The sequence below is a fragment of the Gossypium hirsutum genome, chromosome A11 (genome assembly GCF_007990345.1).
Source record: "Gossypium hirsutum isolate 1008001.06 chromosome A11, Gossypium_hirsutum_v2.1, whole genome shotgun sequence".
NCBI lineage: Eukaryota > Viridiplantae > Streptophyta > Magnoliopsida > Malvales > Malvaceae > Gossypium > Gossypium hirsutum.
The window spans coordinates 76,067,034-76,139,122 of NC_053434.1; the positions used below are offsets into that span (position 1 = coordinate 76,067,034).

At 35.5% G+C, this 72,089-nt stretch overlaps 2 protein-coding genes across 2 annotated transcripts; one reads left to right on the plus strand and one right to left on the minus strand.

Annotated features, from left to right (window-relative positions):
• Window positions 1-6,795: 6,795 nt before the first annotated feature.
• Window positions 6,796-11,008, minus strand: LOC107890161 (uncharacterized protein At3g49140). Its single transcript, XM_016814663.2, has 12 exons — window positions 10,940-11,008; window positions 10,771-10,827; window positions 10,457-10,547; window positions 9,960-10,179; window positions 9,629-9,752; window positions 9,479-9,546; window positions 8,976-9,158; window positions 8,718-8,843; window positions 8,148-8,486; window positions 7,621-7,773; window positions 7,243-7,338; window positions 6,796-7,080 (listed from the first exon to the last, which is right to left on the minus strand). Exons 2-12 carry the CDS (start codon window positions 10,823-10,825, stop codon window positions 6,982-6,984), a joined length of 1,554 nt encoding a protein of 517 aa, XP_016670152.1. The 5' UTR covers window positions 10,826-10,827; window positions 10,940-11,008; the 3' UTR covers window positions 6,796-6,981.
• Window positions 11,009-13,535: 2,527 nt separating this feature from the next.
• On the plus strand, window positions 13,536-15,923 carry LOC107890171 (pentatricopeptide repeat-containing protein At4g21190). The gene is made up of 6 exons (XM_016814670.2): window positions 13,536-13,674; window positions 13,860-13,944; window positions 14,083-14,181; window positions 14,380-14,523; window positions 14,610-14,822; window positions 15,240-15,923. The coding sequence occupies exons 2-6, from the start codon at window positions 13,861-13,863 to the stop codon at window positions 15,636-15,638; spliced, it is 939 nt and encodes a 312-aa protein (XP_016670159.1). The 5' UTR covers window positions 13,536-13,674; window position 13,860; the 3' UTR covers window positions 15,639-15,923.
• The last annotated feature ends 56,166 nt before the right edge of the window (window positions 15,924-72,089 follow it).

Genomic DNA, 72,089 nt, shown 5'->3' on the forward strand with positions numbered 1-72,089 from the left:
GGCCATGGGAATGGTTAATCACTATCATAATTTGTGCTATTTATGCTAAAAGGGCTAGTTGAATCATGGAAACTATGAAATAGGTAAAGTCTACCTTAAAGGCAGATGCTGACAGCAGCAGTGATGTAGATTTGGAAAATCACTAAAAATAGTAGGAAGGGAATTAAATAGTGAATAAATTATGTAAACGAACCTTGATGAATATATTTTCATAGGAAAGTAACGAAACGATCATATGGACAGTATGTTAAGAGATATTCAGGTTCTCGTAAGACAGGGCCAGAACGGTTTCTGGATTTCCTGTTACGATTTTGGAAATTCATTATAAATTAACCAGAGATAATTAGGAGTCATGCCATATATGTATAGATTCCTCTTTGAGTCTAGTTTCTATAGAAACAAACGACACCAGTATTGAATCCCTGTACAGGGAGATATCCAAGTCGTAATGCGCAAAGGTCAGTGTAGTCAATCCCTGTAACATGGGAGACTTTGACTAATAAACTGTACTAATTGGCCCAACCAAAAATTCTAGGAAAAAATATGTAGATGGGAATATGAGTCTAGTTTCAGGGAAAATTTACAGAACTGGATTCTGAGTTTCTGAACTCAAGATATGATTTTTTTAGCGACTAGTACACAGATTGGCAGTGTCTGGAAATTTTTTTTATAAGTGGTTTAAAGTCTGTTAACACCTCGTGTTCGACTCCGGTGACGGTCTCGGGTTCGGGGTGTTACAATACGCCCATGTGGCACCAAAAGTAGGTTTTTTCAAATTTTCATCGAGACTCGTTTTCTGTGTTTCGGGTACATACTTGTATTGTTTTCGATGCCTAAACGCTCTCGAGCACCTCTGAACCTATAATTGAGTAAAATATCACTTAGTTAATCACCTAACGACTGAACAAAAATCGAATCCAAAACCAAATACTCAAGCATCAAACGGTTAAATCTTACCCCCAACACTTCGAACTATTCGACTAGGACTCCACAAAAGACGAATCCTTTTGCCCAGAATATACCGCTGCCTAAAGAATCGATAAACCTCCAATTAGTGTTTTAGAAACCTCACCATACGAAATGCCAAAAGCTTACTTACTGGTATTATGCACTAAAATGTTGAGAATAAGAAAAGGGTACGTTTTCAGAAAAAAAGGAAGGAAAAACGAAAGGAAAAGAGATCGGAGAGAAAATATTCGGCACGGGAAGGGGGAAAATTTTCGGCAGAAACTAAAACAGGAAAACTGATAACCCCCAATCCTCTTTCCCCTAAAATCTCTCTACCAAAACCCCACTAGTCAGAATTCTATCGCCACTCCAACTCCTCCTCATAATCGTACAAAAATAAAGCCAAAGCAAAGAATCATACCCAAGACCTCATGCAAGCAAACACTCCACTTAACCACCAGACCAGCTGACCCATTCTGATATCATTTTACCAACAATAACTTAAAAGCATACCGACCCTAGTGAGAGCTTTATTCATAAAAAGCCAAAATTTGCCCAAGTTGTGACTTAAACTTGGGACCTCACACACACACCCAGAACACTTAACCACTGAAGCAGATGTGTCAATTAATTTCAGAAACACATACAAAATTTTTGTGGTCCAAAATCACATAAGCCGGAATTAAAGAAATTTGGGGCATTACATTGGTTACTTTAAAGTGCTTGTTTATAAGGTTATCTTAACATATTGATGATGGCTTGAAAATGATTGCTTGTGTTACATGTTTTAGTTCAAATTTAAGCTAGGTTATTGTAACACCCCCTCACCCGAGACCGTTTCCGGAGTCTAGCACGAGGCGTTAACAGACTTAATTTATCCCTTAAACAATTTCAAACAATTTATTCCACCTTTCGTAATAAATTTCCCATTTGCATCACAGTCGCTAAAAAATTCATATCTCGAGTTACGAAACTCGAAATTCAAATCTGTAAATTTTTCCTAAAACTAGACTCATATACCTATTTACTAAAATTTTTTCCAGAATTTTTGGTTAGGCCAATTAGTACAGTTTATTAGTTAAAGCTTCCCCTATTTCAGTGTTAGACTGCTCTGACCTCTATTCACTACGAATCACTTTTCTCTCTTTACAGAATTCAGATGACTATGCCATTTGTTTCTCATAAAAGTAGACTCAAAAATGAATCTATAAATATAAATTATGACTCCTAATTATTTTTGTAAATATTTTAGTGAATTTCTAAAGTTAGAACAAGGGATTCAGAAATCGCTTTGACTCTGTTCCACCAAAACTCAAATATCTCATGAAATACAACTCATTTACCTGTTTTGTTTCACCATATGAAAATAAACTTAATAAGCGTCAACTTCATATTTTACTCACTATCTAATTCTCTCTCTACTATTTTTAGTGATTTTTCAAACTCACGTCATTGTTGCTATATGATACCGTCTTATAGCAAATTTCACCTTTTTATGAATTTCTATGGAATAAATAGCACATTAAGTATTCATAACACCAAGTATGATTTTTGATTAGCCATTCCAATGGCTAGTCATTACGGAGCATTTCCTTACAATTCAATAGCCATATCATAAGATTATATACACAAAATAATTATAATGCTATACATGTCATACTCAAAATATACAAGCCACTATACCAAAATGGTCCACGGATAGTGTAAGCGAGCCTCCGACCGTTCCCAATTTCCGAGCTGGCTTGTCAAAATTACAAAGAATGGAAAGGAGGGAGTAAGCATAAATGCTTAGTAAGTTCACATGTAAATAGCAAGTAACATAATCATGCAATCCAACATAAAACATCATTTGCATAAATATCACCAAGATATTCATGTTACATTTGCATTTACTATCTTACCACGATTTCATCATACCAAGTTCTCAACCCGAGGGTTTAAGCACATACCTGTCCAGTTTTCTCATTCACCATACTTACCAACATGTCACCTTCGTCTTAAGTATTCTCCTTATTCACTTAAGATTCAACCGTTGAACACATCGGAATATAATTTGGATACACGGATTGCATGCACATAAGTGCCATACCCGCAGCTAGACAAACTCAATAGCCTGTGGAAATTATGTAGTCAAGTTATCATGTAACCCGCCCAAAAGCAAACTCGAACTCAACTCAACGAGCTTGGGCGTTCGCATCCATAAGTGAACTCAGACTCAACTCAACGAGTTCGGATGCCTAGTTACATCTCACGAACTCAAACTCAACTCAACGAGCTCGAAACTTAAATATCCTAATCTATTCCCAAGGTTCAAACGGGATTTTCCTCAATCACACATCTTTTCCGTCTTCTACGGAATGTCGGAACTGATACTTGTTAATCTATTCCCAAGGTTCAAACGGGATTTTCCTCAATCACACATCTTTTCCGTCTTCCACGAAATGTCGGAACCGATACTTGGTAGCATTTCATATTTATCAAGTAGCTCACATAATTTGCATATTACTAAATAATAATCCACAAAGCATAATATTTCATGATAATAATCATCATATCATATAAATAACATTAAATTACTTAAAATGACAATTATGTTACTACATTTACACATGAACTTACCTCGGTACAAAATGTTAGAAATCGAGCCTATTCCTCGTAAACTTTATTTTTTTCTCGATCACGACTCGAATCTTGTTTCTCTTGATCTAAAATGCAAAATTAATTTATTCAATATACACATTCATCAAAACAGCCTCTAATACGGGCTCGAATGAAAATTTCCATTTTACCCCTAGCTTTTTAATTATTTACAATTGAGTCCTTAAGTTTGTACAATGAATTACATGCATTTCCCATGACATCTAGGCATAGCTGAATTTCCTAGTGTTCATAACAGCCCATATTTCACACTAAAAATCAGATTTTTACTATCAATTTTACCCTTTTTACAATTAAGTCCCTTTTTAGGTGTTTTCACATAAAACTACTAGGTAAAAGTTGTTAAACACACATCAAACCATCATATTCCTTCATTATTCATCAAAATAAAATTATGTCACACATGGGTAAATTTTCATACATGCATCCTAACTCAAAATATTGCTAGAAAATGATAGAACATGCTTTCTAGATTTTAAAATCGAAAAGAGCATTAAAAAGAGGCATGGAAATCACTTACAATCAAGGCTTGAAATGTTGAAACCTTAGCTATGATGACAAGCAAAATTCGGCAGCCCTTATGGAGAAGATGAGTCCATTTTTGTGTTATTTTTCCCTTTTTAATGACTATATTTACCAAATGACAAAAATGCCCTTAATGCCTTTCTTTGTAATTTTTCATGTACAAGCCCATTTTTGTCCAAAATTTTAGAAATTGGTTAAATTTCTATTTAAGATCTCCTAATTAATATTCCAAAGAAATTTCATACTAAAAGCTTCTAGAAAGCAAGTTTTGCAACTTATTCAATTTAGTCCCTAATGTCAAATTAAACACTTTATGCATAGAATTTCTTCACGAAATTTTCATACAATTATGCAATCATATCATAACTCAAAATAATTATAAAATAATTATTTCTATCTCAGATTTGTGGTCCCGAAACCACTATTCTGATTAGGCCCTAATTCGGGATATTACAGTTATCATGTATGGAAATCACAATATTATCATGTATAGGTCTTTTGTATTGATAGCTCATGGATGTATTAAATGGTTGATTTAGTAAGTTTATGTCTTTGAAGTTTATGTTTAGTTGAAGAACTTATAATGCTTGTTAAGTAAGGTTTTTTTTTTACTACTGTAAGATAATTGAAAGGTATGGTATTTTGGTATGCTAGTGGTGGCTTGAAAATGATAAATGTGATGTCTCTTGGTAGGTATTTGAATTAGATTATTTTGTTTGAACAAAATGTCATGTTTTGATAGTTGATGTTTTGGTATGTTTGTGGTGCCCATGAATGGTCTATTGGTTAGGCAAGTTAAGATGATTTTGAATGGTATGTTTAGGTGTATTTGGATGATGTTTAAGTCCCTTAAAAGTGTGCACAAATAGATTAGATGTTTATGCATGGTTTGGTTATGAAATGGTTTGATCCTAGGTGAATTTTGTGTTCACATGGCCTGAGACATGGGCCGTCACATGGCCGTGTGTCACTAGTGATTCCTTAAGGTTTCAAGTCAATGAGTTACACGGCTTGGGCACACAGCTATGTGACCCTTGTTTCCAATTTTTTCAACTTTTTCCTAAGTTTTCGTTTTGTTTCAAATTGGTCTCGAATTGCTTCTATGTTATTTTTAAGGCCTTGAAGGCTCGATTTAGGGACAAAATGCATGTAATTGAATGAACTATGATATGATTAAATTATTTAAATATTATGATGTTAATGTTTTCAATAGTACGATAATGCTTCATAACCCTAATCCAATGATGGAGACGGGTTAGGGGTGTTACATAGAGGCTGGGACATTTTCGTTGTGGCTTGAAATCGACATCGAATCAACAGCATCCTTTCAATGTTTTCAATAAAAAAGGTACATTTTCAACTCAAATCGTTCCTCGTACATGGATTTATAGTTGATGATCGCCAAAATAATATTTTTGCTATGCCATAGGGTGTACCGACGATCCAACATAATTTGTAGGTTCAATGTGTGATATTGTGACATCACACGAATGTCATTGTGATGAGATTTTGGCTCCAGGCCACGACGCGACGAGGAAACCCATTGCCGCGATGAGGAGGCATTTTGGCCAAGCCAGTATGTCACGTTGTGACAATGAACCCCCTCTCGTTGTGACATCGATCTTGAATTTAAAAAATTTTTATTTTAGTCCTAAATCTCAATTTAGTTTTAGAGCTTCTGTAAGCTTGTATAAAGCTCAAGAATGATTGTATTTCGCGTTGAATGTATATTTATTTGGTTTTATCTTTAAATTGTATTTTTAATTGTGAATTGATTGTAGTTGCTTCAATAACAAATGTAACACAATGTAACTCAAACTTAGCGAACAGGTCAGGGTATAGGGTATTACATTTAGTAGTATCAGAGCTAATTTAGCAGATCTTGAACTAAATCGAATTTGGAATTGAGTCTAGAGATACATACAAAAGTTAAGTCGAGTCTAAGTGAGATTTTTTTAATTTTTCATCTTCAAAAATTTTTTTCTACCATACAAAGTAATATGTATATTTTTAAATATAATACAGTAATGAAATTATGGCATTATATGCTTAAATATACTTTTCAATACATGTATAATATTCATACTTCAAAATTATACTTCATAACTTTATAGTGTATGTTTTCATCATAAAAAAAATATTCACGACATAACCCATCATGAAATAAACTGCCATTTACTTTCAAAATGTTCTTTTTTTATAGCCTCTACGTGTATAGCCTTGTCTTTAAATAGACTACTCTAGTTCACGCGATTTTTTAAAATTAACTATTTTTTAAATTTTTAAAAATTCAAAAAAATATAAATTATTTTTTAAATTAAAAAGTATAAGAATATAATAATATTTTAATTTTCAAAAATTAATTAATTACTTATATGACATTCACATAAGATTACCATGTAGATACCACATTAACAAAATTAACGATCTTTAATTTTTTTATCCATTTTAAAATTATTTGACAACCAATACAAATCCAAAGACTAAAAGAAACAAATAATAATAATAATAATAATAATAATAATAATAATAATAAATGAATAGATAAAAGGATTTTTTTTAAATATTGGAGGGCCAAATAAATTATGATGTGATTCTTAAATTTGAGTTTAGTTGTACATTTTTCTGTTTGATCATAAATTAAACCGTATTTCATCATGGAAATTGAAGAAAAGAATACACCAACAATCCTTATCTCCATAAACAAGATACATTTGATGGCAGGCAGCAAAGCTTTTTTACTTTTTTTTTTTTTCTTTGAGCCTCTGCCATATACAAAAATCTTCGAGGGAGTGTAGAAGACATGATCCACAATTATGCGTTAAAGCGTCTATTCAACAACTTCAGCATTCATTTTGAAGAGCCAGTTATCTGTTTTTGTGGCCTTTGATGGCTCCTTGGGAACAACATGTCGTTAAGTTGTCTCTCAGCACTATACTCTGAAGTGGCCTGCAAAGGGCAATTCAATTCAAACAAAGGTGGCTAGGTTATTAGTTAGTGGGAATTTGATCCTACGAACTGCTGGCTTATTTGTACAGAAATGATGACCTTAAAGAAGAACAAACAAAAAAGGCATGAATGTGTGTGCGCGTGCGCACCTGTATGACATACCCGGGCATTAAATGCGAATCGTAAGGTTTCAATTTGGGTTCCAGAGCAAATTCTCAGGACAAATCCAAGGGAATCCACACTGATAATAGCTACTTCCTATGATAGAGTGCAAAGAAGATGAATAATCATTTTTAAAATCAATAAATTAGCTAACCAAAAAGAAGTAATACTAAATATTAAGGCTAGACAGGTTTCTTATATATAACCATATATAAATTTAGCTTCCTAGATAATAGGGATTAAAGCAGCCACCCTTTTTTTTTAAAGAAAAAAGTTTTAAGACCTATATGCTTCAGAACCTAAAAAGTTTTGCACAGCTTAGAGTAGACTTAGCAAAGTATAAACTTTTACACATCCGATGATTTTTTGACCTTTTACCTCGACTTGAATACCCTTGCATCTCCAACAGAGTGATTTGAGTGCTTGTGTGGTTTTTTCTCCACCAGCTTTCAGGCGAGATATAATTTTGGCAGCCGAGTGTGCAATAGCATCAGGTTGAGCCTGCTTGAAGTCTTCTAATTCAACATCTGTCTGGACATGCAGAAAAAATCAATTATTCTCCAGCAATCTCATACGGTGGGAGAACAGGAAAGAAAAAATAAAGTCAATATTACTCTAATAGCAATAGCAAAGACAGGTAATAGGTGGTAGTTGATGGAACAGCTACTATGGCTATAATCTGTATTGTGTCATAGAAAACCCTTAGACATTGCCAAAAAGGCAATAGGCCTATATCATCTTAACTAAAAATTTGTTGACAAAATGCCGGACTTAGTAGCACTCAAGTAATTTCATGACTGTAGCTAATACCTCACACACATAAAATAGATATCCACAAGATAATCAAATCAAATTTACATGAGAAAAGGAATGAAAATCAGGGAACGTGAAAGCCTCTTACAGACCTGATGTCCATGTGCTGTAATTAGCTGAATTTTAATCATCTCTAATTTGTAAAATGAAGACCCATTTGTTGAGATCTCATTTTTCCCTGATCTTTCAGATGATGTACTCTTTCTTGATAACTCTGATTCATTTCCATAACCATTAATTATGCCAAGATCTTCTACTTTGTCTCCCACAACTTTCTCAGCCTGATTTGTGTCAGAACCATGAGACTGATTGGTAGACATGTGCTTCTGAATTTCAGAATGTTCTTCAGTGAGGGCAGGCCTTAGAAGGCCTTGGATAGCTAAACCGTCCGAAGGTTGTTCCATCCAGTCTACAGGATCATCTGAAGCTGCCTACAAAACATAAGTAAGAGAAAATCATTGTGAAAATGCCGTTGAAACAAACCATGCATAAAGATATCATCTTTGTAAATATGGACTCAACAAGGGCGTAAGGTGCTTAAACTCAAACTTAATACATATTAGTACATGCTATATAGCTAACTTGAATTTTACTTCATGTTCTCTTCCTAGCACTGCTTCCTCGCTAGTTTTATTTCAGTATCTGACATAGAGTGTCATTACCTCAGTCAACTTTTTGGCAAAGTACATAGGATGGGATGAACGCATAGTATCCAATTTTGCCCAGTCCCCAAGAGTCCCATCAGAGTCATCTTGATCAGCTTCATCTTCAAGAGCAGCAACCCACTCCTACAAACAATAAATTAATATATATTATATATATATATATAGCAAACAGGTTAATGAAAGTATCTCATAAAAAACGCTAGGTTCATGCATCATATTCGAAAGGAAGCGGGAGAAAAAGGAAAAAGGTCAAACCTCATCATAATCATCATCATCATCATCATCATCATCATCATCATCATCATCCTCATCCTCATCTTCATCTTCAATATCAATATCTTCATTGTCAATTTCCTCAATTCCAAAATCAACTTCTGATGGACCTGATAATTCGATTTCCTTCATGATTTCCGTAGTGTCAAATCCTATAATGACTTGCTGCATTATACAAACTAAATAAGCTTTAAGGAACACAGTAGCAAATAAGAGGACTCTTTGTAGACCTTTTCTCATATTCGATAGCAACTCAACTCAAATGAAGCCCATTTGCAGGATAGAATGATGCAGTCATTAAAATGTCAAATCAATAAATGCAAAGTGCAAAACATATTTCAAGAAATCTCAGTTATGAAAGGGTTACATGGACAAACACGTCAAACTAGAAAGGTGAAAACTACATGCAAGATCTAAGCACCATCTTGAGACATGCATGCAGGTAACAGGTTAGCAAAATTTTCAGAAAGAAATGCGCTGCATACCACAAAGTTATTTTCTACAGTAAGACTTTGCAAAATATCTTCATCGCTTTTCACTTGCAAGTATACATCTGCAAGGCATCAGAGGAAAATTTCAATTTGCTTACTGAGGCAGCTAGGCTTAAATACTTCAGACCGGAACAGTCAACTTACTTCCATGCTCATCGGTTGCATAAGGCAAGTCTGGCCACATAATATTTTCATGAACTTCATCATTGATCATCCCTGTAAACATAACCGTTGCTTTACTATTCACCTGAAAATGGCATGCTACAGCCTACGTTAGCCAAACAAACAGATTGAGAAGCAGGAATTGAAGCATAAGAGTACATCTTCCAAGTGTTAACCAAACCAAATTGCAGAAAAGACATCTAAATTACTTTTCTTCAACAATAACAGAAAAGAATACCATGTTCAAACATATTCATTACATTAAAGCCATTCCTATGGATGTTGATTCAGTAATGAACAATAAATGCGATACCTCAATGATTGTCCTAGAGGTTTCTGCAGCTGTGAGTGTAGCATCATTGCTCTTTTTAGATGTAGCTTCACCAATATCCTCAAACGGATGGTAATGCGACCTTCCATTATGCTTTGCAGGATCGGATGCTGAGCCTAAATGCTCGGTAGTTGCCGGAATGTTATTCTTTACGAGGGTCCTTCTCGAAAGGGAAGCTCTATTTACTCTTCGAAATCCTTTCCTGCAAACAACTCTAGCCTTAACAATCATAACTACTACTCTTTATCTGCAGAACATATTACAAAAAGAAAAAAAAAATCCCCCCAAAAAAAGTTCCCCCTTTTAGGATTAGACTTGAACCAATTTATGATATTTTATTGATAATTCACCATTCCATATTTCTTTTCTTTTGGAGTCTAAAAATAAGCTAGTAAGATAAAATTTAAATTCAGAAGAGAAAAAGAAAAACCCCGAAAGATAACAACTAGCAAAAGGAAAATATGAATTGAACATAATACCAAGTTATGCCAAAGCCGCCATGGCTAAACAGCCGGCGGCAGGAGACGTGGCAACTAGTAACCTCACCGGAGCTGCACATAGGACGATAATCTACTCAAACAGTACATGCACAATATATACCAAAAAAAGGAAGTTAAGTCTCAATTTGGCAGCCGTGAAAATGCAAGAAAATTTTAAAATAAAAAACTAAACATATAGCCGATCGTTGCAGCACAGTGAAGTTGAACTGCATCTGTAATTCAGCTTTTTTTAGAAGTTGTTTATGATATTCGAAAATGTAAAAGAGAGAAGGAGAAGGATAGGGAGGAGCTACTGTGCAAGGCGGAGGAGGAGCAGAAATTGGTTGCGGCGGGAAATCGGACGGCCATAGCTGATTCAATCATCAACATCATTTAAAAAAAATTAAGGAAAAAAAAAAGACAGAAAATTAATTAGGCTGGTTTGGTGATGCATAAAGCGTCCATTCTCTTCGAAGAGCTAACCTGAGAAGATGAGGTATATGGGTAGAGTTCGTCTGCGGCGACTGAGATATTGTATTGCCTGCAACCGTACACGTTGTCGAATATAACTGGATATAAATTCTAAATAATGTTATGCGGGAGGGAAAAAAAAAGGTTAAAATATGCTATTAGTCCTTATATTTTGACAAAATTCGATATTTAAGTTAAATATTTAGTTTTTTACTCTAATTATGATTGTTGTTGGTAATTTTTATCAAAATTTATTAATTTAATATATTTAATTTTTTTGTCAGTCATATACAACTTCATATGAGGATATTTACTCAAAATACTAAGTTAACAATTTTTTTGGGAAAACTAAAGATAACTTAATAATAAGACTAGATTTTTAAATTAATTTTTTTATAAAAATTAAATTTTTTATTTTTTAAATATAACAACTAAATTTTAAATTTTATTAGAGTAAAAATATTAACAATATATTTTGACAAAAAAATAAATAAGCCTATTTATTTATTTAAGTTAAAATGTGTGTATGTCTAAACTTGCTCATGGGCCGAGTCACTCAGTCCCAAAGCCCTGCTCGAAAAGTGGGAGGGTTTGGATAAAAAGATAAACTCGAAAAATGGACTTGGGAAAAAAAGAGACCCGTTTAGAAAATTGGTAGAGCCTCGAGTAAGGCTTTTTTGGCCCAAACTTGACTCGACTATGCAAAAAAAAATGTTGTTTTTTACTATTTCGTTTCTATTTTCTTGTTTTTTTTTCACTATTTGTTATTATTTTACTATTATGTTGCTATTTTCTTGTTATTTTTTGAATATTGTATAACTCAGTATTTACTTATTAAGTTGCACCTATCTTGATATTATTTAAGTATAAATATTTTTTTAATTTTTTTTCAATTTGTTCAGAAACATTTATTTTAATATTTTTAGTATTTTTGATGTGTTATATATTTTTTAAAAAATTATATAAAAATAATAATATAAAAAAATTAATATAGCAAGTCAAACTCAAGTTTTAGCATTTTTATCCAAATCAAGCTTGGATAAAATTTTAGGCCCATTTTTCGGGTGAAGCCTAACTCGAGCCTAAAGTTCCGGTTGGACCTAGCTTGAATCCAGCCTGGCCCATAGACACCTCTACCTATGCCCATGTATTTTTTAAAAATTAAGAATTTAGTCCTTTTACTTTTCAGATTTCAATATTCAGGCGTAATTGTTTACACTTTTTTTTTGTTAAATTCATGTTAATTATAATATATTTTTTAAATTTAGGTTATTATAACAAAAAATTTAACAGTATTAGTTAGGGGTGAGCAAAACTCGATTCGATTAAAAAAACAAAAAAATCAAATTTCGAGTTAAACAAATCGAGTTATTCGAATCAATTTGATTTTCTTTTTCGAATTTCGAATTCGAATCAAGTTGAGTTTTCAAATTCGAATAACTCGAATAATTCGAATAAACGAAATATGAAACTATAATATTTTACATTTTTACCCTAAACTCCCAAAACTTTTACTCCTTCCCATTTTCCCACCAAAACTTTTACTCCCCTCCCATCCCAACCCCCCATCTTCCCAAAATCCATTTCCCACTAAAATTTTACTCTTTCATTTACTTTTTCTCAAAATTTTACTCCCAAAAACCCTCAAAACTTTTTATTTTCCCCTAAAATTTTTACTCTCTCCCATTTACCCCCTAAAACTTTTACTCCCTTCCCATACCACCCCCATTTACCCCAAACCCATCCACCCTCCCCAATTTTTTTTAATGTTTTTTCTCCAAAATTTTACTACCCTATTTACTTTCCCTCAAACTTTTACTTCCCAAAACTTTTTATTTTCCCCCTAAACTTTTACTTCTCACCCTTTACTCTTAAATAAAAAATCAAAATTATCCAAAAAAGAAAATTCCTAAATATAAATAGTAATAATTTTATTTATATCTACTATTTATATTATTAAATTAAATTTCACATTTTATATTATTTATATTATTAAATTGTTTAGTATTCGTGTTAAAATTTTATATTGGTATCAATTTCACATTTTATCTTTAAAATAACTTTTTATTAAAAAATCACATTTTACATTTAATATATTTTTTAATTCTAAAATACATAGTGACAAGAATATGAAGATAATTGAAATAACCAAGCAAACAAAAAAATAACTCGTATATAAAAGATTAATAAATAAATTATAAGGTGATGAAAGTTAATAAAAAAATTGATTACGGTAGACAAATTTTATTACGGTAGGTGATAGTGGTTATAAGGACCCAAAATTATTTTTTAAAATTTAACTCAAACAAATATATTTGATTCGATTCGATTCGAATTCCATCTTACTTGACTCGATTCGAGAAAATTTCAAATCAAATTAGAATGATAAAATATGATTCGTCAACTTGATTAACTCGAAATTTTTTCATTCGATTCGACCAAATGCTCACCCCCTAGTATTAATAATGAGTTGAACTTGAATTTTGAAATATCAACAGCAACTAAATTCCTAGAAATATAAGGACAGGGACTAAGTTTCTAAAATTTGAAAAGTACAGGACTATAGACAGATTTTAACCATTTATTTATTCTTATTGTTTGGGCAATTAGGAAATAAGAAGAAACGGGGAAAAAGCCGAAACCAAGGGAAAAAAGGAAAGAAAAAATCTTCCATCTACAACGCTGAAGCAAACTCTCGAGACTCAACCTTGAAATTTGCTGTTTCTTAAACCCTCAAGAAATAACCGGTATTCCTCTTTCAGTTTCTGTCTCGTTTAAGCAATTGCGTTTGGTTGCTGAGAAAATGCTGGAATATATAAGTTTAAGCATTTCTTTTAAGATTTTCTTGAAGCAATAAAATTGTTTAGTGGATGGCAACCACAATTAATCAAAATTTCTTTCTTTTTTTCCTTTTGGTTTTGCATTATATCAGGATGCTTTGTTGTGGATATGCTCTGCCACTCGTTACTAAAAGATTGGAATCAGTGAAAATTAACCAGAGACCTAGGAATACCGTGGTACGCTTTCAATTGAAAATTTCGCATATATAGATATATTGTCTCCTCCTAAACGCTAAAGAGAGAAGGGAATGCTGTATGAAATTTGAAATTCTAATGGTGTTTTTGGTGAATTAGTAAATCTGAAATGATTTTCAGGTATGCGCTGCTAAAGGTCCAAGACCTCGGTATCCTCGGGTATGGAAGTCAAGGAATAGAATTGGGACTGTGTCAAAATCAGCAAAACTTGTTACTTGTGTAAGTTCTTGTTTGCTTTACTATCTTAACTGTTATAAGTTAAATATTAGCGAAACAAATATCGTTAATGGTTGCTGATTCTGGAATGAGTGAGTTAACCTGAGTGAGCTCGTTACGAAGTAATTATAGACACGGATTTGATTCTTTTTATAGCAATCTTGGGATAATAGTCATCTATTACCGGCCATCCTTATGTAGGTTAAGCAACTGTCAAATGTCAAGGAGGAAGTTTACGGGGCTCTCGACTCCTTTATTGCATGGGAACTAGAGTTCCCTCTAATTACAGTGAAGAAAGCATTGAAGATCCTACAGATCGAACAAGAATGGAAGAGAATAATTCAGGTAATCATTTCTCTTTAGTTTTACCCTTTCTTTTGACTTTCTACACTAAAAAGAGCTAAGTCTAGGAAAGTGCACTTGGTTTGCAGGTGATAAAGTGGATGTTAAGCAAAGGTCAAGGAAGAACAATGGGAACGTATTTCACCTTACTGAATGCCTTAGCGGAGGATGGGAGACTTGAAGAGGCTGAAGAGCTGTGGGTCAAACTATTTTCTGATAATTTGGAAAGCACCCCACGTATTTTCTTTGATAAAATGATTTCTATTTATTACCACAAGGACATGCATGAGAAGATGTTTGAGGTATGTTTTTTTTTTGCCATCTCATTCAAGACTCTTATGCAGTACCATAATTTGAATGGATAGTTGAGCATTTCTTCTATCTTTCTTTGATTTCTGTGACTAACCATAAACTGCATCTGATTACTCCCAAGTCTGATTTTATATTCCCTTAAAAATCCGTGTAGCACAGTTGAGATGGTTAGTGAATATGGTACGTAGCAGTGTCTTTCTTTTCCTCGTGTTTTTAATTTTTCTATCTGCCTAAAACAATAATCAGTTTGGTTTGAGGCTCGATTTGGTTAAGCAAAAGCATCAAACAATCAGAGCCTTTGTAATTTAAGTTTTTAACTGTGATATGACCCTACGAGTAGTTTTGAGTAATGGATGCCCTGAACTTCTCTGAATCCTACTAATGTAGCTCGTGTGATACTTTTATAGGTATTTGCTGACATGGAAGAGCTTGGTGTCAAACCAAGTATATCAGTTGTTTCAATGGTTGGAAATGCCTTCCAAAAGTTGGGCATGTTGGACAAGTACGACAAATTAAAAAAGAAATATCCTCCACCAAAATGGGAATACCGGTACATCAAGGGAAAGCGTGTCAAAATTCAAGTAAAGCAGCTACAGGAATTTGATAAAAAGGCCAAAGGTGTCAGTGAGGACAAGGAAACTGAAGAGAATTCGAGTTTAGAGCATCAGGAAGCAGAAGCAAGTTTAAATAAAATTGCCAAAGGTGCCACTGAGGACAATGAAACTGAATGGATTATGAATTTGAAGCATGAAGAACCAGAAGCACAATCAAATACATTCACTGCTGAAGTTGATATAATTTCATGATTAATCAATAGTCTTATATCCAGCAAGCCTTGGCCGTGATACTGAAATACAATATATTCGATCTCAGGAGCATGTTAAGGAAGGCTGTATGACAAGAATGAAAAAGCTTTTCTCATGTCATGTTATTTTGTATCAACACTCTCCTTATTGTGCTAGGTTTCTTCTGGGCTTCATGTAAAACATAAATAGGCTGTAGGATAGTAAGAAATGTTTCTTCTCTCTCTCTTATGGACAACTGAAAAGAACTTGCAAAAGTTGATTGAATACATGATCCAAAGTTATTAAGTCCCTTGAATTGATTATTAGCTGAAATAGATTATAAGGTGCCATTTACTGAAATTTTTCATAACTTCTGATATCCGAGTTACTATACCTTCAGTCATATTTATTTCATATTCTTTAGCTTAGTTAATTTAGATTAGATTAGTCTTTAATTTTTTTCTTATTTAATAATCAAGTACTTAGGAGTAAATTTAATATTAGTTTTTTTATTGTGATTAGTTGTCTAGTTATTTTAATTGGGTCAATATTCCTCTTAATGGAACTGTTTTATTATAATTTATTGCTTAACAAAGATTTTGTGCACTTGTACTTAGGAGTAAATATATTAAGATTAGTCGAGACATTACAATGTAACACTTGATTTGTTGTAACATGCTTGAAGAATCACTTGTCTCTTACCACACCAAGGTTGACTCTGAATACTAAGCACTTGAAAGATCCAATAAATGGTACAAAACTCAGATCAACAACCTTTAATGGTCGTAAGAAACACAAGCCATTACTATCAAGATCTTTCAATAAATTATTGTAAATTTAACCACAAAATATATTTTTAAAGTTCAGAATAAAAATTTTAATTCATTGAATTAAATTGCCTTTTGAATAAACAATTTTTTTTTGGTAGTATCTGAATTTAGCGCAAGTTAACAGTAATAATTAGCCCCCATTTTTTTCATTAAAAAAATGCCTGGAAAAATGAACTTAACAAAGTTCTAAAATTATCTATGAAACGAACTTTCTAAGTTTTCGAAGAAACATTCAATTCTAATGTAAGTATAAAGTTTTGGTATAATGTGGAATTTAACTCTAACTTTTATATATTTTGTTAATTTGACTTTTATTTTTTTTAAAATTAGATTGACTCCCAACCTTTTAAAAAAAATCATATTTGACCATCAACCTTTTAAATATAATTGAATTGTTATTTTTGTAATGGAAATATTGATTAAAACAATAAAATTTTAAACATGATAGCTTGCATAACAATCCAACATCTCCCTCAAACCCCAGTTCTGAAGTGGTGAATGTCATGACAACTAACACCACATCCTTGGAAGAACAAGTGACATCCTTAACAAATACGATAGAGATTCTTACTGCAAGCCTCAAAGAAAAGGATGACTAGATGACCTTAATGATGAAAAGGATTGTTGACATTACTCGAAAGAAGCCAGCCAATGAAGAAGTTCCACATAAGAATCTACTAGAAGAGGTTGGTGAACAATCCAATGTGCAAGTTGTCAAATATCCTCAACCAAAAATTAATGAAGTTGCCACTCCCGATCAACTCAAGGAGCTCATTAAAGAAGATATCCAAGATCAAGTTGATTACATAATTCAACCTTCACACACTTATGCCAAGCCATACTCCTACACGATTGATCACCTCAAAATGCCAACAAGTTATCAACCTCTCAAATTCCAACAATTTGATGGCAAATGGAATCCACGCCAACATGTTGCTCTTTTTGTGGAGACCTGCAATAATGCCAGAATGGATGGTGATCTCATGGTGAAGCAATTTGTCCAATCGTTAAAATGAAATGCTTTCGATTGGTACACTGACCTTGATCCTGGAACAATTGATAGCTAAGAACAACTTGAATGTGAATTTCTCAACAAATTCTATAACACTCGTCGCATTGTTAGCATGATTGGGCTCACTGGTGCATAGCAATTGAAAGATGAACCAATCATTGACTACATCCACCGCTAGAGGAATCTGAGTCTCAATTGTAAAGAAAAATTATCAGAATCTTTAGCCCTCGATATGTGCATCCAAGGAATAAACTAGGGATTGCACTACATTCTTTAAGGCATCAAACCAAAGACCTTTGAAGAGTTAGCCACTCAAGCTCATGATATGGAGTTGAGAATGATAGTTGCTAGACATCTAAAGCCTCGAGTCCAAGAGCCAAAAAAAGGAGCCCACTCAACCTACTGCTTAGGCACCTATACAAACTACTATAGAAGAGCCCGAAAAGATAACATCCCTAAATGCTGAAAATGAGGAAGAAGGAGAAAATGATGATACTGCCACCATTGCTACCACTAAAGGGAAAGACCCTGTTCCACCTTCATCAGCAGCTCCCGTATCTGCATAGGACCGTGACATTGATCATCTGATCAATGAACTCGTAGAAACAAACAAGGAGGGGGAAGAATTGACCCTCAAAAAGATGAAGTGGTGGTACAAAGTCAGTGTCCGAATATCCACTTGGCAAGCAGAATGAAGTATTTACATGCTAGTCCAAGCCAGCTAAGTTTTTTTTTCTTTCTTTCATACATTTTGCATTTCATTTCTTTTTTTGTGGCATTTGTTGTAAAATTTTCTCTTTTGGTTGTTCTATTATATATCTGATCATGCATTGAGGATAATGCATCCCCTAGGTTTGGGGGTGTATTGTGCATTTAGGTTGCACGTTATATTTAGTATGTATGATCGTTTTAGTATAGTCATTTTAGTTTAGTTGAATCTGCTTTGCCACAACAATGTAACTATTACGTACTATTTTCCTATGAGGAGTACAATCTGTACTTATGATGTTCGATGATGAGCTGAGATTCTTCAATACACTTAGAACATGTAATAGTGGATTGGGTGAATTTAGCTTTGGATTGGTTGCTTGAAAATTAATTTCTAAAAATGAGATGTCCTATACTCAGGTTTTTTTTTCGAGTTGTATTGAGTATCTTCTAATGAATTTAGGGACTCTTGAAGCCAAAATTTACTCATTTTGCCTTGACATTATTAAATAAAGGACATTAGACACTCTAATGCTTAGAATTGCCAAGTAAGTCAGCACCACTTTGTTTGCTCCATTGTGTTGTTGACTAAAAAGGTGACTTTATGTAAGAGTGTGTAATAGAAAGTAAATAAATTAGGGACAATCCACTGTAGTAGTGGCCTAAGTAGCTAAGAAGGTAATTGTTTGCTCAATCCATCTTCTAAGTCAAAAGCCTTAGCTTCAAGAGTGATTTCTGTTTAAATTGTGACATGATTGAGTACCAGGTAATTCGGTGTATGCTCCATTGTGATTATCAAGGCAAAGAATTTTGTAACATGTTAAATCCCTTATTATACAACATTATTAAAAAAATACAAGACAAAAAAAACACAAATGTAAATGGTTTGTACAAGTATGATTAGAGCAAGAGTGACTTGAGTTTAGGCAACAAATCAACTGAGTAAGCTAGGGAATATTTGCTATGATCAGAACATAAATGGAACTTAAACAATCAAACCTTTGTTAAATCAAACCATTGAAACTCAAACTATTTTTTTAAGAGAAAAGATGGCTGAGAATTGATGTATATATTGGTCTTCGAATAAATTGATAGTACAAGATGGATGCATGCATTAGCAATACTGTTGTATACATGCATTAATGCATATTTTGCTTGAGGACAAGTAATAACTCAAGTTTGGGGTGTGATAACTCTTGAAAAGAGTTATATTTCTTCCTTTATGCCTAGCTAATTGCTTGTACTTCGGTACATTTAGTGGCATTTTAGGATATTTTATTAGTATTTCTATCATTTGCATTAGGAGCTTAGGTTGTGTTTGCTTGTACTTTGGTACATTTAATGGCATGTTAGACACTTTTATTCCTTTAGGATGTATAGAAAGAAATAAAGGAGTGATTGTTTGTCAGAGCAAAAGGTTGGACAATTTGCCACCTTGTATGCCATGGCAATTTCAGGAATATGATCGAGTCAACATTCAGTGCATACCAATCTTAGCCCAACTCTACTTGTACCAGAAAAATCTTTCTAAAAAAGAGGAAAAGATATCATGGGCTGTTGGAGTATCCTAGGAAGAAATGCTTATAAAAATTCGAAGGGGAAGCCCTCAGAGGAGAAATCCAGAGGCAACAATAGAGGGTAGCGGCTAGGTAGAGACGGAAAGAGGAAGCTGAAGGTAGTCCCTTTCAACCACCACAGGACACTGTACTTCTAGATTGTAGATTGGTTTGGCGACAGCCATCTTCCTAATTTTTTCCATTATTTCTTATTTTTTCTCTCGTAAATTGATTTGATCGAAACGATGTTGGATGTTATTTTGAACTTGAATTTTAATCGCCAACCCATGAATTAGATCTCATAAGGTTGGGATTACAAGATGAAACTTTTATTTTTCTTTAATGGTTGAAGCATATATTTGATTTAATCTACTGTTTCATTCAATTACTTTTATTTCATAACTGTATGCGTTCATTCTGTAGACATAGATGAGAGTGCAGTATGCCCATGAAGTGAATCTAATTTTAAAAAGGTTGGATTAGTTGGACTGAAATTGAATGATACAAGTAGGTATTCGACCAAATACCTACAGCAGACTCTAGACATAGAGCAACATATGTATAGAATGATGAAAAAATAGTATAGGGTGTTGTGCTAAGACTTATAGACCCAGGCCAGGTAACTTAAGATCTTGCTCTCGAAAGAAGTAGGTTAGGTCTCTTTTGAGTAGTAGGTTCAATACAATTTTGCTGAGGCATTATTAAAAGTAAGTGTAACACCCCAAACCCGGCCTAGATGTTATGGCTGAATCTAGCGATATCACATTGAAGTGTTTTTCTCAAAGTATAATATCATTGAAAAACCCGTTCTATATGTACCCTCTTTGTGATCTTTAGCAAAGATTTAAGGATATCCTGTTTATTTTCAAGCTCAATTCGTTTGACAAAAAGTTAACCATATTAAATTTGTTATTAATTTTAAAACATTGTTTGTTGTGGAAGCTTCTAAAAACATGTTGCATAAACGTGGTAATTTGAAAAAAAACATTTATCTTTCTGAAAACCCGCATCCTACTACTAGCAGATATAAGTCAAAATAACTAAAACCCCAAACTTAAAGATTAAAAATAATAGAGGCTTATTTCATTTAAAACACCCAAAATAAAACTATTTGTAATTTAAAACCCAAAAAGAAAGTTCGTGCAGTAGTGTGGCCACCTTAGAGTCCCTCGCAACATCGACCCACCTAAGCTTGGGGATGTAACAGTCTGGTTTTGACCCTAGTTGGAATAGTGGTTTCGGGACCATAAATCCGATTCTAAAAAATATTTTAATATTATTTTCTATGTCTATGATATGTGAATTTATGTCTGTGAAAATTCTGTGATTTAATTTGTCTGTTTCTGTGCTTAATTATGAAAAATGATTAAATCGCGTAAAGTGTAAAAGTTATCTGCTATTTATTAAAAGTGCCTATTTGTTTTGGCTCATTAAAGGTAAGGTCCTTATGATGAAATAAATCCAATTATATGATAGTGGAATATATGGTTTGGCATAATGGTTGATATGGTTATTTTTAAAGGGTGGTTAGGTAAATGGTTTATTAATGTATATTATAATAAAACCAAAGCATAAAATATTTCCATTATACTTCATCTTTGCCGAAATTTAGAAGAAAAAGGAAGCCATTGAAGCTTAAAGGTATTCGGCCATTGCATGAGTGAATAGTTAGTCTATTTTGTTCGGTTTTTGATGATTTTTACGTTTCTGTGATCATTGCTTTGTGTTCTTCAAAACCCATGTCTGAATTTCTGTTTTTGTTAAAGATTTCATGAAATTCGATTGTTGATATCATGAGTTTTGTGATGTTTTTGGATGAATTATAAAGGCTTGCTAGATGATTTATAAGTTTTGTCTTTGAATTTTGATGAAACAGAGCTATTTAGGCTAATTTGTGAAAATGAGGTTTTAAAGGACTAAATTGTGAATTAAATGTGTTATTTGGACTTTTAAGAAAGCCATGTATATTCGGCTAAGCTAAAGTCTTGGTGAATTTTGCATATTTGTGATTTTGTGGAAAATGGACTAAATTGTCAAAGTGTGAAAATGTGAGGGCTAAAATGAAAAGTGCACTAAATATGTGTTCATGGATTATTTTGAGTGAAATGAATGATTGAATGGTTGAATTTGAATTGAATAGATCAAGAACAAAGAAATTCGGACTTAGATCTAGGGAAGTCCAAAATAGTTGAATAGTCGACTCGTTCCGTCCGAAATCCATACGAGGTAAGTCAAATTACAATTACGTGTTAAAGTGATTAAATTCTGCATATACGAACTTTAATTTGTATTGGATGGCCTTAAGAGCCTGATGAATACCTTTTGAGTAAATTCGTTTAATATGTTGGTATCTGAAAAGCTCTTATGCTTCTAAAGGAACGTTGACATCTATCTGAGATATCGTGTAAGACCGTGTCTAGGACACAAGCCTTGATTGATATTTACGTATAAGACCATGTCAGGGACATCAGCATCGTATCTGATTTCGTGTAAGACCCTATCTAGGACAGAGGCATCGATATTGAATTACATGTAAGACCACGTCAGGGATGTTGGCATTGTACTTGTTTGTGAGTATCGATATCGTATTTGAACTGCCTGATGATAGAGTACGAAATATGAGAATGATTATATGAAATGTATAACCTATACAGGTACGTTTGTATTGTATTAAATTTCTGAACATAAAAGACTCTTTCTCTGTGAAATATGTATGGAATTTGGAAATGAGGCATGACATATAAGCAAACAAAAGAGCATGGTTAAGTTTATGAATTATTCTATGAAATAGTTATGAATATTTATGGTTGAATTGTACTTATAAGCTTTAGTAGTTAGACCAATTGTATTTGGCTTACTAAGCTCCTTGTAGCCTACTCTGTGTGATTTCTGTCTGTTTTACACTTATCGTAGCTACAAAAGGCTCGGGGATAGTCGAGGATCGTTACCACACTATCGAACTCATTTTGGTACTTTTGAACGTGTAAATTTTAAAGTATGACATATATAGGCTAGAATGTCTAAGTATGTAAGTTTTGAATTGTATATATGTTAGGCAATGAGAGTTGGCTAACAAATGATAAGTTTGTGCATAGTTTTGGTATATGTTTGTAATGTGCTATGTTCTAATGTTATTTGGCCATTTTGAACATAGAATTGGTTGAAAATTTTGGTATGATTGATGTATATTATTGCTTGTAGGATTGAACCCAAAAAGGGGTGGCAAAATTGGCTTTAACCAAGCCTGCTTTGTGGCCGTGTTTGTTTGGCAGTAACCTCTTAAAAATCACAAGGCTTTGACACACAGGCGTGTCATATGGCCGTGGGCATAAGTCAGTAGCTAGCCAAGTATCACACGGCCATAGCACACGGGCGTGTCTATTGGCCGTGGGTTAAAGTCAGTATGCCTGCTCTGTTTTGGCACGGCTGGTTCACATGGGTGTGTTCGATGCCCGTGTAAGGCACACGGCCTGGTTGCACGAGCATGTGACCTTAACAGTTTTGAAAGATTTGATTATGTTTTGAAAATTCTAAATGTATTCGGTTTAGTTCTAACCTTTCTTAAATGTATGTTTTAGGTCTCGTAAACCATCTTAATGAATAAATTATTGATAAATGCCTCTGTATTAATTATATTTAATATCTTTTATTCTGTATTGTTCTGTAATTTTCTGTTCATCCGGTGATGCCCTTACCTATTCTGGCGACGGTTACGAGATAGGGGTGTTACAGGGGATTACCTGTAAAGATAAATAGATGGGTGAGTTTTGAAAACTCAGTATGTAATCCCATATCAGATAATCAATCAAAGAGCTTATACAATCTGGGCCTAAGCCCAATTCAGTCATGGTTTAGTTTCAGTCAAGGCCTTAGCCCATTACAGTATCAGTATAAGTGTGAGCTTGAGCCAATCTCAGTAATAGTACAATACAGATATGCAATCAATAAATCCTACCCCACTAGCCTCTACAATCTATCTCCGTCCAACCCTATGCTCTATGTGGGGATAAAATCAACCCACCCATCCCTACACTCCAAGTAGTACTAGTTGCGGCACTAATCAGTATTTGCAACAGAGCTGTTAGTACAGTATGCTTCCTCCAATCACAATAAATCCCATCCCTATGCAACATATCATGCATCATCTCATAATATCATACATGTAATCAATATATATAAAATGGCATGCTCAAACATAATCATACATCTCATAGGGGCATATCAGTCATTTTACCATGTAGGGGCATTTCAGTCATTTTATCAATTAGGGGGTCTAGGAACACTTACCGACCCAACAGTAGGTCCACAGTTGTCTCGGACAACCCGTGCAACCTTAACAGTCAAACAATAAAAATGAGCCCACGTCCCATGCGGCCCATGTGGGCCCACACGCCCATATGGCCCACATAGACCTGAAATGGCATTGGCCATGTAGATTACACAGCTTGGCCCAATATTCTCCACACGTTCATGTGGTTTACCCATGTGGGGCACATACGGCTCAGTTCGGCCCAAAATGGCCCAAAATGACCTCGGCCCATGAAATTGCTCATGGCCGGTCTCAATGATTATACGCCCATATTTAGGTATTCAGACAACCACACGAGTGAGCGCACGCCTATGTAGCGTCAACGATCACTTATTTCGGTTTTTGTCGATCTACGATTAAGGGCAATGTTTTTACACACCTTGCTAAGAAAATGCGCGAAAAGCATACGAACACCAAAACCTACATTCAATCAAGATACTCCATTAATGTAACACCCCGTACCCGAGACCGTTGCCGGAGTCGAACGCGAGGTGCTAACAGACTTAATTACTTTGTTTTCACAGTCCATTTAAAAAAAAATTCCAGACAGGCTGGCTAACCACGTCACTGTCGCCTTAAAAATCATATCTCAAGTTCCAAAACTCGAAAACTGATTCCGTAAATTTTGCCTGAAATTAGACTCATATATCCATCTGTGGATTTATTTCTAGAATTTTTGGTCGGGCCAATTGGTACAGTTTATTAGTTAAAGTCTCCCCTGATTCTGGGTTCGACTACTCTGACCTTCACGTATTACGACTTGAATATCTCCCTGTACAGAGCTTCAATACTCATTCCGTTTGTTTCTAATGAAACTAGACTCAAAGGGGAATCTATAAATATAAGGCATGACTTCTAATTGTCTCTGGATAATTTATGGTAAATTTTCAAAGTCGAAACAGGGGATCCAGAAACCGTTCTGGCCCTGTTTCACGAGGACTTTAATATCTCTTAATATACTGTTCATATGATCGTTTTGTTACTTTCATATGAAAATAGATTCATCAAGGTTAGATTACATAATTTATTCACTATTTAATTCCATTCCTACAAATTTTAGTGATTTTTCAAATCCACACCACTGCTGCTGTCAGCATCTGTTTTCAAGGTAAACTTTACCTATTTCGTGGTTACCATGGACCAACTAGAGTTTTGTCATACATAGGTCCACATATGATCATATTTAGCCATTCCAATGGCTGATCATTTGCCCAACACTTCCATTCCAGTCCATAGTCACATCATGAAACCATATATATATATACATAAACACAAATGGTCTAATGCCATACTCCACTTCTACGAGCCATTTTCGCATGGCTGTACACACATACATCACAAAAAGTACTTGAAAAACAACAAAGGGTAGTCCTATACATGCCATATCCAGAGTTCAACTAAAAGAGTACCAAAAGGGCTTTGATAGTGTGGATGACTTCGACTTCGATGATCCCGAATCCGATAGCTAACGAACAAAATCTATAAAACAGAGAGCCAAAGCAACGGGGTAAGCATTTTAAAGCTTAGTAAGTTTCAAGTAATGAAATCGGCTTTGACTAAAGTATTACATTCACATAGCTAAATGAATCACTTTATTAATACACATTCTCATAATCATACATACTTCACACTTCATCAACATATACACACACAAGGTATCAACCTATCTAAAAGCCAAAAGTTCGTTAGTCGATTGAACGAATACTATTTAAAACGAATCGACTTTTCCGATGCACATGCAAACATACCTTATCGTTTGGGTTTTTCGAGCGTATTAATTGAATTTATTACAGCACAAAACGCTCAACTTCAAACCCAAGTTTCTTCGGAATTTAGCCGGATATAACCACAAGCACAATTGCCTTCGGGTCTTAACCCGGGTATAGCAACTCGCACAAATGCCTTCGGGTCTTAGCCCGGATATATCAACTCGCACAAATGCCTTCGGATCTTAGCCCGGATAAAATCACTAGCATAAATGCCTTCGGGACTTAGCCCGGATATCATTCAAATGCTCATGCACACATATATCAATAATCATCCATATTTCATTTTCGTTACTAAGGCTCAAACACAAAACATTTATTAAACCTTTCCAATTTTGGCTCAATAGCCACACACAAAGAGCATGATTTCAATTGGCTTTATAACATAGTCTCTATGCACATTCGGCTATCCGTCATAGTATGACTAATCATTTCAATATAATTCAAGTAGGGTCATTACTCGAAGACTTACCTCGGATGTTGTCGAACGGTTTCGACGGCTATTCGATCACTTTTTCCTTCCCCTTATCCAACTTTGGTCCTCTAAGCTCTTGAGCTTAATTCAAACAGATAGAGCTTATTTAATAATTTATCAATTTAACTATTCGATTAAATACATTTATATTATACAATTAGGTGCGAATAATTTTATTGACTAGTTATTCAAGCATTATACATGTGCTCTACTCATGCACCACCGAATAATAGGACTAGCTTAATACCTTGCATTTTCGAATTCATATACATCATTTAGTTCCTCATAACATACATTTTGTCCCTAACCAACACAAGAGCCCAAAGCATCACTTACAATGCCGAATTCCAATTAAGTCTACCATCATAGCATTATCATATTTATGCACTTGGTAAGTTGCGTTTGAACACATTCGGCACTAGGTGTCCAAACCAATGTTCCTCGAACACTAAACCCAATTTATAACCAACTCAAAACTCCTTAACAACAAGCATTTAATAACAATGTACTTAACCAATTCCTTAAACATGCATTCGACAATTACACCAAGACCATCTTAACTCGTTTCTCATCTTGCTAACAAAAACATAGTAAAGCAAATCTTCATACACAATGGTTATCAATTCATCCATTCACTAGGGACATGACCTAATGTTCAATAACAACCCCTCCTTTACCAAGTACACATTCGGCCTTGGTACATAATAAGGTAGCCGATTTCTTTCCCTTTAGCACCCATTGCTCACATATGATTATTTGTATAGTTCAAACACTCATCTATCTTTGCTCATCTAAATTTAACATGGAACAACAAAATTCACCATTGTCAAATACCATAGCCGAAAGCCCTAGTCCATAACACAAATCAAAATTTCTACATGGGTTACAAAAGTAGTTTGATATCTTACTCAAGATTAACCAAAATTTCATGAACTAATATAAACTTCTTACCTTGCTATTAGCCTAGGATGACCGAATGCCTCCCTCCCTACTTCCTCTTCACAATCGGCCAAGAAGAACAAAATGAGAAAGACTTTTTGTTCTCTTTTTTTTCCCTTTTCCCCCTTCTACACGGCTAAGAAGAACTAAAGTATGAAGCCTTTCCCTTCTTTTTTTTTCGGTCATGCATGAGAATGATGAACACATTTTTTTTCTTTGTTTTCTTCCTTCAATTTCTTATTAGTTTATTGCCCATGCTTCTTATTTTATTTTTCCATTAACACAACATGTTTCATGACATGTTTTGCCCATCATCCCTTGTCATGGCCGGCCACTAGTACTTAAATGGGGGGAAATTGACATGCAAGTCCACCCCTTTGATTACATGCACTATTAGGCCACTTGCATTTGCCTAGCACATTTCTAAATTTTCTCACATAAGTCCTATCAACTAAATTCACATGAAATTAACTAAATCGAAGCTTAAAACTTTCACACATTTATATTCACATATTTTAGGCAATAATTATCAGATTCAAATAATTTGGTGACTCGATCTAGCGGTCCCGAGACCGCTTTCCGACTAGGGTCACTTTAGGGCTGTCACAACTCTCCCCCACTTAAGAAATTTTCGTCCCCGAAAATCTTACCGGTAAATAGGTTTGGGTATCGTTCTTTCATCGAGCTCTCGGCTTCCCAAGTAGCTTCCTCGATCCCGTGTTTGAGCCATAACACCTTTACTAATGGAACCCTTTTGTTTCGCAACTCTTTCACTTCACGAGCTAGGATACGCATCGGTTCTTCTTCATAACTCATATCAGCTTGAATTTCAACCTCTGATGGGCTAATTATGTGCGATGGGTCAGATCTATAGCGTCGAAGCATCAAAACATGAAAGACGTCGTGAATCTTTTCAAGTTCAGGGGGCAAAATCAATCGATACGCAACTGGACCGACTCGTTCGGATATTTCGTATGGCCCGATGAACCTCGGACTCAATTTGCCCTTACGCCCAAATCTGAGTATCTTTTTCCAAGGTGAAACTTTAAGAAACACCTTATCTCCCACCTGATACTCAATGTCTTTTCGTTTCAGATCCACGTACGACTTCTGGCGATCTGAGGCTATCTGTAGACTTTCACGGATTACTTTTACTTTCTGTTCAGCATCTTTAATCAAATCCACTCTGAAAATTTTACTTTCACCGAGCTCGGTCCAAAACAATGGTGTACGACATTTACGCCCGTACAAAGCCTCGTAAGGTGCCATCTTAATACTTGATTGAAAACTATTGTTGGAAGCGAATTCAATCAATGGTAAATACCGTTCCCATGAACCACTAAACTCAAGGATGCAACATCTCAACATATCCTCAAGTATCTTAATTACCCGCTCGGATTGACCATCGGTTTGTGGATGAAAAGCGGTGCTAAAATGCAGCTTGGTACCCAAAGCTTCTTGCAATTTCTTCCAAAATCGCGAGGTGAATCTCGAATCTCTATCCGACACAACAGAAATCGGTACCCCGTGTAATCTCACAATCTGAGAAACGTACAATTCAGCTGGTTTATCCAATGAAAAATCCGTATGCACGGGGATAAAGTGAGCCGACTTAGTCAGTCTATCAACAACAACCCAAATCGCATCCTTCTTACTTGCTGACAATCGGGTATCATGATCGGCTGAAGTAATCCTGAAGGCACTTGATGTTCCGCTTTCACTTGTTGACATATTAAACATCTCGAAACAAAGTCGGAGATGTCTCGTTTCATACCATGCCACCAAAACTGACGTTTCAAATCGTTGTACATTTTCGTACTCCCCGGGTGAATTGACATTCGGCTACAATGGGCTTCGTTCAGAATCATCGAAATGAGTTCCGAATTCCTTGGAACACACAAACGACTTTTGAGCCTCAAACAATCATCATCAATTTGAAACTCCGATTCCTTGTTCGGAACACACTCAGCCCGTTTTGCAACCAATTCATCATCGACTTTCTGAGCTTCACGAATTTGATGAATCAATAATGGTTTGGCTTTTAATTCAGCTACTAACACATTGTCGGGTAGAACAGACAAGTGTACATTCATCGCTCGCAAAGCAAACAGTGATTTCCGGCTTAAGGCGTCCGCAACCACATTAGCCTTTCCCGGGTGATAATTAATGACAAGCTCATAATCTTTCAACAACTCAAGCCAACGCCTTTGTCGCAAATTCAAGTCTCGCTGGGTCATCAAATATTTGAGACTTTTGTGATCCGAAAATACATGACACTTCTCACCAAACAAATAATGTCGCCATATTTTCAAAGCAAATATGATGGCGGCTAGTTCGAGATCATGGGTCGGATAATTTCTCTCGTGTGGCTTCAATTGTCTCGACCATAGGCCACAACTCGACCTTCTTGCATCAATACGCAACCCAACCCAAGTAGGGATGCGTCACTATAAATGACAAACTCTTTGCCTGATTCGGGTTGCACTAAAATTGGAGCTTCAGTCAAATAAGTTTTCAGTTGATCGAAACTTTTCTGACATTTCTCCGTCCGTTCGAACTTAACATCCTTTTGAAGTAGCTTCGTCATTGGTGTGGCTATCATCGAGAAACCTTTTACAAATCGTCGGTAATAACCAGCGAGCCCCAGGAAGCTCCGAACTTCGGTAATATTTCTTGGAGGCTTCTAGTTAAGTATGGCTGAAATTTTTCTCGGATCAACTCGAATGCCCGATATAGATACTACATGACCCAAAAAGCTAACTTCTCATAACCAAAACTCACATTTGCTGAACTTGGCATATAACTGCTTATCCCGTAAAATTTGTAACATTAATCTCAGGTGCTCAGCATGTTCGGTCTCATCTCTTGATTGATGCTTGGCTTTTGACTAAGGGAGCGAAATTTAAAAATTCTGAATACAATATAAAATCATTCCTTAATCATTTTATTTGGCTATCAATAAATTTCTTGTGTCATTTTAAAAAGGTAAGGCCAACTCATATTTTTTTATCCTGGCATCGATTCAGCATGTCCCTTAAAGTTGAACATCTACAATGTCACTAACCCCTTTACTTTTCGTGAAGGCTTTAAGAAACACGAGTTGTTCTTGTATTTCTCCTACATTTTAGGTTAGTTCAAGTAAAGAGATACGACTTTACTATCTTTCTGAAGAGAGGAGGTCTACATTGATTGAAAAAGGTACTGCTCAAATCGATCCACATTCATTCATTCATATGGGAAAACAAGGTGAGTTTTCTGAATCTTTTAAGATTCAACCACCCCCTTTGAATGTTGATGGAAACATTGTTGATCTTTTGGTTTCTAAAATGCATTCGTACTTTGATGAGGTTTATTGTTCTTTTTTGATTAGTAATGGATGGTTTGAAAATGATGAGAACATTACTAACAAAGGTTGTGTCGTTGATGTGCATTCTTTGATCTATGGAAAAACAACATGTTTAAACAATTCTGTGCACATAAAACTTGTGATGTATGGGTGTTTTATTTATATACATGCCCTATTACCGAATTTGGATATCCAACTTGCAAAGGTAAAACTTGTCAATTATTTTAAATTCAGCAATCGATCAAGTGCTCAAGTATGCACCAAGACTTCGAAAAGGAATTGTTCATTCTTGGTTCATCATTTTATTACTCCTTGTCTTTATGATGATGATAATATTTTCTTGTGTCAAGCTGTGAATAAAATTTCAGAAAGTTCCTCCTGGTTTAACCTTCATTGTACCACTAACTTGTTTTATTCTTTTGTAGGTGACAATGTGAGGTGGTACCCTCTTAAAGAGGAAGGGCTGATTTGTAATCCTGAGAAATTTTTTTCGAGAAAATGGCCCGATTTGAGGACAAATCGTCTTCAAGAAGATGATGCGATCCCGGTCGCATCATGTTTTGGTACATCTCGACAACATCGAGATTGGCCTAAACTCGAGAGGCCCAAATGCAAAATGAGACCTTTAAATTCATTTATGTTGTTGGAATAAGGACTTGATTTATTTTAGTTACTTTAGTCTTTAATTATGTCTTATTTATTAAATACATATTTTAATTATGACATGCATTATGTGTTCTGCATTTAATAAAGTCATACATTATGTGACTCCCATGTTAGTTTAAGTCAGCTTCATTAAATTAAGTCTTGCATTAAGTAACTCATTTGTTCATTTAGTTTGCATTTTAAACCATGCATTTAAGCATCTTAGTTTAATAATGAGTTGATGGTCATTCAATTCATCTTAGTTTAATTAATTGAGTTTTTTATGAACTTGATTTAATAATGCTTCTATTAATTAAACTAGTTGCTGGATTAAATGATGCATAAGTGTTAGTTCATTTATTTAAGTTAGTTGTTAATTTGTTTTAAGCTTAATAAATGAATAAATGTGACGGTTACATGTGTTAATTACAGGTGACTTTTTAGCTCCCATCTATTATTATTAAAGGCTGTTATGCATTCAATAAGGTGACTTTTTAAGGGATTTCGGTTACAAAAGAGAGGGCTGTTACAAAGAGGCTTTAAATATCATTAAGAAATTGTTTTATCAATTAAAAGAGAGCATTATTTTTCTTTAAATTGGGCAGCAACTTTGTTTCATCTTCCATAACCGTTTGCTTCATGAGTAATCACCATATCCATTCAATTCTCCATCAAAGAAGCTGGTGTCTTTTCGGTTGCTCATGGAGACTTCAAAAGACTTTGAAAGCAACTTAATTGAAGAATTAAATCACATTGAAGGCGGGAGTTACTTGGATTAGAATTTCTATAGTTGTGACTTTTCATTAGGCCTCATTATTAGCTTAATTAAAAGTGACCATTTAGCTAGTCTTTTCTGACACTATAAATATATGTAACCAGTTTGTTGAAGAAAAGAACACTTTTTGGAATATTTTTTGTTAATGATATTCTGCCAAATTTGTGAGGCAAACTTTTCTCTGTTTTCGTTCAAAGATTTATTGGCTACCTAGTGTTCTAGTTGTGTCATCCATTTTCTTTGTTGAAAACCGAACTTATCACTACTCGTAGTGTGGCGTTCAAACATACCAAGGTTCCTACTTTGCTAAGTAGCGAGTCGAGGTTCTCATATTATCCATCCGACCACCTTGAAAACTTATAAACATTTGGGTCAATATTTTCTAATATTGGTTCGTGTTTGTTTTTGAGATCATTTTCATTTACATTCCATTCCATCTTTTCGTTTCATTATAACCAAACCTACAAAAACTTTATATCCATAAACCCATCTACATAAACTTCATATCCATAAACCCATCTTTGAATCCTTTTACATAGCTTCCGCCATTATTTACGTTAAAACATCCTTTTGAACAAACTGAACGATACTTCTTAGTAGATGATCAGGCAAACTCACATATGACTCAACTCACCTCGAGGCAGATCGTATCAAAACTGAATAGCAACAATTACCATTAAGATCGACAGAGAAGAAGTGAGAAGAGTCGGCACAGAGAGGGTAAAAGAAAGAGTGGTATTCGACCAAGCACAACCAATTGAAAAAGCAAGAAAAAAGAAGCAAATGGTCAATAAGAAACCGATTGGAAGAGGGAAGAGGGAAGAGGGAAGAAGAAGAAGAGAATTAGCTAACAAAAGCTGAAAGGATTTGAGAGAGAGAAAGGAAAGTATTCAGCCAAACAAAAGGTAACAAGGGGAAAAACGATTGCTAAAGGAGTAGAGGAAAAAGAGCAAAAACCAAAATAGACAAAATGATTAGTACCCGAATGATCCCCAAGTAGAATTTGGCTATCCAAAAAGTGCAGAAAAGAACCCGAAAGCAATTGTCAAAAATCGAAAGTGAAGAGAGAAAGCAACCAAAAAAAGTGCACAGCCACCGAAACTAAAACTCACCCAAAGCCGAATTCTTCCTCAAAACTAATTTCTTTGAGTGCCTAAAGTTCAAATTCGGCACACTACCTCCTCTCACCTCAACTCCCCATGATTTTCTCCTAAGATCCCTCCATGCCATCCACTCCCCTCTCAGCTACTCAATTCAAAATCCATTCAAACACTTTATGTAACACCCTGAATTTTGGGCCTAGAAGTAATGGGCCTTAAGTTTGGGATCAGTTAGAAGGCAGCTTAAATAACTTAAATGTGTTTAAATTTTTTTATAATTGCATGTTTAGTTTAATTTTTAAGTGATTTAGGAAGGGCTGGTAGTGTGGAAAAAGTCCTGGGTTTGATCTAGGGCTTTATGAAAATTTTGCATTTTTTTTAAAAGACACTGATCATTAGGTGGAAGGCTTATTAATAAGGCCTGGTAAAATCAGACACAAGCAAATGCTTGGCCTAGTGGCAAAAGGTGTTGGTAGCAAGCAGGAAGTCCAGGGTTCAAGTCCTGGCCTTGGCGAAAATTTTTATTGCGCATATGATTAGTAAGGAAGCTAGCGTTCAGGCCTTATAAATATGTTTGGTGGAAATATGGCACAAGAGCGCCTGGGGGGCAGTGGCGAGAAGCATGCTATGGATCTGAGAGGTTGCAAGTTCAAATCCTAGGCCTGACAAAGTTTTAAATTTTTATTCCTTAAGAAAATTGAGACTTAGGCAAATAAGCCTTATAGTTAATTGTGATCGAATGATAGTACAAGATAGGTGGTGGTGCAGTGGCCAACAGTGTGTTGGGAAGTTGGAGGGCTGGTGTTCGAGTGGTTTCATGCGCAAAAGGGAATTCAATTTTGCTATGCAATGCAAGGAAGGATTGCCATTTGGTGGAAGCAATTTGAATGCAATTGTTGGCTAAAATCAAGATTACAGTGGAGATAAGGATAAGGATTACGTGTGGATATGATGGTGATAAAATTGGAGAAATTAAAGGGAATTTAACTTGATGAATTTAAGTCGATTGGGGAGTGTAGGTTTGTATTTTTTTTAGTATATATACGTGTGTCGTATGGGCAAATAAGGGCATTTGTTGTTTTTGTGTGCTTCAGTCGCATATTCTTGGGGGAAATTTCTTCCAACCTCTTGACTCTTTTGTTTTTTTTTTGTTTTTTGCAAATACCTGAGTAATCTCAAACTTTTCTTCTCCTCTTTTCTTTAAGCCAAACTCTTGATCTTTTCTTCTCTATTTTAATTAAATCAACCTCTTCCCTCTTTAACTTAGCCGGTTGCTTCTTTTTCATTTAAGAGCCGGTTCATACACTTTGGGGGTTGATTTCTTGTTGGCAAGCGATCTCACGATCGGTAAGTGAATTAGATCTTCTTCAACTTTTGTTAAATATTTCTAAGTTCTTTCATTTGTACACTTTTAAAATCCGATTTTTCTTTATCCTTTCCAATACCATTACTTTCGTTAACCTATGGTTTCTCCATTTATTTCTCTTTCTCCCTCTCATTCAAGAGTGTGATCGCTGGCTAAGTAGTAGTTGATGGAAAAAGGGGGTTCTAGCAGAGAGGTTGGGGTAGAGGCTCCCAATTTTAAGCGACGTAAGGTTTTAGCCGTTAGGGACTTTCCGCCTGGATGCGGAAGGGGGACTACGTTAGATTTCGAGTTACGTAGGTAGATCGCAGCCGATCAATCTAGTCAAGGCAAGTATAGGTTGTTCTTCGGTAAGTAGTGGATTTATTTTGAATTAATGGGATGTGACTAATGGAGTATAATGTTGAATATAGTTTCGGGTGATTATGAATACTTAGTACTCCAGGTGATAAGGTGTGTACTTTTACCCTATGATAGCTTGATATAAAGCTAAAGGTGTGTACATACACTGCACATACGTTAGATCGGCAAATCTCGAAATGCTGAAAAGCTGAAATGCAGAAAGTCGAAAGTCTGGCTACGATAGTCTTACAAGTGCGCGAACACTCGTAAGGGGGAAATCGATACGTTGATTGGGGCCCTATAAGCAATCTCATGGATCTGGGCCGTACTTAGGCCATCTGGGCCCAAATGGGCTAAATGGGCCCGACGGGCCGTGGGCCCAAAATAAGCGAATTTGTTGATTTGGTAATAAGTGATGAACTAGTCATGTTGTGTAACACCCCGTACCCGAGACCGTTGCCGGAGTCGGACACGAGGGGTTAACAGACTTAATTCACTTATTTGCACAGTCCATTTTAAAATTTCCAGACTAGCTGGCTAACTGCGTCACTGTCACCTTAAAAATCATATCTCGAGTTCCAAAACTCGAAAACCAATTTCGTAAATTTTTCCTGAAACTAGACTCATATTTCCATCTACAAAATTTTTTTCTAGAAGTTTTGGTCGAGCCAATTAGTACATTTTATTAGTTAAAGTCTCCCCTTTTTCAGGCTTCGACTACTCCGACCTTCATGCATTACGACTTGGATATTTCCCTGTACAGGGCTTCAATACTTATGACGTTTGTTTCTATAGAAACTAGACTCAAAAAGGAATCTATAAATATATGGCATGACTTCTAATTATCTATGGTTAATTTATAATGAATTTCCAAAGTCGGAACAGGGAATTCAGAAACCGTTCTGCCCTATATCACAAAAACTTTAATATCTCATAATATACTGTTCATATGATCATTTCGTTACTTCCATATGAAAGTATATTCATCGAGGTTCGATTACATAATTAATTCACTATTTAATTCAATTCCTACTATTTTTAGTGATTTTTCACATCCACATCACTGCTGCTGTCAGCATCTACTTTTAAGGTAAACTTTACCTATTTCATGATCCTCCATGGATCAACTAGAGTTTGTCATACATAGCACCAAAATGATCATGAATAACCATTCCAATGGCTAATCGTTACCAACATTTCCATACCTCTCAACGAACAACATACAAACGATTATAATGCTATGATCAAAGTATATTTAAGCCATTTTCGTATGGCTATCCAAATTTACACAAAACCAAGGGTACATGACCAACAACAAAAAGGGTAGTCCTATACATGCCATTTTCAGAGTTCAACCAAAAGTGTACCAAAAGGGCTTTGATAGTGTGGACGACTTCGACTTCGACAATTCCGAGTCCGATAGCTGACGAACCAAAATCTATAAAACAAAGATTTAAAGAACGGATAGTAAGTTTCGAACAATGAAATTAGGCGCAACAGAGGTATAGCATTCATATAACTAAACGGATAATTTCATACACACATATTCTAAAAAAAAAATCAGTCCTAATCCACATTTCCAACCCTTATATTCACACATAAGGGATCAACTTAACCAAAGGCCGGAAGCTCATTAATTGACTGAGCGAATAATATTCAAAAGGAATTTACTACTCCAATGCATATACGAAACGTACCTCATCGTTGGGATTTACGAGCGTATTAATTTAAATTTTTACAGCAAGATCGCTCATTCCCAAACCAAGTACCTTCAGAGTTTAGCCGGATATAGCTACTAGCTCAAATGCCTTCGGGACTTAGCCCGGTTTAGTAACTCACACAAATGCCTTCGGGACCTAGCCCGGTTATAGTAACTCGCACGAATGCCTTCAGGACTTAGCCCGGATATAATAACTCGCACAAATGCCTTCGGGACTTAGCCCGGTTATAGTAACTCGCACAAATGCCTTCGGGACTTAGCCCGGTTATCAATCCGAATATCCCTGCACATATCAATAAATCATGACACATCAATATTTCATTTTCGTAACTAGAATTCAAACACAAGTCACTTATCAAGCATTAACATTTTCAGCTCAAAAGCTACATACAAAGGGCATGATTTTGATTTGCTTATAACATAATCTAATCGAATCATAATCTAAGTTTCATTACTCGAAAACTTACCTCGGATGTTGTCGAACGATTTCGGCAGCTATTCGATCACTTTTTCCTTTCCCTTATCCAACTTTGGTCCTTTAAGCTCTTGAGCTAATTCAAACAAATTTAACTTATTAAAGTCTCATTATGCTAGCTTATGGCCAAATATGACAAGGAGTTTGATAGGTCATATGGCCACCTTTAGCTCAAATACAAAATGGTCATACGCATTTTTAATCACATTGAGCAATTTAATACAATTAATCTAACATTTCCTCATGTGCACCTTTATGACCGAAAACACACATCATTAACCTAATATCAATTACTAAGCACTTTAGCAATTTCTCCTTGAGCCGATTATCCAAGTCAAGATAGATTCATCATCATGCTTACCTATAACCGAACACATGCAACACCAATCCATCTATTCATTCATGCGTGCATCTTATTCAAGCATGTATATCTACAACCGAATTCATCATATAAATGACTATGAATTTACTCAAACAATCTCAATACCACACATGGTGCTCAAGCCCTTTTTCAATTTCAAAACTCGGCTAGTACAACTATATACACTAGTAAATCAAACACTAACAATTGCACTTCACCTTACTACCATTTCTCATCCAAATAACGAGAACAACAACCATATTTCTCTTCTACTTCCTACCATGGCCGAATGCATCAAAACACTATACCATTTTAATTTTGGTCATGGTTAAACAAAGAACTTAATGTCTAACTCAAAAATGCTAAAAAGAAAATTTAAAAGTCATCAATCCACCATCACATGTATCTTTACAAAGCTTCACTTTTAGCATGCAAATGACATCAACACCAATCCACCTTAGCTGAATATCATCTCCATGACATAGCAAAGATTTGAACCATGGGCTAGGTAGAACTCAAGCTAACAACTAAAAGCATGCATGAATCTCATGGAACAACATCAACATACCTTAACCTAGATACAAGTATGGCCGAACCTCTTCCTAATCCTCTTCCAAGCCGAACATCAAGCAAGAGAGCACCTTCCTTCTTCCTTCCTCCTTAGAACTTTCGGCCAAAAAAATGTAAAAGGATGGACACTTTTTTTTTCTTTGTTTTCATCATTTTCCCTTCCATTATTTTATTACCATGCTCCTTATTTTATCATTCCTCCCATGAAACACCAACATAACATGTTTATGACATGTTTTTCCCATCACACTTTGTCCACCCTATTTGTCATGGCCGACCACTACTAATTAGGGGGGAAATTGACATGCAAGTCCACCCTTTTTATTACATGCACTAATAGATCCTTATGTTTTGACCTACCACATTTCAAAAGTGTCACACATAAGTCCTATTGACTAAATTCACATGCAATTTACTAAATCGAAGCTTAAAATTTTCACACATTCATATTCACATATTTTAGACAATAAATATCATATTCAAATAATTTGGTGACTCAGTTTAGCGGTCCCAAAACCGCTTTCCGACTAGGGTCACTTTAAGGCTGTCACATGTTGTTTACATGGTTTGGAATTGATTCGGGCCGGATGGGCCATATGAATATGATTTGGGCCTAATGGGCCATATGAATGAGATTGGGCCTAGTGGGCCATATGCATGTATATAGATTTGTTTGGGCTTCGTAAGGGGTTTTGGGCCTAGTATCTGATAACTACTTAAGCAGACATAAAACTTAATTAATTAATTAATCGTGACTGTGGACATGTCATAGGGTTAAAGTGTGGCAATAGGTATATGCATGTCTAGGATTGGATTTAGGGAGAGCTTGATACTTAAGTGGTCTTAATGACTCACCTCCTCTTCGCTGGAATCCTACCCAGCGCATAGTATTTATTTATTGTAGCCAACGGGGACTTGTTAACGGGCTGAGATAGGTAATAAACCCATAGTAAAGAGAAATTACCGAAATGCCCCTAAGGGCAAAAAATGACTAAAATACCCTTATGTGTTGAATGTAAGATTTATGGATGTTACATGTATACTTGCTGCATTCATACGATATTCTGTTTAGGTTGCTTATGGGTTGGGAATTATGGAACGGAGGAAGTATATGAGGATCGCATGGTTGCTTGACGACCGTGGATCCACCGATGGCTATTAAGCCCAATATTTGATTAGCAGCTTGTTGTAATGAAGGTAGTACCGCAACCGGGCTACCATTTATGTGTATCGAATGAGTGGGTCGATATTTATGTCCCCACATGATGTGTACCGGGGGATAGAGTTGGTGGTAGTAGTTGGATTATTGGGGTGGGTTGCACAGCATTGCATGTATGATATTATTGTGACATTATTGCGATGTGGGCTTCGGACCAACTAAGGCTAATATGGGCTAAGCCCCAAAGGCCACCATTATTGAATTGGTCTCGGGCCCAAAATGATTGATGATTGCTTTATACTCATTGAGGATTGTACACACTGAGTTTTCGAAACTCACCCCCCTCCTTTTAAATTTTTCAGGTGATCCTCAGTAGGCGGTTCGATGGATGGAGGGACTCAGAGGTGGCCAACTAGAAAAAAGTTTAGACTTAGTCTTTTATGTAATTTTCAATATTTTGATTTAATTTTTTTTATTTGGGGTGTAATCAGGCTTTTCCTTTGGTTATTATTTCAAATTAGGATTATTATTATTTTTATGCTTTATAGTTGTTAGAAGTAGAACATGGTTTTTCCTAAACCATAACTATTTTTTTAAATACTACGTTTTCGCAACTCAATTTTTAAATGACAAGTTTTCATATATCATCTGTTTTAAATAAAGCTTTCGCAACTGAAAAGAGATTTTACAAAGTAATTATTTTCTTACAAGAAGGAATAGTTTTTTTAAAATACATCTCGCTTTGAAAGCAACAAATACAAGCTAGGATTTTACTCAAGGTTTTTATTTTAAAGAAGGGTTTTCAATGGAAACAAGGTTTTCGAAAAACCCTTCAATGTGACACGTCAGATTCAGCCATGACGTCTAGGCCGGGTTTGGAGTGTTACACTTTAGTGTTTCGGTCAACTGACAACACTCCCACGGCACAACAGCAAAATAAACACTCCACTGCGCCCACCAGGATTCGAACCTTAGACCTCAAGCAACTACCACATGCCACTTAACCCCTAGACCAGCAAGCCATTTTCTGTCATGTTATAAACACATTAATTTAAAAGACCTATTGACTAAAGACAGGGTTTATTCCTCTAAAAAAAACTTTTGCACAAGCTAAGGCTTGAACCCAAGACTTCTTAGACACTTCCCAGAACACTTAAACACTGAAGCATATACGCTGTTGTGTGCCACAAACATACAAAAATAATTTTTAGGATTTTGTGGCGTTACAACTCTACCCCCTAAAAGAAAATCTCGGTCTCGAAATTTACCTGATCAGAATAGATGAGGTTATTGTTGTCGCATCACCTCCTTAGGTTTCCATGTGGCCTCCTCAAAAGTGTGATTACACCGAAGTACCTTAACCAGTGGAATAGACTTCCTCCTTAGAATCTTTACTTCACGCTCCAATATCTGAACCGGTTCCTCTTCAAAAGTCAAGTCTGGCCTAGCCTCAATCTCCTTAACCAAGATAACATGCACACAATCAGAGCGGTAGCACCTCAACATAGAGACGTGGAACACATCATGAATCCGATCCAACTCTAGAGGTAAGTCTAACTGATAGGCAATTGGTCCCACATGTTTTAGTATGCGGTAAGGCCAAATCAACCTAATGCTCAACTTGCCCTTCCATCCAAATCTCAGTACCTTCTTCCATGGTGTGACCTTGAAAAAAACGAAGTCCCCCACAAAATACTCAATTTCCTTATGCTTCATATCCGCATATGACTTTTGTCTGTCTAATGTCGCCTTTAGTCGATCTCAAATTAGTCTAACTTTACCCTCAGTATCAGAAACTAACTTAGGGCCCAGAACACGCCGCTCACCCAACTCAGTCCAGCACGAAGGTGCATTTATATGCTAGACTGATAGCTATTATTATACGTAAACTCCGCTAATGGCAAGCAGTCCTCCCAAATGCCTCAGAAATGTATCACACAACTCCTTAACATGTCCTTCAGTATCTGAATCACCCTTTCTGACAGGCCATTTGTTTGAGGATGGAACGCAGTACTGAAGTCCAACTTTGTTCCCAGATCTTCATGCAACTTCTTCCAGAACCGATATGTGAAGTGATACAATAATATATAATACTAAAATTTACTACACTCATGATATGGATTGAAAAATAAATATTACACATATAAAAATATTTGAAATACTATACTCAAAATGTAGATGAAAAATAATGATATTTGAAATATTTTATATATGAAAATAATAATCATATTTGAAATAATTACTTCTATGAGATATTATAGAAATCGGTACCACATACAGTCTTACTATCTCAGACACATACAATTTAGCCAACTTTTGCAAAGAGTAATCAGTGCGAATTGGTATGAAATGGGTAGACTTGGTCAATCGATCCACGATGACCCATACCGAATCCTTCTTAGTAGGCGTTAGGGGCAGCCCACTAACGAAGTCCATAGTCATTCTCTCCTACTTCTAAAGCGAAATCTTAACTGGCTGAAGCAACCTTGAATGTAACTGATGTTCAGCCTTAACCTGTTGGTAAGTTAGACATTTACCCACAATATCAGTAACTTCACGCTTAAGACTCGGCCACCAATATATCTTTCGAAGGTCTCGGTACATCTTATTTCCACTAAGATGCATAGCATAAGGGCTACTATGCACCTTTCGCAGTATAGACTGCCTCAAATCAGCATCCTTCGGTATGTAAACTCTCCCATAGAAACAGAGTACCCCTTCACTATTCAACCAAAAATCCACAGTATCCCCACTCTCAACCTGCCAGAACTGATGACCCAGTGACTCATCTTCCAACTGTTTACCCTTAATCTGCTCAATCAACATCGGTTTAACTTGGAGCTCGGCCAACAAGCTACCATCACCAAATAAGCTGAGGCGGGAAAACATTGTATTTAGATCAATCATAGCCCTATGGCTCAATGCGTCATCCACCACATTGGCCTTACCAAGATGGTATTCGAACGTACAGTAACAATCTTTAAGTAGCTCAATCCATCTACGCTGTCTAAGATTTAGCTCTTTTTGAGTGAGGATATACTTGAGGCTCTTATGATCCGTGTAAATAATACACTTCTCACCGTATAGGTAATGCCTCCAAATTTTTAGTGCGAATACCACTGCGGCCAATTCCAAGTCATGCGTCAAATAATTCACCTCATGAGTCTTAAGCTGATGAGATGCATATGCAACCACCTTACCCTCTTGTATCAACACACATCCGAACCCAACATGTGACGCATCACTGTAGACAGTGAACTCTTTCCCAGACTCAGGTTGTATTAAGATAGGGGCTTCAGTCAGAACATTCTTAAGCTTCTCAAAACTCTCTTAAGCTTCTCAAAACTCTCTTATTGTGTATAAGTCCAGTTATATGACACATCCTTACGCAACAACTTCATCAGAGGTGCAACAATCAATGAAAACCCCTTAACAAATCATCAACAATACCCTGCCAGTCCTAGAAAACTGTGAATCTCTGATACAGTTTTAGAATGTTTCCAATCCAAAACAACTTCAGTTTTTCGAGGATCAATCCTAATTCTTTCAGCAGATACCACATAGCCCAGAAAATTTACCTCTCGTAACCAAAATTCACACTTACTGAACTTGGTGTACAGTTGTTTCTTCTTCAGAATCTACAGAACAACTTAGAGATGTTCATCGTGTTCATCTTCAATCCTTAAATACATCAGAATGTCATCAATAAAAACCACTACGAACCAATCCAGATAGGGCTGGAACACTCGGTTCATCAGATCCATAAAAGCCGCTAGTGCATTCGTTAATCCAAATGGCATCACTAGGAACTCATAATGACCATAGCGAGTGCTAAATGCTGTCTTATAGACATCAGTCTCTTTAACCCTCAATTGATGGTACCTCAACTGGAGATCAATCTTAGAGAAGACCGAAGCTCCATGAAATTGGTTGAACAGATCATCAATCCTCGGTAGGGGGTACTTATTCTTAATGGTCAATTTTTCCAGTTACCGATAATCGATGCTCGTGCGCATGGATCCATCCTTCTTTTTCACAAACAAAACTAGTGCTCCCCATGGAGGCACACTAGGTTGGATGAACCCACGATCCAATAATTCTTGAATCTGAGCCTTAAGCTCCACAAGTTCCTTCGGTGCCATTCTATAAGGGGCGATGGACATCAGAGATGTACTAGGCAGGAGCTCAATCCCAAACTCAACTTCACGATTTGGAGGTAACCCAGGTAATTTATAAGGAAAAACATCCAAAAAGTCTTTAACTGTTCTGATATCCTTAACAGAAGAAACCCCAAAGTCTAAAACACCGATGTAAGCTAGATACACCTCACAACCCTTATGAACCAATTCTCGGCCCTTAATGCAGAAATCACATTTGACAAGTAATTCCGACGCTCCCTAATTACAACTACCCTATCATCCCCCATAGTTCTCTGTACCATCCGTTTAGTAGCACTGTCCAAGTTTGCCTGATGTTTCACCATCCAATCCATTCCCAAAATTAAGTCAAATTCTCCAAAAGGAAGTTCCATCAAATTTGCTAAAAAGATAACTCATTGAACTTCCAATGGCACATCTCTGAACAGTTTATCTACCCTTACAGACTGCCCCAATGGACTCAACACAGTAACCTCACTTGCAGTACTTTCAACCAAGTCTCAAACACATTACAAGCTATAAGAATGAGTAGATCCTATATCTATTAATGTAGTATAAGGTACATTATAGATAAAGAATATACCTGTAATAATGTCTGGGGCATCACGATCCTCTCGGTGACGTACATCATAGACCGGAGCTGGCTGCCTCGCTTCAGTGCGACCAGCACCTCTACCCGGTACCCTCTGACCACGGCCCATACCATTACCACATTTTGCCTGACCATGGCCTCTCAGTGGCTACTAAACACCTCTCAGCGGTTGAACAGTACCCATACCAGTAGCTTGCATCTAATCGAGCCTCCATGGTCAATCTCTGATAAGATGCTCCAATGATCCGCATCTCAAGCATGCCCCAATCCTTTTCCAGCACTCACCCTGATGGCATCTCCCACAATCTACACAGGGCTGTGAACCAGTAACAGCAATAGGGGCCATAACTCTGACTGGCCCTTCAACTCTGGCCTTTTTCTTAAGCCGCAAAAATGAACTTGAGGGCTCTAAATCCCTCTTATTTCTACCTCTCTCCTTTTTACGATTCTGGCACTCAGCGCTCTTCACATCCTCAGCAATCTTTGCCTTATCCACTAAAGTAGCAGAATCTCGCTCCCTCTGTGGAGCTATCAGAACCCTTATACTATCCTTGAGGCCGTCCTCAAAACGAACACCCACTCGTACTCAGTCGCCATCATACCTCGCACATAGCGGCTAAGTCGCAAAAATTTAGCCTCATATTCGGCCTCTGATTTATCCCCCTGTGTCAGATTTAGAAATTCCCTCCTCCAAGCATCTACATAACTAGCGCCCATATACTTTCCTTGGAAAGAAGTCTTGAAGGATTCCTATGTCAATCGATTGGGCTGAGTGCCTCTTTTATTGTGAGCCACCACAGGTAAGCCTCCTCTCTCAACAGTGACACCGCACCCTTTAGTTTCTGCTAGGGGTACAGTCGAGATCATCCATAATCCTTTCCGTGGTCTCAATCCAATATTCAGCTACATTAGGGGTAACTCCAGCAATTCCCCTAAAAATCATAGCTCCATTGGACAGGAGTCATTTCGTAACCGACCCGTGGCCCACAGCACCAGTATTGGGTCCAGCGACCCTCCCCAAAATCCGTAACATGGCCTGGGACAATGCGTCATCCCCAGTCGTATGATCATGAGACCCAGTCTCAATCACAAGTGAAGCCGGTGCCTCTCTAGCTTCAACATTCGGCATGTGGCTAGATGACGAAGACCAAGCTCGAGCATCTCAATGGCCACCGCTGCGGCCTCATGTACCCCTTCCACAAGTACCTCTGGTGCTCATTATCGAATTACGCTTTACCTGTATTAAAAAATTTATGCATTAGTTTTATAGTTCCAGTATTCATTAAAAATATTTTATGAACACCTTATCAGTAATTCAGAGTTCGTTTTCGCTGATCACAGTCCTACTACAATTTTAGTTTACGCTAAATAGATTATTCCAGTACAGTCTACTACCTATAGTAGTCTCAGCATTTGAGTTTAAAACAAGCAATAGTTTCAGAAGACTTATAGAATCGGAGCTGGAGACTCGGTGTACCACACATTCAGTAAAACTTTTCAAAATACTTTCAATTCATTTAAAACAGCTCTTTTTGGAAATTTCAAACTTTAGAGAAAACCCAAATCCACAGTCGAGTTTTGCAACCTAACTCTGATACCACTAAATGTAACACCCCAAACCCGGCCTAGACGTTATGGCCAAATCTAGCGATGTCACATTGAAGTGTTTTTCGCAATGTATAATACCATTAAAAACCTGTTCTATATTTACCCTCTTTGTGATTTTTAGCAAAGATTTAAGGATATCCTGTTTATTTTCAAGCTCAAGTCATTTGACAAAAAATTAACCAAATTAAATTTGTTATTAATTTAAAACATTATTTTTTTTGAAAGCTTCTAAAAACATGTTGCGCAAACGTGGTGATTTGAAAAAAAACATTTATCTTTCTGAAAACTAACATCCTACTACTAGCAGATATAAATAAAAATAAATAAAACCCCAAACTTAAAGATTAAAAATTATAGAAGCCTTATTACCTCTAAAACACCCAAAATAAAACTATTTGTAATTTAAAACCCAAAAAGAAAGTCCGTGCAATAGTGTCGCCACCTTCGAGTCCCTCGTAACACCGACTCGCCTAAGCCTAGGGATTACCTGTACAAATAAACAGATGGGTAAGTTTTGAAAACTCAGTGTGTAACGCCATATCAGATAATCAATCAAAGAGTAAATACAGTCTGGGCCTAAGCCCAATTCAGTCATGGTTCAGTTTCAGTCAGGGCCTTAGCCCATTACAGTATCAGTATCAGTGTGGGCCTGAGCCTATCTCAGTAACAGTACAGTACAAATATGCAATCAATAAATCCTACCCCACCAGCCTCTACACTCTATCTCTGTCCAACCTTACACTCTATATGGGGATAAAATCAACCCACCCATCCCTACACTAGTAGTACTGGTTGCGGCACTAATCAGTATTGGCAGTACAGTACACTTCCTCCAATCACAGTAAATCCCATCCCCATGCAACATATCCTGCATCATGTTATAATATCATACATGTGACGTCAATGATCACTTATTTCGACTTTTGCTGATCTACGATTAAGGGCAGTGTTTTTACACACCTTACTACGAAAATGCGTGAAAAGCACACGAGCACCAAAACCTATATTCAATCAAGATACTCTATTAATCATTTGACAATAGGGTTAACATCTCCTCCTAATACTCATCCTAAAATATTCCTTAATACTTTCTTTGATTGAATGAATGAAGATCACACACTTAATTCGATACACGAGACCGATTACGAACTCTTTTAGAGATTACCTACATTCTAAACGACCTTATTAACTAACGTAGTACACGCACATAGCTTGAACCAAGTGCACAGCCACTTACCGAAGGTGTAAAACTGAGAATAGGGAAGGGAAGCAATTGGCCTACTATCCCTAGAATGATTACCCACTACGACAGAGACAGAGCTAGCACAACCACAACCCTAGAAATTTTCGGCAGCAAAAGAAGGAGTTAGATGAAAACTTTTCATACGAAAGAATGGGAAAAATGGTGAAAAAACTGAATAGCAGCAAGTACCACCAACATCGACAGAGAATAAGTGAGAAGTGTCAGCATAGAAAGGGTAAAAAAAAGAGTGGTATTCGACCAAGTACAACCGATTGAAAAAGCCAGAAAAAGAGAAGCAAATGGTCAATAAGAAATCGATTGGAAAAGGGAAGAAGAAGAAGAGAATCGACCAACAAAAGCTAAAAGGATTTAAGAGAGAAAAATGAAAGTATTCGGCCAAACAAAATGTAATAAGGGGAAAAACGATTGCTAAAGGAGTAGATGGAGAAGAGAAAAAACCAAAATAAACAAAATGAAAAGTACCCGAATGATCCCCTAACAGAACTCAGCTATAAAAAAAGTACAGAAAAGAACCCGAAAGTAATTGTCAAAAACTGAAAGTGAGGAGAGAAAGCAACCAAAAAAAGTGCACAGCCACCGAAACTAAAACTCATCCAAAGCCGAATTCTTCCCCAAAACTGATTTCTTTTAGTGCCTAAAGTTCAAATTCGGCACACTACCTCCTCTCACCTCAACTCCCCATGATTTTCTCCTAAAGTCCCTTATGCCATCGGCTCTCCTCTCAACTACTCAATTCAAAATCCATTGAAACACTTTAGTGTTTCGGTCAACCCACAACACTCCCATGACACAGCAGCAAAATAAACACTCCACTGCGCCCACCAGGACTCGAACCTCAGACCTTAAGCAACTACCACACTCCACTTAACCCCTTGACCAGCAGGCTCTTTTTTGTCATGTTATAAACACATTAATTTAAAAGACCTACTGACTAAAGACAGGGTTTGTTTCTCTAAAAACAAAACTGTTGCACAAGCCAAGGCTTGAACCCAAGACTTCTCAGACACTTCCCAGAACACTTATCCACTAAAGTAGATACACACTTGTGTGTCACAAACATACAAAAAAATTTATTTAGAATTTTGGGGCATTATAGTAAGGGCGGATTCTTAGTAATCCTAATCTTCCAATCAACTTTGTAGACCTTCTATCATTTGCTTTAGTATCTTTTCCATAAAATTCTTAGTTATTTATTTATTCACTCATATTTTATTCATGTAATTATTCTCATAATTGCCACTGTAATTTTACTCTTACTTTGCCTTAATATTTTCCAATATTAGTCAGTATACATTTTGCACTTATCCTTATTATTTTAATTTACCACTGCGTACTTAATTTGATTTTTCCATAACATTAATCATTATCATAACTTGACCATTTCTATAACTAATCTAATCCCAGTAGAGACAATCTCACTTATGACTTTAGTACTTAATTCGACGTGTATATTTAAACAACTCGCATATCATATTCACACGCGACACATGGCACCCAAAGAGCTAGTGAAACTTAAGGCACAACTGCAAGAACTTTTGAATTGTGGATTTATTAGACCGAGTGTGTCACCATGGGGAGCCCTAGTTCAGTTTGTTAAGATGAAGGATGGTTCCATTAGGTTATGTATCGATTATCGGCAACTGAGTAGGTTGACCATTCATAACAGATACCCTTTACCGAGGATTGATAATTTATTCGATCAGCTTAGGGGTGTTAAGGTGTACTCTAAGATGGACTTAAGGTATGGATACTATCAATTTAAAGTGAAAGAGATAGATATTCCTAAGATCGCTTTTAGGACTCTATGTGGTCATTACGAGTTCCTTGTGATTCCCTTTGGTCTCATGAACGCTCTGGCAGCCTTTATGGACCTAATGAATCGAGTTTTTCAACCCTACCTTAATCAGTTTGTTGTGGCCTTCATCAAAAACATTTTGATCTACTCCAAGTCTAAAGAAGAGCATGATAAACATTTAAGAGTGGTTCTACAGATTCTCCGAGAGAAATAGTTATATACCAAATTTAGTATGTATAAGTTTTGGCTCCACAAAGTGACGTTTCTAGGACATGTGGTATCGGTTTAAGGTATCCATGTCGACCTATAAAAAATCAAGGAAAGCTTAGATTGGAAACAACCTAAGAATGTTAATGAGATTCAAAGTTTCTTAGGTTTGGCTGGTTACTATAGGAGGTTTGTGGAAGGATTTTCCTTAATTGCAGCCCCGATGACTAAGCTATTGAGGAAAAGTGCCCCTTTCAAGTGTATTGAAGAGTAGCAAGAGAGTTTTGATAAGCTTAAGTTCGTGTTGACTCAAGCGTTTATTTTGATTCAGCCAGAGCTTGGGAAGGACTGTGTGGTGTATAGCGATATGTCTCATACTGGTCTTTGATGCTTTTTAATGCAAGATAGTAATGTTGTGGCTTACGCCTCGAGACAACTTAAGCTTTATGAGTGCAACTATCCAACCCATGATCTCGAACTTGCTACTGTGGTTTTTACTCTCAAGATTTGGAGGCACTACCTTTATGCTGAGAAGTGTATTATTTATATAGATCACAATAGTGTTAAGTATCTTTTCACCCAAAATGAGTTGAACTTGAAACAAAGGATATGGATTGAGCTGCTCAAGGAATATGAATATACCATTGAGAACTATCTGGGAAAGGCGAATGTTATTGTCGATGCACTAAGTAGAAAGTATGACTGCTTTGAGGATGATGTTCGTAAAATTGAGCTTGATGATGGAGGTTTACTTGCGGAGTTGCAAGTGAGACCTACCTTAGTGGATGAAATTTGATTGAAGTAATTTGCTGATAAGTCTTTTGCACCTCATTTCAAATAGGTTGAGGAAGGTAAGACTACCAACTTTTGCCTTAATTTTGTTAGAGTTCTGTACTTTCATGAGAGATACTATGTGCTCGATGATCGAAAGTTGAGGCAGTTTATACTTCGGGAAGCACATAGTAGCCCATACGTTATGCATCCTAGAGGGAATAAGATGTATCGTGTAACATCCTAAATTAGGGTCTAGTTAGAACAATTGTTTTGAGACCAAAAATCTAAAATAAAAACAATTATTTTATGATTATTTGATGATCCATGATATGATTGCATGTTTGCGTGAAATTTTCATGATGAAATTTTATGCATAAAGTGTCCAATTTGAAGTTAGGGACTAAATTGAATAAGTTGCAAAACTTGAGTTCTAGAAGCTTTAAGCATGAAATTGCTATGGATTATTAATTAGAGGTCCTTAAATAGTAATTTGACCAAGTTTTAAAATTTTGGACAAAAAATGGGCATGAATAGGAAAATTTTAAAAGAAAAACCTTAAGGGCATTTTGGTCATTTAGTAATTAAAAAAATAAAAAGGGAAAAATCAAGAAAAATTTGCTCATCTTCTCCATGCCATAGCTGAAATTCGTAAGGGTTTCATAGCTAGGGTTTTTCAACTCTTCAAGCTTGATAGTAAGTACACCCTAGCCCCGTTTTTAATGTTCTTTACATTTTTGAGATCCTTGAAGCATGATCTATCAATTTCTACCCTTATTTTGAAGTAGGGTTTATGTTAAAAAATTTACCCATGTATGACTTGTATTTATTTTGATGTTTAATGGAAGAATATGAAAGTCTGATGTGTGATAAACATCTTTTACAAAGTGATTTTGCATGAAAACACCTAAAAGGGACCTATTTGTAAAAGTTGTAAAATGGGTAGTAAATATGTGAAATAAAGAAAAATGTAGGCTGCTAGGAGTAGGAATATGAATCGGCTAGGCTGGGGTAACAAGGAAAATGCATGCATTTCGTTTTACGAGCCTAAGGACCAATTTGTAAATAAGTGAAAAGTAAGGGTAAAAAGGTAATTTTGCCAAAGTATGTGTTATGGGTTGATTTGAACAATGTATGTATTAAATAAGTTAAAATTTTCATTATAGATCAAGAAAAATGTGATTCGGGTCTTGATCGGGGGAAAATCAAGGTTTACAAAGAATAGGCTTGTTTTCATCATTTTGTACCGAGGTAAGTTCATATACAAATAATGTGATGTTATGTTATATTTTTTATGCTTGAGTATTATGTGAATTCAAATTCTGTAATACTATTATGAGTTATACTTTGATTTCTCCATGAGTAAGTGATTGGTATTATGGACATTGAGATTGACATTATGAGCAAGATTGACAGAGATGTGATATCGAAAAATCTCGTTTGAACCTTAGGAATATTTTAGGATACAAGTGACATGTCACTAGGAACCATGTGATTTATGAGCTCATGAGATATGTGATATATATTTATGTGGTTCTAGGTACTGGTCTTGTACGTCTTATTGGTGGCTGGGTAGTCCGGCATGTGTTGCGGATACCTGACAGCTTGTGTGAGCAGCCCGTGTAGCTACATCCTGACCGATAGCTTGTGTGAGCAGACCCATGAGTAGCTCGAGAATGAGCTTTTATGTGTTATGTGATATGAGGTAGCTTTAGCTACGTATGTGGCACTTATGTGCGAGCCTTCCGTGTATCCAATAGTATTCTGAGTATTCGACAGGTAAATTGTCGAGTAACTTGACAGAAGACCTAAGGGGTAAGTCAATGAGAAGAATGAGTAAGAGATTCTGTTATAAGTTGATTCAAGTATGTATACCGAACTCATGAGTAATGCCGTGGTATGTGATGGACTTATGAAAAGGTTGTTTATGTGATGAGTAAGTTTAAGTGATTTGATGAAATACAAATTTATGTTCATTATGTTAAATGTATATTAAATACTTGTTTAGATAGCATGTTATTTACATATGGACTTACTAAGCTTTAATGCTTACCCTCCTTCCTTTCTATCTTTTATAGTGTCGCCGAGCTAGCTTGGGGACTGAAGGATGTCAGAGACTCGATCACACTATCAATTGGACTTTTAGGTATAGTTGGACTCAACATTTTGAGTATGGCATGTATAGGGGACTTGATCATTTTGTATGTGTCATATTGATTAGCCAAATGAGTTAGCTCATGATGGTATTATGATTCATTTTGTATAAGGCCATGAGAAGTGGCTTATATTTGCTTCTCGGGTTGTAACCCTAATTATTTATTCATGAATGCAATGTGTTTATGCTTTGTGATGTGGTTGGTGGTTGCTTATTGGTAATGGCTGTGATAAATGAACATGTTCATGGTATAATTGAGTAGGTTGAAGGTAGGTTTATGAGGATGAATTAATATGAAATTGGTGTGGAATGCCATATGAAAGCATGATGGTTTGAGCATGTGATATGTTAACAATTCAAAACCATGGATTAATCATGATTATGAGTATTTGAGTGACTAAATATGCTATGTTGCATGCCATAAAAAATATATAAGTGAGTGACCATTTAAGGGTGGAAAATGGCTCGAAAATTAGCCTAGAATTTGTCCACACGAGTAGACACACGGGCATGTGTCTAGACTGTATGTGACACACAATTTGCCCTATAGGCATATGATCCAGCCGTGTGTCCCCTGCACCCTAATTAGGCAAAACAAAATGCCCAGTAGTAAACACACAAGCAGAGACACGACCATGTGTCTCAGCCGTGTGAAGGACACAGCCTTAGGACATGGGCGTGTGCCTAGGCCGTGTGAAGTCTGCACTTAATTTTTGGAATTTAATTCGCCATACGGCCTAAGCACACGGGTGTGTGACTTGGCCGTGTGACCCTAATTGTGTTGATAATGTCATAAACAGAAGGTTACATGGGCTGAGGACATGGGCGTGTCCCAAGTCAAACGGGCGTGTGTGACCACATGGCCTGCCTATACGGGCGTGTGACCCTGTTTCATAAAAATTTTATAAGTTTTCCCAAAGTTTTCTAAAGTTCTTAGTTTAGTCCCGAATTACTCCCGATGTTTGTTTTGGGCCACGTAGGCCCATATAAGGAACAATTTGCATATGTATGAATGAATTTAATTTTTACAAAATTTTACGGCTCGGTTTTGTATGTTTTCTTGTGTTTAAGTCTGGTAATGCCTCGTATCCTGTCCCGGTGTCGAACACGGTAAGGGGTGTTACATACCGAAACTTAAGAGAATTGTATTGGTGGTCATGGCTTAAGCGTGATGTAACCGAGTATGTGAGTAAGTGTTTGACGTGCCAGCAAGTTAGGGCTTAGCATCGATTTTCCTTAGGTATGTTATAGCCTATTAAGATCCCTCAGTGGAAATGGGAGTGTTTGATCGTGGATTTTGTTAGTGGATTACATTTGATGTCTACTAATAAAGATTCAGTTTGGGTTATAGTGAATCGACTGAACAATTTAGCACATTTTCTGCCTGTTCGTATCGATTACTCTCACCATAAGTTGGCAAGATTGTATAGTTCCAAGATTGTGAGACTTCACGGTGCACCATTGCCCATCATTTCCAATTGGGACCCTTGATTTACATCTCTATTTTGGAAAAAAGTTCCACGAGACTTTAGGAACTCGATTGAATTTTAGTACAGCTTGTCACCCCCAGTTTGATAGGCAATCCAAGCAGGTTATGCAGATTTTGTAGGACATGTTGAGGGGTTGTGTGATTGACTTCAGTAGCAGTTGGGAGGAACACTTACCATTAATTGAGTTTGCATACAATAACAATTTTCATTGAAGCATCCAGATGGCTTTTTATGAAGTAATGTATGGTCATAAGTGTCGAACACCTCTACGTTGGACTGAGGTGGGAGAAAATAAAGTATTGGACCCAAATTTGGTGCAAGAGATCGAGAATGTGGTAAAATTGATTTAGTATCGAGTAAGAGTAGCATCTGGTCGAGAAAAGGCTTACATCAATTTAAGGTGGAGAAATATCGAGTTTAGTAATGGGGATCAAGTCTTCCTTAAGGTTTCACCATGAAAGAAATTATTGTGGTTTGGACACAAGGGCAAGCTAAGCCCGAGGTTCATTGGACCATATAGCGTTCTTAAGAGGGTTAGACTAGTGGCTTATCAGTTAGAGTTACCTCCGAAACTTGACCATATTCATGACATGTTCCATGTTCTATGTTGAGGAGATATCATTTTGATCCATCCCTCGTGATTTCAGTCAATGAGGTCGAGGTGAGACCTGGTTTAACTTATGAAGAAGAGCCACATAATTCCTCTTGTGAAAGTCTTACGACAGAATCATGGTGTTAGTGGAGCCACTTGGGAACCCAAGGAATTGATGCGTCGTCACTACCCTCATTTTTTTGGATGAAGTAAATTTTGAAGACAAAATTTATTTTAAGGGAGGTAGAGTTGTCACACCCTAGATTTTAGTTATTATTTTGTGTTAGTTTATGTCATAAGGAGTTAAATGGCTTAGTGATTAAGTGTGTGATTTGTTTCCAAATATCCCAAGTTTAAGCCCTCACAAGCACATCTTTTTAATTAAATTTCTGACAATTTCAGCCAAGTGTAAACACCTTTTCTGTCCAGCTCTTGTTGCCATACTATGGAAGATTCTTTCCTTGATTACAAGGTCAACCTTCCCAAAGTTCTGCACTTTTCACTCCCATGATCCATTTTTTGTGCCATTGTCCCCTCAACTTGCCAAAACTCCTCTCCTACCTTACCTTGGCCGGCCATGCATCTAGACATCTCATTCTCACTTTTTTTTTTCATTTTTCTCTCATCCTCTCCTTTACTCACCCTCCCGTTTGCTCCTCCCCTTTTCTCTCTTTTTTCTTCCTTTTTACCACCTTAGACACCCTTTTATCCTTATTTTTCCTCCACTCCACCACTATACAAGGTTGTCGCACCTCCACTGCACCACCCTCGCTCCCATTGCCATCATCGCTATTGTGCTACTGCACCGTCGTTGTGCTGCCATCGACGGCCACCATCAAAATTTTTTGCTTTTATTCTTTTCTCCTTCTCTATTCATAATCAATTTTTTTGAGCATCCATTTCTGATTTTTGTTTATTAAAGGGTTACTTTCCACTCTATTTTCTAAATTTTATTTTACATCAATTATTTTTTGATAGTGCCAAATCCCTCTATGTAACCAGTTCATCATCAAAAGTTGTGAAGCCCCTATCCTTTCAATTTTATGTAAGTATGGAAGAACCTCCATTCATGATATTCTCTCATGCTATTATTTTCAATTGGGATGATACTAACAATTCGTTTTACTGTGCTTTTGTAAAGTGCTATTCAAAATCCCGTATTCGTACCCCCACTTGTAGAAGAGTGAGATTAGATGAACATTTACGTAAGTATTTCACCGAATCATTTAATTAAAGGTAATTTTTTATTAACCCCTACTAACACGTGTGTGTGGTGGTAACCGTAGAGACTTGAAAATTGAACTCTCTCATTTGAAGTTGGAATTGGGATCTTTCCGGTTGAATTTGCAAGGTGTGGGGATTTATTTTAATAATAATGATTGGTGTTATTTTTAATCAAGATATTAGTAATATTAGTAATATGTAATTATCGTTTAAATATTTTTCTGAAAAATGATATATTGGGCAAATACGTTAGTATTCATAAGGATTGATAAATCCGATAAAAGAGGATTCCAAGTAAGTATTCCCAAAACTTCAGATCCGTGATGTTGACTTGTGATTTGGTGATTTTTTGTAAAATATGATATTACATGATACCTAATAATCATGTTAAATGATATATGGCAATTTGAATATGTATGTATAAATAATGTGAAACTGAATTATTGATGTTCTGATTTGCATGACAAGCACGCCACATTTCTGATATTCCGACACGCATGTTAAACATGTCATATTTTTGTTTCTGATTAACATGTTAAGCATGCCATTGTGATAAATCATACTGAGATATGAATTCACATGTAAAGCATGCCTACTGAAAATCTATTATGTATGCCATATCACATGCATGGGGTTAGGAAAATAAGTACAGAGAAAGTATTTGGCAGTATAACTGCAAATTATTTGGTGGCTAGACCACAATATTTTGTTTCTGGTAACTCGATTGCACTATCTGGTGGTGTAACATCTTGAATTAGGGCATAGTCAGAAAATAGTTTTGAAACTACAAATCTGACGTAAGAAAATTCATTTTTATTATATTTATATCGTCTACAAATTTACGGAATGATTTCGTGAAAATCTCGTTTGAAAATTTTGACGTTTGGGCAAAGTTGAGTTCTACATGTTAGAAGTGTCTAATTGTTATGAAATTTTAAATTGAAGGTCCTTAAATGGTAATAGACCATTGGTTTAATGTTGGACAAAAATAGACATGAAATGGGCGAAATAGAATATTTTTAAGTTAGGGGCATTTTGGTAATCTAATAATTAAAAGAATTAAAAAGGGAAAATAAGCCAAATTTGTCCATCTTTTCTTGTCCAGCCGAATCTACCATGGAAGCCATGGCTAGGGTTTGGTTCAAGCTTCCAAGCTTATTTGTAAGTGATCTCGAGCCCCGTTTTTAATGTTCTTTACATTTTTGAAGTCTTGGTAACTCGATTTACCTATTTCTACCATTATTTTGAGCTAAGGTTCATGTTTAAAAATTTACCCATGAGTGATATGCATGTGTTTTGATGTATAATGGTGGAAAATGAATGTTGGGTGTTAAATAAACGACTTTTGCTAAGTGATTTTCAGTGAAAATGCTTAAAAGGGCCGTTTTGTAAAAGTTATAAAAGTTTTCATAAAAGTGTGATTTAGTGGGAATTGGAGGCTACTATAGTTATGAAAATGATTCGGCTAGGCTTAAAATGTAAGGAAATTGAATAAAAATCATTTTACGAGCCTATGGCCAAAGTGTAAATAAGTGAAAGTTTAGGGGTAAAAATGTAAATTTGTAAATGTATGATTTTTAGGTCAATTTGAATAATTTGAATAATAAATGAGCTAGATTTGAAATGTTAGATTAGGAAAACCAAGATTTGGGCTTGAATCGGGAAAATTCGAGATTATGGACTAAATTGAAATAGTTGGTCGTAATTGCATTCGAGGTAAGTTCGTGTGATAATAATAATGCAATGTTATACTTGAATTGTAATATTAAATTACTATTACATGAGTTGTATGAACTTCTACACGGTTGTACTCGACGAGGATTCGACAAGTAAGTTTGTGTAACTCGAATGTATACTTTTTAATACTTGAAAATGTATGCTCCTTGATGTGATGAAATTTTGATATTCATGGTACAATAATTCAAGTTATATGAATGTAATGACGAAAAGAGGACTAAAAGTCCCGGTTGAATGAAAAGGATGTCCAATGGATTTCCTTAAAAATGAATTGACAGTAAAAAGGATCTAGCCCGGACGGGTGTTCCTTAGGTGATCTAGCCTCTTGAAGAATATGTGTTTTCGTTGCTAAGGATTTATCCTCGACTAGTAATCCCGCCGTAAGGATTGAGGTTCGTGGGAGTGTTTTCGTTGAAAGTCACTAACATGAATTGACGATAAATGATTTAGTATGCTATAAGTGTACTATAGAATATCCATCGAGAATTCGAGGAATTCAACGAGATTAATAAGAGAAATGGAATCGGAATATTTGTAATGATGAGATCATCTAAGACCGTTGTTATCATGTATTCTTATGTGTCTAACTTGTATGATTAAGTATGCAATGAGAATTAATGACGTTTATATTAAGCTCTATTGTGTGATTGAGTATGGGATCCATGAAATGTTGAGTTCATGACTAGTTGAAAATGATCTTATGATAGTGATCATTATATTGCACTAAAATAGTTTGGACAGCAGCAGTCGTCCGACTTTGAAAATCCACAAAAAATGGTGGAAATCGAATTAGAGATTGAATAAAATATGAAATAAAAGCTTATTTAGTCTAGCTTCAAACGTTGTAAGCAAAAGAATTCCATATTATGAGATATTTGAATTTTTGTGAGACAGAATCAGAATAAGTTTAGAATCCTCATTTCTGAATTGGGAAAATCACTAAAAATTGTATTAAAATAATTATGGGTTAGAATTCATATGAATAAGTCTTTTAATGAGTCTATTTTCAAGAGAAATAGATAGGAACATTATCTGAATCCCGTACTAAGAGATAAATAAATTTTAGTGAAGAAAGGTTGAAGTTGTCAAACAACAAAACATAGGAGAATTCAAAGAATAAACTATACTTATTGGCTTGACCAAAAATTTTGAAAATTTTATGGTAAGAAGATGTGTGAGTCTAGTTTCAGATAAAATTACCAGATATAAATAATTTGGTAACTATGACTCGAGAAAACAGCATGACCAGAATATAAGTAAAAGTGTAATTATGGATGTATTACCTGGAGAAGCATGTTGGCATATTACTTATTATTTTCATATGGACTTACTAAGCTTTAAGCTTACTCCCTCCTCTCTATTTTTTTAGTGTTGTTAGGTCGGTTCGGGTTGGAAATCGTCGGAGGCAGCATCACACTATCAAGTAATCATTTTGGGAGTGTCGACTTATATATATATGTTAAGCTTTTACAAATGAGTGGCATGTATAAAGGCTTAGTTTTTTTTATGTTAGATGTTATCATGAGTAGCCAAATGTATTGGCTTATGTTGATTCATTGAATATAGTCATGGGATGTGGCTCATAATGTTTTGGCTTATAAGCCTAATTATGCTTACTATTTGTTAATGCTTTACGATGTGATTATAATTGTTTACATGTATGAATAGTAAACATATGAGCATGAGAATGCCTTAGAACCATTCGGAGTGGTCATGGCTATGGAATAAACGCGTAAAGTGGCATTAGGTTGATAATGATTAAACATGGATATTTGTTGAATAAGTAGATATTAATTATTGGGTAATATGTTATGGTTGATTGTTAAAAATGTGCTTTAGTGAGGCATGCTAAATCATTAAAATGATGCTATGATGTGTGTCTTTAAAGTGGTTAAGTTTGTGAAAGATTAAGGCAGCCAAAAAGGCTTGGAAAATAGCCTAAGTGCTAGCCACACGGGTAGAGACACGGCCATGTGCCTTAGGTGTGTGGAGGACACGACCTAGCACACGGGCGTGTGGCCTGGCCCTGTGGTTCAATTTGTTTTACTGACGTCATAAACAGAGAGTTATACGGTCTGAAGACACGGGCGTGTTGAAGACACACAGGCGTGTCGCTGTGTCCACACGGGCTTGTGACCCTGTTTCATGAAAAGTTTTCTAAGTTTTCCCAAAACTTTCCAAAGTTCTCGTAGGCCTATAATAGGGACATTGAGAATATGTTTGATGGTTTTTGATTTTAAATGAAATTTTATGGGATGGTTTTATGAAATGATGTACGTTTAAGTCCGATAACTCCTCGAACCCTTTCCAGGTATCGGATACGGGTAAAGGGTGTTACATTTAGTGGTATCAGAGCTATGGTTTAGTCAGTTCTCGGACTAACCTAGCATGAATGAGAGTCTAGCTATACATGCCACCAATCCGTGATAGTGTGATGTTTTTCGACGCGAATGAGATCCATCTTGTTTGGATAGAGGTACTCTCCAACTGAGCTACACCGACCATGTCAAATGTGTTGCTAAGTTATTCTGGTAAAGTATAGTCATAATAAGCCTGGATTCAGAAAATTATGAATAAAAGTTCATGATATACGTGATAACTCGTGAGATGGAAATTCCTGTTGCGATGAATGCCTATGCTTGTTTAATACACATATTATGTAGTACAGTTGACTTATTTGATTAAGTGAATGTGATAAATTGAAATCCACAATGGTATGAATAAAGGATTATATTACGATGAGCTTACCTATGTTTAAATGATGATTCCGTGATGCATATGATTGATTTACTTGAACGAATGCATGTGTTTGAGTAACTTATCAAAAATATTGATGGAATAAATGTCTATGTATGCTTGTTTGAATAAGAATGATTGGCAAACTCCCATAGCTTAAGTAAATATGCTAGATTGATTGAATTGAGTTATATGGTTATAATGGTAAGTATATGATGATGTTCTAGATGAGAGCTTAGATTGTAATACACTTATGCATGTTTGTTAGGCCCTTATAAGATGCTATGTGCATGACTTGTTGGATAGAATGAATGGGATAAGTAAAGTTATCCCGAATCCGTAGAATGCATGCATAAATGCACTGGTTTAAATAAGATAATTAGAAAAATCACGTCATACAAAAGTGAATAACAATTTACTTGAAGTGAATGATATACATTTGAAAATGTTACCATAATGATGAAATAGTGTTATATGTATATGTGTATGAGAGACGAGCCAGGGATCTTACGACCCCACCCCCTTACTAGAGTGGTGTTTATAAAGGATTTCATGAGATTTGTACTGAAATAAGCCCACGAGTGTGAGACCAAAAGAGTTCAGTAGTAGAATGATTGTAAATATGGTCAGAGTTTCAGAATGAGTTGATAAGTAACGAAAAAACTAGAAAGGTATCAAGTTGATTTAAAGATTATTCGGTTTACGAAATATCATAATGAGAGAAGAAATTAACTTTGGTAAACCGACAAATTCAGATACGAGGTTGAAAGAATGTGGTAATCGAAATTCCTTCTGAACTTATTTTCTTTAGTGAAAGGAATAATACGGGATTAGTGATGACAGAAATATTCGAAGCAATAATATTTGAAATGTATGATATTTGAGTGTAACAACTTACACTGAATGGATTATGACTGTTTCTCTTGAGGTACCCTAAGGATTCATTTGTTCTCGGAACTGTTATTATGACTATCTATCTTCTAATAAATTGTTATTGTACAAGGATGTTTTCTGATCTTGATGTTTGACGAAAGCATTGATAACCTGATTGGTTTATAATCGGTGTTCTATTTCTCTCGGGTATTCTATTACATTCCGTCTAATGAGACTTTATGAGAAAATACACATGGAGTTATGATTCTATTCCTTCTAATTATTGCTATGTCTGATATATATACATATATGGGAAGTATATTGTTCTTGTAGTTTCTATTCCCAGTGGGTCTGAATGATGTATTCTTCTGGATTTCTTTTTTCTGAGGAGTTATCAAGATCTTTCATGTTTTCTTTTGATTTTTGTTCACGATCTACTGTTATGATATTGTATCTTAGATTTCTGAATCTTGGGAGTTTCTTTATCTTGGATTTATCTGTCTTGGACTTCTTTATTTGGTTTTCTTGTCTTTTTTATTCTGTAAATTATTAATCATGACTTATATCTAAAATGAGTTCTTTGGCCTGATGACTATGTCAATTATGATTATGTTTCCGGTTTGATTATAGCAACATGATGATCCCAGTATCTGGATTTCTTTTCTTAAGTAAGTTAATCAAGTTAATGCTTTCAGTCAGAATATTCTTGTTATTATGAGATAATACAATTGAAATGGACTTTGATTGGCATGATAAGTGAATTTTGAATGATTACTTGTTGAATCGTTTTATCGACTGGAAGAGAAGATTTCTTGAAATGTCATTTATCGATGATTAAGACTGACTTGGTTGTTCAATTGGAATTGGTTAATGTTTGAGAGATTAAATGGGATATTGATGTTTGAGAATAAGATTTTTTTTTCTTTTCGGGTAAAAGACAGATAGTCTAAATTTTAATGGCCCTTACCCGTGTCCAACACCGGGATAGGATACGAGGCATTACCGGACTTAAATATACACATACATGTAAAACGACCATAAAATTTCAACCAATTCAAAAACATTCAAACACATGCATATTGTCCCTTATACGGGCCTACGAGGCCCAAAACACACATCGGGGGTGGTTCAGGACTAAACCAAGAACTTACGAACTCTTTACAACACTTAGAAAATTCTCTAGTTTTGGAGACTCACACGCCCGTGTGGCTCAGACACGCCTGCGTCCTCAGCCCGTGTAACTCTCTTTTTATGATATCATCAACAAATAAGGGTCACATGGCCAAGTCACACGCCAGTGTGCTAGGCCGTGTCCTCGACCCGGTTGAGACACACGGTCGTGTCTCTGCCCGTGTGGCCAACACTTAGGCTATTTTCCAAGCCTTTTTGTTGCCTTAATCCTTCCCATGCTTAAACACTTCATAAACATATGCTATAACACCGATTTAATAATTACACGTCCTTTATTAAGACTCAAATATAGAATTTGCATGACTATATACATGTGAATCACATACTCATATAATACCAAGTTTAAACACATCTATTCGTATTCTTTTGGCTTTACGCTTTTAATCACTCCTTATATTTTATACCATGTTCAGTAGTATACCATTTAAATCTCAACATAACCATCAAGCATACATATCTTGATCCATCTAATCATAACAATCAAACCAAAACTATAACCACTTTACAGGGTAATAGCACATAACTTGGATAATTAGGCTTACAAGCCATAATCATTATAAGCCACATCTTATGGTTGTATACAATAAGCCAACATAAACCAACATTTTGGCCAAATCATAAGAACACATATCAATAACTAAGTCCCTATACATGCCACTCACTTGAAGACATTAAGATTCAACAATACTCCAAAGGTGGTAGCCTGATAGTGTGATGCTACCTCCGGCGATCTCCAACCCCGAGCTAACCTGTCAACACTAAAGAAATGGAAATAAGGGAGTAAGCTTAAAGCTTAGTAAGTCCATGTGAAAATAATAAGCAAATTATCAACATGATTCCATGGAAATGTAATCATAATTACACTTTTACTTATTTTCTGGTCATGTTGTTTTCTCGAGTCATAGTTACTAAATCATTTATATTTGGAGATACGAAACTCCAAATTAAGATCCATAAATTTTCCCTAAAACTAGACTCACATATCTTCTTATCATAAAATTTTTGAAATTTTTGGTCTAGCCAATAAGTACAGTTTATTCTTTAAAGTTACCCCTGTTATGCTATTTGACAGCTTCGACCTTTCTTTACTAAAAATCAATTATCTCATTGTACGGGTTTTGATTAATGGTTTTAGTCATCTAAATCTTAGACCATAATAATTTTTTTTACAATTTTTAGTAATTTTCCAAATTCGAGACAGGGGAGCCCAAAATCACTCTGACTCTGTCTCACAAAAGTTCAAATATCTCATAATATGAAACTCTTTTTCTTACACCGTTTCTTCTATATGAAACTAGATTAAATAAGATTTAATATCATATCTTATTCAGTCTCTAATTCAATTTCCACAATTTTTGGTGGATTTTCAAAGTCACACAACTGCTAATATCCAACACTGTCTTAGTACAATATAATGGTTACTGTTCATTTTCAACTAATCATGAACTTACCATTATATGGATTTCATGTTCAATTTCACAAAGACATAATAACATAACCATAAAGATTATTCATCATTCATACCCTTTTTGGCTTACTTATCATATACACATATATACTTGCTCATCATAAATTGATCTTTACCAAGGCATTATTCATAAGTTTAGCATACATACCTGTACTCATCGTAGTATATCATATAACCATACCTCTTTAACATGCCTTCCTCGGGACTTTCATCACATTCATTACATTACCCTTTGAACACTCGAATACTATTGGATACGTGGAAACTTGCAGCTAAGTGCCACATATACATACATAGCCAAAGTTATCTCATAACATGTATACATCCATAATGAACTTGGACCAACTCAATGAGCTTGGATGTCACATGCATCGCATCCATAATGAACTCGAACCAACTCAACGAGCTTGGATGCTCGCATCTATAATGAACTTTGACCAACTCAGCGAGCTCAGATGCTTCACATATATCACGAACTTGGACCAACTTAACAAGTTCAGATTTCTCACATATACCACGAACTCGGACCAACTCAACGAGCTCAGATTTCTAAATTCCTAGTGACATGTCACTTGTATCCTAAACTATTCCTAAGGTTCAAACCGAGTTTTTCTCATTGCACATAGCATCTCCATCATACTTTCTTGTAATGCCGTGAATAACGACCATAATATCATTCATGCTTACAATTTCACCATTCTCATATTCATGAAATAAACATGGCATTGCTCATAATTACATTTAAGCATTTGTCACATAATACAATCATCATATCAACTATATAGATATTCACCACATAATGTTCACACATCAATTTGAGTTCAAGCATAAACAATGATATTATTGCATTATTATTGAAATACGAACTTACTTCAAATGTGAGCACGACTATTTATTCTGATTTAGTCTATAATCTCATCCATTCCCAATCTATGCCCAAATCTCATTTTCCTTGATCTATAATATCACATTTAGCTTAATAATTAGTCATATTATTCATATGAGTCCAAAAATCATATTTTTACAAATTTGCATTTTGACCCTAAATTTTTACATATTTACACTCTTGCCCCAAGGCTCATAAAATGATTTTATCCAATTTCCTTGCATTTTAAGCCTAGACGAATCGTTTTCATAACTTTAGCAGTCCCCAATTTTCATTAAAACACACTTTTATGAAAAATTTTATAACTTTTACAATCTAGTCCTTTTAAGCATTTTCACCGAAAATCACTTAGTAAAAGTCGTTTATTTAACACCCAACATTCATTTTCTACCATTAGACATAAAACAAAAATGCATGTGATCCATGGGTAAAATTTTGAACACAAACCCTAGCTCAAAATAATGATGGAAATAGCTAAATCGAGTTACCGGGACTTCAAAAATGTAAAGAACATTAAAAACGAGGCTCAGGATCACTTACAAATGAGCTTGGAAGCTTGAACATAAACCCTAGCCATGGCTTCCTCTAACATTCGGCTGGATGGGGAAAAAGATGAGCAATTTTGGCTTAATTTCCCTTTTTAATTCATTTATTTACAAAATGACTAAAATTCCCTTAATGACTTCTTTGAAATTTTACCTAACCATGTCCATTTTTGTCCAAATTTTTAGAACTTGGTCAAATTAATCTTTAAGGACCTCTAATTTATAATTCAATTCAATTTCATGCTTAAAGCTTCTAGAACTCAAGTTTTACAATTTATTCAATTTAGACCTTAAAGTCCAATTGAGCACCCTAGACATAAAATTTCTTCATGAAATTTTTACATTAGCATATAAACATGTCATAGGCCTTACAATAATCATAAACTAATTATTTATAATTCAGATTTGTGGTCTCGAAACCACTGTTCTGACTAGGCCCTAATTCGGGATGTTATATGAATGAAGAGTGTATATATCTTAGAAGATTTCAATAAGATTTAAAGCTGCTATGAATGATGAAATTTTCATCTTGTGAAAGTCGAAAGGTCTCTTACATGTTAATAAAGCTTTGAATAGACATGAACATTGTTAACCGAAGCCTTTGAACTGGTTCAGCCTGCATTGGACAGAGACTTCTGGATTTTCAGCGATATGTTATTAAATGGTTTATGATGCATTATAAAACAAAAAAGGTGGTGTAATAGCTCAACGTATCTTATGTTATAGCCAGATCTGAGTTTGTGATAGCGTAAATGACTTGAGTTAGTTATTGTATGGTCTTTGAGAAAAGAAAAATGTGGTTAGAAGTGCTTGGGTAGAAAATCTCGAGCTTATACAGTTAGTTTGCAAGAAAACTGATAGGAGTGATGTATTAGTACACAAGGTTGGAAATTTACATTTTTTATCTGTGACAGCCCTAATTTGGCCCTAGTCGAAAAGTGGTTTCGGGATCACAAAATCGAGTCACAAAAATAAATAAATGTTATATTCTGTGTTTATTATATGTGAAAGTGCATGTGTGAAAATTTCATGCTTTGATTTTGTCAGTTGAGAGTAAAATTATGAAATAGGACCTATGTGAAAATTTCTAAAAATGCTATAGGCCAAATTGTAGTGGCCAAATAATTTTTAGTGTAAAATAGGAGGATTTGCATGTCAAACCTCCCATTTTACATGTAGTGGCCGGCCATCATGTTGGTGGTAGACAACATGTGCAAATTTTTTATTGAAATTATGGCATGAGTATGGCACAAATATTATATGCCATTTTGTGTTATAATTTGTTGGGTAATTAGAATAATAAGAGTAACAAAAGGAAGTGAAGGAAAAGTTTTGTCCATCCTTGTTCATGGTAGCCGAAAATGGAAGAGAAAGGAGAGGAAAAGAGCTCTTGAATGTTCGGTCACTTGGGGAAGAAAATCCAATGTAAGTTCATGGTGCTTTGCTTCTATTTTGATGTTCATGGGTTTTTTCTTGTTTCTACCTTAACCCATGAAGCATATTTTTGATATTTGATTGTGTTGTGAGCATTCGGTCATGAATGGAAATGAGAGAAATGGTTGTTGTTTCATTTTCTTTTGATGAAAATGGAGAATAGATGAAGTTGAGCCAAGCAAATGAGCATGCATGTGCCTTAGATGCTAAGGGGAAAAATCGGCTAACATGTTGTATGTATTATGGCAGAATGTGAACTTGGATAATATTGAGTAATGTTGTGCTTTAAAATGATGAAAGGAAGATTATGCTTAAGTGAAGTTATAGGAATGTGATGATTGATTTGTGATATGCATGTTTAAATAACATGCATGCAAGGTATGTGTGAAAGAGTGAATTGGTAATAAATCTGCTTGGGACAGCAGCAGTAACATGATTTGGAAAATCACCATAAATTGTGGGAGATGAGTTATAAGCTGAATAAATTATGTAATTAAAGCTTAATGAGTCTAGTTTCTTATAAAAGAAACCGTGTAAGCAAAATAATTTCCGATGATGAGATATTTGAAGTGATGTGGGACAGGGTCAGAATTACTTCTAGATCCTCTATTCTGTTTTTATAAAATCATTATAAATTGTAAAAAAATGGTTATAAGATGAAGTTTATATTCTTAGACTCCTTAATGAGTCTAGTTTCAAATGAAATAAATGAGAACATATTTTGGATTTTGTACAATGAGAAATTTGATTCGTAGTGAAGAGTGGTCAGATTAGTCAAACAGTGAAATAAGGGAAACTTTAAGAAAAATATGGTATTGATTGGAAAAACTAAAAATCCTAAAAATTTTATGGGTAAAATATATATGGGTATATTTTCAGATAAAATTGACGGAACTTGATTTGGAGTTTCGTAGCTCTAGTTATAAATGATTTAGTGACTATTGCTCAAGAAGACAGCTTGCAGTGAAATTATGATTATGTGGTAAACATTGACAAAAATTTGTTAATTAGTTGCTTATTGATTTCTTATAAGCTTACTATGATCAGTAGGTGTGAAAGTTGAATATATATATATTATATTTTGAAAGTGATGCTTGAGTAGTCGAATAATGACTAGTTTAAAATCTTTAAATTTTAAGCTCAAGAGCATAGAGGGGCAAATTCAGATAAGAGAAAGAGAAAGTAATCGAATAGCCGTTGTAATCATTCAGCAACATTCGAGGTAAGTTCTTAAGTGTTTAAGCTTGATTCCTTTTTATATGCCCAAGAGTTAAATTAATATGGTAAAGGGAATGTAAATTTTATTTAGTTAATGTGCCGAATATGTAATGATTTAAGGCCATAAGCCGATTATGGCTATTATGCTTAAGTTGAATTGGATTTGGAAATTTGATGCACTAAATGAGTGTTACAATGAATAAACTATGCCGTATATGTGTTGGTGGAGATATCACAATTTGTGATTATTAAATACCTAAAGGAAACCATGATGTGTATAAAATTATTATTATTAGTCCTTTGTGATAGCCGAATATGGCTTGGCACTAAAGTGATTAAATCTGAACTTCGATGAGGTAAACCATTAAAAGTGTGGTGCTATAAGACTATGGGCTAATACGATATGTGGATTCGTTCCGTAAAGTAAATTATTCAGGTATGCGATATGTACTTAGGCATGTTAAATCGATTGGAATTGAATCATGAATGTGAATTGAGAAGCATAGGTAAAAATGCCTATGACATATATGTGAGTAAGGGTAAAACCATCGTAAATTATCGATAAGGATGGGCTATGTGCGGAACCATCTTATAATTGCTAATTTGAAAGGTTGTGTGCGAATCAGTGAGCAATATGTATATATTAGATGAATCGTGACCTTTTGGTTCTACTTGAACTAAGTTGCGCGATAAATAATTTATGCATATGACTTATAGTCGAATGGTCACTATGGGTTAAGTTTGAATGGTGAAATGGAAATGTGATATGTTGAATGAGATGTGTTAATATATAATTAAATATGCATGATATTTGATGTGTATCCGGGCTTAAAGACCTGCAGGCTTCGTGCTGGTAAAATATCCGGGTTAAATCCCGCAGCTTCGTGCTGGTATTATATCCGGGATAAATCCCGCAAGCCTAGTGCTGGTATTATATTCGGGCCTTCGTGCCTAGCAGGCTTCGTGCTGGTGATGTGTATTCGGGCCTTCGTGCCGGTGATGTGCATTCGGGCCTTCGTGCCTAGTAGGCTTCGTGCCGGTGATGTGTATTCAGGCCTTCGTGCCGGTGATGTGTATTCGGGCCTTCATGCCTAGCAGGCTTCGTGCCGGTGATGTGTATTCGGGCCTTTGTGCCTAGCAGGCGTAATGCTGGTGAAATGATATGTTATGTGAATTCGGTATTCCTTGTAAGGTAAGGGTTTTGTCGAATGTTAAAGATGAAATGATAGTGTATTGTATCATGCTTATATGGCCTAATGGAAAGTATAACATGTTGGTAAATATGCAATGTGCTTTTATAATCGAATGATAAGTTTGAAATGAATGTGAGTGAAATGTTATGCATAAGCTATCAAATGTTAAGTGTGAAAATGAGATGAAAGAAAAGTGTTTGAGATGTATAATTATATATATGTTCGAATGATGTTAGTACTCAATTGATATGAATATGTTATATGGAACTTGTTGATTTGATTATTCGGGCCTTTGAGCTTAGCAGACTATAATGTCTGTAAGATACTATTTGGGCTTTCGAGCCTAGCAGGCTATAAAGCCGGTGAAATGATATCGGGCCTTGAGCCTAGCAGGCGAAATGCCGGTGATTTGAGAAAAGCCTATGACTAAGGTACCTCGTGCTAGATTGTCAAATGAATACATTTAATACGTAAAGTGGGCCAGGTACGCAGTATGTACTCATATGTGAGTTTGATTTGAAGTGAATCATAAGGGAGTAATGTGATACGTATGTGAATAAATGTTAAAACTATACCTATGATCATGATACACCTGGTCAGGGTGTGAAAGTATGTGAGGGTATTTGATAAAAATATGTTATACGAATTCAGATTAAGTGTGATAAGAATGTTGAACGTGCATTATGTGCTTGTGTATATTCAGCCAGATGGCAATATCCCTAGAATTTGGCCTCTTAAGAAATTAAATAATCGAAGTATAATTGCGTTTATTTGTTTGCATTGCTTAAGACTTACTAACCTTATGAAAGCTTACTCCGTTGTTACATTTCTCTGTTTTATAAATTGTTGACTTCAGTTACCTGCTCGGGTTGGAGTTCGCCGGAGATATTATCACACTGTCGAGCTCACGTTGTCGGTGTAAGTAAATCCTAGTATTTTGAGTCTATGGCATGTATAGGGTTTTAATGTTTTGGACCTCGTAAGCTCATATATGGGATAGATTGCATGTGAAAAGAAAAGTTTTAAATTGATTGAAATTTTTCAGCACAGTTTTTGTGTGATTGACTGAGTTTAAGTTGGGTAACACCTCGAACCCTGTTCCGATGAGGGATACGGGCGAGGGGTGTTACATTATCCTTGTGTTTGGATACATGAATTATTATCAAGATTTTTCTTGTCTTTGAAAGAGAAAATTGTTTTGTGGCTTGTTGCTAAATGTTTGATGAAATCTGCAAATCATTTCAATATGTGTTAAATTTTCGCTTAACGAATCAATAGAATCGTGTATCTTTGAGGTTGTCAGATTTCTTAGTATGCTAGTTCTCTTTAAGTGGGTTGAGATCAAGATTCAGCTGATGTGTCGTATGGCAAAGAATTGCTCATGACTCTAGTATGAGAAATGAAAGAGCGAGGTGTTAAGCTTAGCTTGAGTAAAAGTTCTTTAGCAATGATTATGAGATAGTGGAGTTTATGTGAGAACCAAACCACTTTTCTGGTAAGATTTTCGGGGATGAAAATCCCTAAAGGAAGGAGAATTGTAACATCCCGAATTAGGGCCTAGTCAAAACAGTAGTTTTGAGACCACAAATCTGACATAAGAAAATTCATTTTTATTATATTTATATGGTCTACAATTTCACGAAATAAATTTGTGAAAATCTCGTTTGAAAATTTTGACGTTTGGGCACTCAATTTAGTTAAAAGAACTAAATTGTAAAAAGTGAAAAAGTTGAGTTCTACATGTTAGAGGTGTCTAATTATTATGAAATTTTAAATTGGAGGTCTTAAATGGTAATTAGACCATTGGTTAATTTTTGGACAAAAATAGACATGAAATGGGTGAAATAGAATATTTTTAAGTTAGGGGCATTTTGGTAATCTAATAATTAAAAGAATTAAAAAGGAAAAATATGCCAAATTTGTCCATCTTCTTCTTGTCCAGCCGAATCTACCATGGAAGCCATGGCTAGGGTTTGGTTCAAGCTTTCAAGCTCATTTGTAAGTGATCCCGAGCCCCGTTTTTAATGTTCTTTACATTTTTGACATCCTGGTAACTCGATTTACCTATTTCTACCATAATTTTGAGCTAGGGTCCATGTTTAAAAATTTAACCATGAGTGATATGCATGTGTTTTGATGTCTAATGGTGGAAAATGAATGTTAGGTGTTAAATAAATGACTTTTGCTAAGTGATTTTCGATGAAAATGCTTAAAAGGACCGTTTTGTAAAAGTTATAAAATTTTTCATAAAAGTGTGACTTAGTGGGAATTGGGGGCTGCTATAGTTATGAAAATGATTCGGCTAGGCTTAAAATGCAAGGAAATTGAATAAAAATAATTTTACGAGCCTAGGGCCAAAGTGTAAATAAGTGAAAGTTTAGGGGTAAAAATGAAAATTTGTAAAAGTATGATTTTTTGATCAATTTGAATAATGTGAATAATAAATGAGCTATATTTGAAATGTTAGATTAAGAGAACCAAGATTCGGGCTTAAATTGAAAACGTTCGAGATTATGGACTAAATTAGAATAGTTGGCCGTAATTGTATTCGAGGTAAGTTTGTGTGATAATAATAATGCAACGTTATACTTGAATAGTAATGTTAAAACTATTACATGAGTTGTATGAATTGCTAAATGGTTGTACTCGACAAGGATTCGACAAGTAAGTTCGTGTAACTTGAATGTATACTTTTTAATACTTGAAAATGTATGCTCATTGATGTGATGAAATTTTGATATTCATGGTATAATAATTCATGTTATATGAATGTAATGAGAAAAAAGAGGACTAAAAGTTCCGGTTGAATGAAAAGGATGTTCGATGGATTTCCATAAAAAGGAATTGACAGTATAAAGGATCTAGCCCGTATGGGTGTTCCTTAGGTGATCTAGCCTCCCGAAGAATATGTGTTTAAATGGATTTAGCCCGGATGGGTAATCTAACTAGGATCTGAATTTAGCCTGGACTGGTAATCCAGATCCGAGCTCATTAGAGTAATTGTCGTCGCTGGGGATTTAGCCTCGACTGGTAATCCCGCCGTAAGGATTGAGGTTCGTGGGAGTGCTTTCGTTGAAAAGGCCACTAACATGAATTAACAATAAACGATTTAGTACGCTGTAAGTGCACTATGGAGTTTCCATTGAGAATCCAAGGAATTCAGCGGGATTAATATGAGAAATGGAATTGGAATGCTTGTAATGATGAGATCATCTAAGACCATTATTATCATGTATTGTTATGTGACTAACTTGTATGATTAAGTATGCCATGAGAATTAACGATGTTTATATTAAGCTCTATTGTGTGATCGAGTATGGGATCCATGAAATGGTGAGTTCATGACTAGTTGAAAATGATCTTATGATAGTGATCATTATATTGCACTGAAATAGTTTTGGACAGCAACGTTCGCCCGACTTTGAAAATCCACCAAAAATGGTGGAAATCGAATTAGAGGTTGAATAAAATATGAAATTAAAGCTTGTTTAGTCTAGTTTCAAACGTTGTAAGAAAAATAATTTCATATTATTAGATTTTGAATTTTTGTGAGACAGAGTTAGAATGAGTTCGGAATCCCTAGTTCTGACTTGGGAAAATCACTAGATATTTTACAAAAATAATTATGGGTTAGAATTCATACGACTAAGTCTTTAATGAGCCTATTTTCGAGAGAAATAAACAAGAACTTTTTCTAAATCTCATACTAAGAGATAAATAAATTTTAGTGAAGAAAGGTTGAAGCTATCAAAGAGCAAAACAGGGGAGACTTTAAAGAATAAACTGTACTTATTGGCTAGACCAAAAATTCTAAAAATTTTATGGTAAGAGGATATGTAAGTCTAGTTTTAGGGAAAATTAGAAGATCTTAATTTAGAGTTCTGT

Excerpts from the sequence above, each read along its gene's own strand:
- LOC107890161 (XM_016814663.2), bottom strand. The coding sequence starts at position 10,825 with ATGGCCGTCCGATTTCCCGCCGCAACCAATTTCTGCTCCTCCTCCGCC. Across the intron at positions 10,548-10,770 it reads CTCCTCCTCCGCCTTGCACA|ATTATCGTCCTATGTGCAGC; the intron begins GTAGCTCCTCCC and ends CTGTTTGAGTAG. Across the intron at positions 9,753-9,959 it reads CCTCTAGGACAATCATTGAG|GCTGTAGCATGCCATTTTCA; the intron begins GTATCGCATTTA and ends TGGCTAACGTAG.
- LOC107890171 (XM_016814670.2), top strand. The coding sequence starts at position 13,861 with ATGCTTTGTTGTGGATATGCTCTGCCACTCGTTACTAAAAGATTGGAA. Across the intron at positions 14,182-14,379 it reads CAGCAAAACTTGTTACTTGT|GTTAAGCAACTGTCAAATGT; the intron begins GTAAGTTCTTGT and ends ATCCTTATGTAG. Across the intron at positions 14,823-15,239 it reads TGCATGAGAAGATGTTTGAG|GTATTTGCTGACATGGAAGA; the intron begins GTATGTTTTTTT and ends ATACTTTTATAG.